At 50.3% G+C, this 62,926-nt stretch overlaps 3 protein-coding genes across 6 annotated transcripts in view; all 3 read right to left on the bottom strand.

Annotated features, from left to right (window-relative positions):
• Positions 1-2,230: 2,230 nt before the first annotated feature.
• On the bottom strand, positions 2,231-19,167 carry PIP5KL1 (phosphatidylinositol-4-phosphate 5-kinase like 1). 2 transcript variants are annotated; one of them, XM_034793751.1, is made up of 11 exons: positions 18,935-19,167; positions 17,407-17,543; positions 15,329-15,523; positions 14,011-14,061; positions 13,338-13,492; positions 11,340-11,464; positions 10,749-10,783; positions 10,585-10,640; positions 9,957-10,069; positions 6,656-6,818; positions 2,232-5,903 (listed from the first exon to the last, which is right to left on the bottom strand). In XM_034793751.1, the coding sequence occupies exons 2-11, from the start codon at positions 17,407-17,409 to the stop codon at positions 5,483-5,485; spliced, it is 1,317 nt and encodes a 438-aa protein (XP_034649642.1). In that variant the 5' UTR covers positions 17,410-17,543; positions 18,935-19,167; the 3' UTR covers positions 2,232-5,482. The 2 variants fall into 2 exon arrangements, with proteins under 2 accessions (XP_034649643.1, XP_034649642.1); XM_034793752.1 differs by lacking the exons at positions 10,749-10,783; positions 13,338-13,492; positions 14,011-14,061; ... (1 more) ...; positions 17,407-17,543; positions 18,935-19,167 and having other exon boundaries at positions 2,231-5,903; positions 11,340-11,404.
• A 7,114-nt stretch (positions 19,168-26,281) lies between these two features.
• On the bottom strand, positions 26,282-32,318 carry DPM2 (dolichyl-phosphate mannosyltransferase subunit 2, regulatory). Of its 3 annotated transcripts, XM_034752086.1 has the most exons (5): positions 32,210-32,225; positions 30,926-31,015; positions 29,360-29,449; positions 27,844-27,946; positions 26,282-27,565 (listed from the first exon to the last, which is right to left on the bottom strand). In XM_034752086.1, exons 3-5 carry the CDS (start codon positions 29,438-29,440, stop codon positions 27,507-27,509), a joined length of 243 nt encoding a protein of 80 aa, XP_034607977.1. In that variant the 5' UTR covers positions 29,441-29,449; positions 30,926-31,015; positions 32,210-32,225; the 3' UTR covers positions 26,282-27,506. The 3 variants fall into 3 exon arrangements, with proteins under 3 accessions (XP_034607977.1, XP_034607975.1, XP_034607976.1); XM_034752084.1 differs by lacking the exon at positions 30,926-31,015 and having other exon boundaries at positions 32,210-32,318; XM_034752085.1 differs by lacking the exons at positions 30,926-31,015; positions 32,210-32,225 and adding an exon at positions 29,558-29,743.
• A 13,353-nt stretch (positions 32,319-45,671) lies between these two features.
• FAM102A (family with sequence similarity 102 member A) overlaps positions 45,672-62,926 on the bottom strand; it is a 44,408-nt gene continuing 27,153 nt past the window's right edge. Inside the window, exons 5-12 of the mRNA XM_034793550.1 lie at positions 58,504-58,620; positions 57,878-57,924; positions 55,506-55,660; positions 53,870-53,974; positions 53,357-53,546; positions 53,032-53,153; positions 51,693-51,762; positions 45,672-50,775 (exon numbers count right to left, since the gene is read on the bottom strand). Of these exons, the coding sequence (XP_034649441.1) occupies positions 50,730-50,775; positions 51,693-51,762; positions 53,032-53,153; positions 53,357-53,546; positions 53,870-53,974; positions 55,506-55,660; positions 57,878-57,924; positions 58,504-58,620 (852 nt within the window). The 3' untranslated portion in view covers positions 45,672-50,729. The remainder of the gene's footprint in view (positions 50,776-51,692; positions 51,763-53,031; positions 53,154-53,356; positions 53,547-53,869; positions 53,975-55,505; positions 55,661-57,877; positions 57,925-58,503; positions 58,621-62,926) is intronic.

Raw genomic sequence — 62,926 nt, 5'->3', positions numbered from 1 at the left:
TCTCTCCCCCATCTCAACCCCTCATGATACCATCCCCTATACCAACCCCCTCATCTGATACCATCCCCCAGTACCAACCCAATACCCTCCTCCGAAACCCCGATACCGCCCCCCGCCCCCGACACCAGCCCCCCGACACCGCCCCCCGTCCCCCGATCCCGCCCCCGCCACCAGCCCCCCGCCACCTCCGCTACCGACACCCTCCACCGCTCCCCGATACCGTACCCCCCCCCCCGACACCCACCCCCCGCCCTCCGATACCACCCCCTGCCCCAACACTCCCCTACCGACCCCGACACCACCCTCCCAACACCAACACTCCACCTACTGCCCCCCCGACACCAATACCGCCCTACTGCCCCCCAGACACCAACACTCCCCCCCCAGACACCAGCCCTACCCTTACCGCCCCCCCAAAACCAACCCTCCGATGCCCCCTCCCTGCCACCGACACCAACACCCCCTACCACCCTCCCCTACACCAGCCCTCCGCTTCCTTTCCCCGCTACCAACTCCTCAGATACTCCCTCCTCCGCAACACCAAACCCCCATATTTCCTCCCCCCACCCCCTCCTCCCATATCTCTCCCCCATCTCAACCCCTCATGATACCATCCCCTATACCAACCCCCTCATCTGATACCATCCCCCAGTACCAACCCAATACCCTCCTCCGAAACCCCGATACCACCCCCCATACCAACCCCCTCATCTGATACCAACCCCCCAATGCCCTCCTCGATACCTTCCCCCGATACCACCCCTATACTGACCCCCTCATCTGATACCATCCCCCCAGTACCAACCCCCCAATACCCTCCTCCAAAACCTCTCTCCCGATACCACCCCCCATACCAACCCCCCATCTGATACCATCCCCAATACCAAACCCCCAATACCCTCTTCTGAAACCTGTCTGCTGATACCAACCCCCCAATACTCTCTTCTGAAACCTCTCCGCCGATACCAACCCCCCAATACCCTCCTCCAAAACCTCTCCCCCGATACCACCCCCCTCATCTGATACCATTCCAATACCCTCCTCCGATACCTCTCCCCCAATACCAATGCCCTCATCTGATACCATCCCCCCAATATCAACCCCCAATACCATCCCCCTCCTCCAATACCTCCTCCCTGATATCACCCCTGATATCACTCCCTCAATACTATCCCAACCCCCAATACCAACCTGCTCCTCCGATACCTCCCCCCACACTAACCTCCGGATACCAGCCCCCAATACTATCCTTCCGATACCAACCCCAGACACTGATCCCCGAACATCAACCCCCTCCTCCTATCCATTACCAACCCCCTGACACTGTCTCCCCGATACAAACCCCCAGTATAGTCCACCTGATACCAACCTCCTCCTCCGATACCACCCCCCTCCTCCAATACCTCTTCCCCAATACCAACCCCCTCCACACCAACGTAGATTCCATCCCCCCCATACCAACCTTCCACTAGCATCTATACCAACCCTCCAAATGGGATTGATATGACAGGCAAAGTAACAAAAACGCTGCTTGAGAACAGATGGCCGTTTGATTTAAGGATCTATACGTATATTTTTGCCCTGTGACGTTAACAATGTGGGTTTTAATGCTTTCACTTTTTGAGTCTCAACAATCGACTGTCATTAAGTAATCACAACTGGGACGATTTAAATCAATAACGTTCAAAAACATGCTTAAAAATAAACCGATATTATCCAGCGAACGTAGCACGGATGGACACCAGCTGAAGCTCTTGGCCTGTGCCTGTTTTCATCGCAAAAATATTCTTTCGGCCCTGCAGCACCCTGTGCCTTGGTGCGGGGGGGTTTGTGTAGGAGTTTATACATACGATTATGATTCTTGGACTAAATCCTGAAGCCGTTTTACTCACTTGCTATGACTCTCATTGAGGGTTTTACCCGAGGAAGGCCGGAGGGATTGGGCCCACTCCCAATAAGTTGGTTAATGATACTGGCTGACTCGATTTAGCTCAGAAGCCATTAGCAATTCCACACAATGGAAACTCCAGATCCTGATGCTCCAGTAAATCCCTTTCCCTGGTTCGCACAAAAGAGAATAAAACAAATGAGTTGGGGCCTTGAGATCTTTATTGGATAGTTTTCTCCTGCACTATTTGCACAGCCAGATGTAGAGCCCATTTCAGAGTGGGTCGCACTCGCTATCAACATGCAGCAGAAACTAGACTCTGTAAAGCCAGGGGTGGGGTGGGTCAGAAATTAACATCTACTTGGTCAATGCTTGGGCAGCCCTGTCAGCCTTTATCTGTGCGGGCGGGGCGCTGGGAGCTGGTGAGAAAGTATTTGTGAATGTCAGGAGCATTCAGCCTCACTTAGCCCAGAGGCACAGCCAGAGGGGACTAAAAGCCAGGAGTTATTGTTCCCTTGTGGAACCAGATAACAGTATTACGCTTCTCTGTCAAAATGGGTTTAAAAATGCTCTGGGCCCATTGGAATTAGAGGTGGGAAAGCCCTGTTAGGTCCTCTAGCCTGGTCCCACAGGACCAGAAGTATTGCACCCTGGTACATTTTCTAATCAAACTTGTTTTTTCTCTAGGGCTTTCCATGCGAGGACATCACAATGCTGCATAAACGTTCATAGGTCAAATTCACCACTGGCCCAATGACATTAGCTTCACTCTGTGTCTGTGAAGTAGGTGGGTTATTATTGTCCCCATATTGCAGCTGGGGAAACTGAGGCCCAGAGAGGCAAAATGATTTACCCAAGGTGTACAGGAAAGTTTGCAGTAGGTCTGTCACAGTTCAGTCCTGGGCCATAACCACAAGACCATCTTCCCCATTGCTAGCTTGTCTGAGATGTCCCACAAGATGGTCCACTGACTCCAGCTGGATTTTGGGGCACGTAAAAAGATAAGATTGAGCCCTAACCAGCTAATTTCATTCATTTAAATCATTTTTGAAAGGCAGTGACTCTCTGGAGGGGATCTTAAAAATCTACTAAGTCCATAAGGTTGCTTGAAAGCCAGTTCAGGTTCTTCTTTCTTTCTAGACAGAATTAGGCACGTCGTGGTGGAAGATTTGACTTTGTCATGGCTCCTTGCTCCAGTCATCTGCAGTAGCCCGGAGCAGTTATCAGAAGACAGAGTCTCTGATATGTTTGTTTTGTTTCTTTTGCTCCCTGAGTTGCCTTCAGAATTTGCAATGTGAAGAGCAGTTCAGGAAACACAGGGGAGATGACAATAATTAATACACAGCTCATCTGCACCCAATGGATGCATCATCTGATCAAATGAGGATCTCAAACCACACCCCATGCCCACGCTCACACCCACACATATCCTCTTTCCATTGCCTAAAATCATCACTTAAGGAAAAAGGATAATCCTTTGCACTCAAGCCTGTATTATACAAAGTTGTACATATAAAACAAGAGGTGCGATTTGATAGCACTTTGGTTAAACTGGTGCAACTTTGTGCCCCTTATATTGGTTTAAACCTGGTTTATAGCAGTTTAGGTTGTGCCACAGGCTATAAACTGGATTATGCCACTTATAAAGTGCTACAAACCAGATGCAATATAAGTGTGTTCAAATACAAAGATGCATCAGAATGATAAGCTCTTTGGGGATGGGACCATCTTTTTATTCTGTGTTTGTACAGCTCCTGACCCAGTGGGGTCCTGGTTCATGAGGGCTCCTAGGTGTTACCCATAATACAGATAAAGTGATTCAAGTTCAATTGATGTAATTTGTGTGTGTAGACAAGCCCTTATGTCACGCCTTTAATCCCAGGAGCTGAAAGCGTTTGCTGACATGAATGAAGCCTCACCTCACCCACGGTAAGGCAGATGAATATGTTTATCCCTATGCTGCAGATGGTGAAACTGAGGCACAGCAAGATGTGATTTAGCCCAAAGTCAGTGCCAGGGATAAAACCAGGAGTCCTGACTCTTGGCGCCATGCTAGACTATGCTGCCCCTTCCCCGCCCCCTTGTCTCTTTCATGCAGTTGCTCTTTGGACTTTTTTTTTTTTTTTTTGGCATTGTGGCAGGTGTCAATGTTCAAATATGGAATTTCCTTGTTGGACAAGACCAGGAAGCTGCATCCTCTTGGGTGACTGCAGGAAGGAATCCCTGCTTTAAAATGATTTGTTTTTATTAAGAGACCCCCCCGCCACTTATTCGTTTCCTTTTCACTGACCCCCCAACACGTCTCTGGTTGGGCTCGGAGGTCTCTCAGGCCAAAGGTGTGTGTTTTTTGTTTTTTGTTTTAAAAACCACCGTGTTTTCCCCTGCAGGTGGGGCAAGCCCAGTGGTTTCTTCCCTCAATCAGCATTGCCAACACCGGACTCAGCAGCGGCTGGATGGGCTTTCTGATTCCTGCCGTGAGGCTACAGGGAGTCAGCATGGCCACACACAAACAGCAGCTCGCCACAGTTAATGCACACCCATCACAACAGCTGCACTGATTCAACGGGGGGCTCACAAGAAGCCGAGCTGGAGAGTCACCCTTCAAAGAGCATTCTCAGGGCCCCAAACTTTCCTGGCCGAGGGCTGTGGTAATGCTAGACAGCCTCCTGACATCCCTACACCCAGACAAGCTACCACAGGGAGAGCGCAGCTTTGCTGTGACGCCCGGCTCTTAGTCAGGGAGTGTAGCCCTCGATCAAAACCAATCCAGCACTAGGACAGTGGCTGCGGAGAGCAGGGAGGGCAGGTTTTCAGGAGCTAGCCCTTGATCACGGGCAGTCCAGCACGGGGGTAGTGGAATCAGGGTGCTCAAGGCAGAGGACTGATGGGGCTAGGATGAGGATGAAGGTTCTGCCTACCCTACCTGCTACTTCACTGCACAAACTGGAACCAGCTGCTGAGTCTGTCATTAGCTTCCCAGCATGCTTCTGGGTCAGCAGGTGCCTTCTGAAGATGGAGATGGGGTTCTGCTCCAGCGGCCCTTGGTAGGGTTCATATGGGAGCGAAATGGCACCGGCAGTCGGGGGAGATCAGGCCGTCCCTTTCCGTCCGTCCACACCTCCTGTCACACCCTTGTCCCAAGAGGGGATCCGGGGACCATGAATGGATTTTGGTGGGGCTATTTCACCACCCAAGATGCAAACCGGCGCACCCAGAGACACCCCACGCCGGAGCAATGCAAACTGGCAGCTGGTTCACAGATTCCCCATTTACTAGGTTCCTTGGACACTTGCGGTACCTACACTGACCCCCATCCCCACAGCGCGCTGCAGGACAGCTGCTGCCCGCATGACCACGGCCCCTCCGACTCTTGAGTTCGGATGCCATAAACCTGTTCTCAGGATGCCGGGAATGTTCCTTCCGCAGCATCCCTGTAACACAGCAGCGCCGCTGCCGTGAGCCTGCCCCCTGGTGGTGCAATAGATCAGCAGCAGGCAGCTTGCAGCACTGTCTGTGGGCCTGGAACCCTCCCAGCCTGGGAGTGGGGCTGTCTGGGAAGCTGCCATCCGTGTCAGCCCCGGGGCAGGGCCCCGCTCATACAGTGTGTGATTCCACCCACTGGCAGAGGCGCCTGGCGTAATCCGAGGGGCTGACGGTGGAGAAGGTCTGATCCCGGTACCGGATGCATTTCCACAGGTGCTCGAGCCTCTTGCGGAAGCTGTACACGGTGAACAGGTCAATGATGCCCATGAAGTAGCGGAACTCCGGGCCGTCAAGCAAGTGCAGAGGGCTCTTGCATCGGGGCAGCAAGCGTCGGTTCTGGGCCAGGATGCGGGCCAGATCACTGTCAGACTTGGAGCTGCTTTGGAGGCTCAGGTCCTCCATCCCAGAGTTTAGCTCCCGCAGGCGGTAGAGGTCGACTCCCGCTACCATCTCAGACACCAGAATGTCAGATTCTTCACCCACGATCCCTGACACCGAGGTGAGCAGGGAGTTCTCGGGATTGCTCAAGGACCTGTAGCAAGGAAAGGCCAGGACAGTGAGATCTTGGGGACAGCCCAGATCAAAGCGATTGGAACCGGCAGCTGGTCTGCAGCTTCCCCACGGACTTGGTTCCTTGGAGGCTCACCAGCTCCTGAGGTTCAGTCACCTATAGTCATGGTTTGTGGGCCTGATTCGCAGTTACACTAACGCCCTTTCTGCCACTTGGCAGGGGAAAGGATCCCTGAGAACCTCCCGCAGCGGAGAGGGCAGCATACAGCTAGGGTAAGGGCTCTGTGCTTGGCTGCTCCCAGCCCCAGGTGCAGGAGATATGTCTGGAGCAGGCCGGGGCAGGGCATGGAAGGGAAGGGCGTGGCCAGAGACTACAGCTATTCTCCATTTCCTAGGGCTCCTAAGCATCTGAGGGAAAGAGAGTGTAACGTAGAGCAGCTCTGAGGCTGCTGGGACTGACACCAGGAACTTAACATCCCCTTTGCCTCATCCTCCAGTCTGGCCACAAAGGGGGAATGCTGTGACTGAGAATCAGGGCCTGCGACGCCGAATCCAACTACGTTCCTGTGGGGTTCTCTGCCCATCCAGAGACGCTGGGCTTCAGGCACTTTGCAGGCTCACCCCAAGCAGTGTGGTAGCTGGGGGCTGAACCTGTCGTGTCTGCTGCTTGCCCCCAATCAGCCAGAGCTGCAGGAGAAGCAGAGGGCTGGCTGCGAAAGGGGCAGCGTGCTCCCCCCTGTGCTGAGCGTTCTCTGCAGGAGGCCCATCACTCACATGGTGGTCCTGAAGATGATGTCCGCGAAGGACAGGTTCTGGCCCTTTTCGTCTGCATGCAGGGGCTGAAATGCCACCAGCAGGCTGTAGTCCAGCACATTCAGCTCCTTCAGGAACTGCGTGTCCAGCTGCACCTGGCGTAGGAGCCAGGAACGCTGCTGACCTGCAGGAGAGAGCAGAGAGGCTGACAGACACGGAGTGAGAGCCCGGGCCAGGGAGGGGAAGATCTGAGCAGGGATAGGAGATAAGCCAGGACAGTTAGCAGGGAGTGGGAGGGACAGTGTCCTGCAGGGCACCAAGGAGATGGGGCCTTGGGCAGGGCAGGGGCGACAGTTCTAATGCAGCAGGATCCGGAGTAGAAGAAGCTGCCGCTGGAGGAGAAACGGCTGCTTGTGGAGGAGAGATGAGTGCAGCTGGAGGCCAGGCAGCAGAAGTGAGTCAGTGGAAGGAGACATACAGAGGGGAGAGAGAAATCAAGTGACAGCAAAGATCACAGCGAGATCACAAGGGAATGAGGGACGGCAGAGGGGTGGGCAGTGTAGAGGGAGAGGGAGAGGGAGAGGATGGCTGCTAGTTCGGGGAGTCCTGAATGGGAGAGTTACTGGGGTCCCCAGCTTGTAACTGGCTTGGGACCCAGACTCCACACCGCTGCTGAGCCGACTCTCCCGTCTCTTCTGGAGCACACAGCCACCTGCCTGCTGGCTATGGAGCAGCAGGGCTAGACACAGGCTGCTCACACACTTTGCAGGAGCCCAGAGGCCCAAGCGTCTGCCTGATGAGCTAAGGCAGCAGCTCAGAGCGAGCAGAGGCACACGTAGCCAGGGCGGCTTAGTGGTTGGACAGGCTCCACCTCAGGGTGCTCCGGGACTGTCTATTTCATGTGGTTCCATCAGCATGAAACTTGGCTGGCCAGCTGAAGAAAGAGGTGGTTGATGCAGATATGGTCAGGGGGGAACAGTCATGTGATCACCCAGAGCTAATGGGCTGAGCCTGGGAGGAGACAAATACATAAAAGGTCCTTCATGCTGACTTCAGGGAAGTCACTGCCCCGTCTCTGTGCCTCAGTTTCCCCACCCCTCACGATTCTGACCCTCCTTTGTAAATTGCTTGGAGATCTAGGGACAGAAAAGTGCCTGACATGAGCCAAGGATCATTATTATTATCAGCATGGTGATGAATGGGCTAAGCAGGACACCACCATTTCCATCCAACCTCTCTGCACTGATCTATGACCCTGCAGGTTGGACACACAGGCACATCCTGGCCAATAGGAGAAGGGGTCAGAAACTCTATGGGAGACCCTGACCCTTGCTGGGTGGGGTGGGGGAGCAGCCGCATGGCAAACCGGGAGCAACAGGGAGGCTGAATGCAGGGGAAGGTATCAGGGAATCGCGGGGAGAACCAACTGGGGCAGGAACCGGGGAACCAGATGTGCAACAAGGGTCAGGTCTGGGCAGAAGCTGTGGAGAAGCAACGGAGCTTGGGAACGTGGGCAGAGGGGTTCCAAGGAGATACACCACTAGCTGATCCTGGCCTGGAAACCTGCCTCCAGCAGAAACTGGGCTGGAGAGGCACCAGGCAGAGGTGAACTACCCCCCCACCCCCACAGGCCCACATACAAACCACTATTGTTTGACCTTAAGTTGCAAGCATTCAAGCCACTTTCCCCTTTTGCTAGTCCTAATAAAATACCCCTTCCTTTAGCCCAGGCTCTGACTTGTCAGTGGGACCCGAGGGCTAGTGCCTAGCATCTAGAGCAGCGGTGGCCAACCTGAGCCTGAGAAGGAGCCAGAATTTACCAATGTCCATTGCCGAAGAGCCACAGTAATACGTCAGCAGCCCCCTCTCAACTCCCCCCTTTCCCCGAGCCTCCCACCCCTGCCAATCAGCGCCTTCCCCTCCCTTCCCGCACCTCCCAATCAGCTGTTTCGTGGCGTGCAGGAGGCTCTGGGGCAGAGCGGGAGGAGCAAGGGAACGACAGGCTCAGGGCAGGGGCGTAGCCAAGCGGAGGGAAGAGGGGGAGCAGAAAAAAAAAAAGGCGCCACCCACTGTGGCGCTTTTACTGACGGGGCAGCGCGCCGGGTCTTCGGCGGCACCTCCACTCGCTCCGCAGGTCTTCGGCGGCATTTCAGCGATGAAACTTCAGTGCTGCCGAAGACACCCGAAGGGAGTGAAGGTCCCGCCGCCGAAGTGCCGCTGAAGACCCGGCGCGCCGCCCCGTCAGTAAAAGTGCCGCAGCGGGTGGTGCTTTTTTTTTTTTTTTTTTTGCTCCCGGGTGAGTAAAATTAAAAAGGTACCACTTGTGCTCGGTGGGGGAGCGGCCGCTCCCCCGCTCCCCCCCCAGTTACGCTACTGGCTCAGGGGCGGGGGTGGGAACGGGTGGAGTGGGGGCAGGGCCTGTGGCAGAGCCAGGGGTTGAGCAGTGAGCACCCCCGGCACATTAGAAAGTTGGCGCCTGTAGCTCCAGCCCCGGAGTCAGTGCCTATACAAGGAGCCGCATGTGGCTCCGGAGCCACAGGTTGGCCACCCCGATCTAAAGCGTCTTGGGAGCCTGTCTCCAAGTCACGGTCCACCTGGTGTGCTACTAGTGCTTGGGGTTTGCTGTGCCACAGCCCTAACAAGTACCCCATCATCATGGGGTAGCAGGACCTCTGCCGGCTTGGCTGACACCTGGGGATTGAACCAGGAACCCGAGCCTCAAACCCCCAAGTCTCTACAGCTTGAGCTAAACAGCCAGGATCCAAGGGCGGGGCGGGTTACGGTCGTTCTGACAGGAGGCTCCGTCCACTTCCCAGTGAGTTGGCATCCATGTCATAAAACCAGCCTACGCCGCAAACGGACTTCCCACGCTGGTGGCCTCAGCAGTGAGGCCAGGAGTGAACAGGGACAGACTGAATTACCGGCTTCTCCCTAGAGGTGGCTGCCTTCAGCTCAGGTCTGAGGCACTTTGGAAAGGTGGCTGGGGGAGGGGATGCCGTACCTTTTCGGTGGATAGAGCACTTAGGCCTCCAGATACATGGATCCTGCATCTTTCTCCAGCGCTAAGCTGGGTCATTCTCTTTCCTCTCTCTCTCTCTTTCTCCCATCAGCCTATGATTAATTCACAACCTTCCAGATTGGGACCTATGCAATGAGGAGGTTTAGCTAAGCTGGGTGTGGAAGATGGATAGAGACAGAGGCGGAGGAGTGGGCTGGACAGTGGGTGGAGTGAATGGCAGACAGCTGGACAGTATGAAGTGGGTGGGTGGCCCAGCGGGTCACCCTGCCTCACCAGGCCTTCCTTGGCCCGGGAAGTACTCACCCAGGTGGATGGAATTTCCTTCAAAGTTGAGATCCTTCAGCACCACGATGACTTGGCTGCCCTCGGGGGCGGGCTCTGTCCAGCGATTCACCTGACATCCTTTAATGTCGTACCTGCACATGGCAATTCGGACAGGCGATTCCTGGAGGGCACGTTGAACCCCTGCTCAACCCCTTCTGCACCACACCCTCAGCATGACATACGAGAGTGCCCATCGCAGCCATGTGTCGGAAGGGAGAGGAAAGTCTCTCATTGGGCTGCACCCTCTGAGAGTGCAAAGGGTTCAGTGCTCAGTAATTTTCCCGTGAAATATTCATGCTTATTAGTAGGTTCATATTCTTTGTGGTCTGCGGCTACTAGAGGGCGACATGATCGCCCACGTTTTATCGGTGTTGCTTGTGCAATATCTGGGTTTACAAACTCGCAGCTGCAGCTATTAGAGGGCAATGGAACAACACACATGGGAGCAGGTCTGACATTCCCTCCACTAGTGGGCAGTGCTGACACGCACGTTGCAGAGGGGCAGACAGCCACAAAGGCAGGACATTATTCCCGAGAGGAGCTGACTGTACAAATCCCTCTGATCCCCGAGCCATGACCCCTCTCACCGCATTGGCCCGTAACTCACCGTTCAAGGATCCTTTCGTCGGGGTAGAACACGCTCTGCATGATGATGAAGTATTTCTAGAGGAGAGAGAAGAAGAGACTCGATGGCACAGAGCTGGAGTTGGCTGTGCCAAAGACGGGGCCGGTGGCACGTTACACGGACTCCGACAGGCGGATGGAACCTACCTTCTTCTCCTGAGCCACAATGATGCTGTGAACCCCTGAAAGGGAGGAGACAAGGGGAAAGCTCAGAGAACACAGACCAGGACTGGCAGTCTGGCCTGGAGGTGGCTCTGACACCCCCTCTAATCAGCAGGGACACTGAGTACTGTGTCCAGGGGACAAGGGCCTTGCAACCTGGGTTTCAAAAATCTTAAGCACGGTTGCAGCCAAGGTTGTACCCAGGTATGGCTAGCAAGGAGGAGGACAGGCCAGACTGGTTGAGAGCCACCTGCTGTAGACAAGGTCCCTCCTCAGGCTGGAACCCAGTGGCTCTAGCACAGTCTGGCCCGATACACTGCCCAGCAAAAGCCTGTTAGAGCCTCACTTGGCAGCCTTGGCTTCTGGTCCATGCGCCCCTGAATAGTGACCTGGCTCAAACAGAATCACAGGGGATAGGTGAGGTGAGGTTCCCCCTTGGAAGGGCCTAGCCCACGTCTCCCAGGTGCCATGCCCCACCATCTCCTCTCTGTTAGGTACTGTCCCTTGCCAGACTGTTCTCCCTGGTGTTTATGGAGCCTCAGTCTTTCCCCCCAGCATGTTGGAGGTGGTTCTTACCCAGGAACCTGACGAGGAGGGAGTGGGGGTATCTCTCAAGGTGCTGGATGTACTTGGGCAGGTTGGAGAGGAGGAACCGGATCTCTCTCTTACTCTGCGTCTTCAGGAAGAAGCATTTGTTGTTCCTACGGCACGAGGAGGCCAAGAGTTACCTCAGGGCTGTAAATGGGGATAGGGGGAAGCGAGTGTCCTCACCTCTTGATCAGACCCAGGACACACATGACATGTTCCTATATGCCCAACCTCACACACGTGTAGGATACATCAACATCTGCACACTGCGTGTACACCCCTCCCCCCCACAGCAGTGATAACAGAACATTTGGATTTTTGCCATGAAGACATACAGGTGACACGTCTTGCTTCTTAGCATTGCCGGGGCACTGCAGAGCAGAAGCAGCAAAGGCGTCCTGACTGCTGCTATGAGGAATTGCCCCTTGCTAGTGAATATCAGACACAAACGGTTCTGATCAGCACCCCCAATACTTCATCCAGACCCACACACTGTGCCATACCCAGAGACTGGACAGAAACAACACACCCGGATATATGAACATAAGAACGGCCGTACTGGGTCAGACCAAAGGTCCATCTAGCCCAGTATCCTGTCTACTGACAGTGGCCAATGCCAGATGCCCCAGAGGGAGTGAACAGAACAGGTAATGATCAAGTGATCTCTCTCCTGTCATCCATCTCCACCCTCTCACAAACAGAGTCTAGGGACACCATTCCTTACCCATCCTGGCTAATAGCCATCAATGGACTTAACCTCCATGAATTTATCCAGTTTTCTTTTAAACACTGTTATAGTCCTAGCCTTCACAATCTCCTCAGGCAAGGAGTTCCACATGTTGACTGTGCGCTGCTGTCCAAAAATACAGATAGCCTCCCAGCCACACACGGAAACCACCTCAGAGCAGGGGACAAAACACAAGCACAATCTCCCACCTAGTAAATGGGTGGCCTCCCTCCCCAAACACACGCAATTACCCACACTGTCCATGGTCTGACATATCCACCGGGTCAGGCCCAAATGCAACACACACATACACACCCTAACATACCGGGTACTTATGCAAGTCTTCCAAAACACAGATCCAGCCTCTCTCCCTCCCGCTACAGCCAAGTGCTCACAGCATCATGCACCCATTGCTTGTGCATACACAAGTCATAGAGGGGTCACACAATTTCCTATTCAGGGGTTCTCAAACTTCATTGTGCCATGACCCCCTTCTGACAACAAAAATTACTACATGACTCCAGGAGGGGGAGACCAAAGCCTGAGCCTGCCCGAGCCCCCCGACCCTGGCTGGGGAGATCAAAGACCAAGCCTGCTGTCCTGGATGGGGAGGGGCAAAGACGAATCTCAAGGGCTTCAGCCCCAGGCAGGGAACCTTTAACTCTGAGCCCGTCCACTAAGGGCTGAAGTCCTCATGCTTCGGTCCTAGGCAGTGGGCCTTGGGCTTGGGCCCCAGTCTCCAGCAAATCTAACGCCAGCCTTGGCGACCCCATTAAAATGGGATCGCAACCCACTTTGGGGTCCTGACCCACAGTCTGAGAACCGCTGTCCTGCATTATAGCAGAGGCAGTGTATTCAGTGCTGGTTGTTATGGGGGTCAGCTGCTGGGTGCTCTCTGATCACTACAGATCTTTCTAGTCAGTAGTAAGTGATCTTCTTGATTGCTGCTTCACTTAGGCAGTCCGTTCTGAAAGGCACAGTACTAATAGATCTTAGGCCAAATTCTGCCTTCAGACGTTCCCCTGTCTCCCTGTGGATGTCAGCGGGCTTTAGGCAGGAGTACCTGAGTTTAAATTGGCTCTCACTGATCGCCCAGAGCAGTGGTTTTCAACCTGGGGTCCGCAGACTATGTCTAAGATTTCCAAAGGGGTCTGCACCTCCATTCAACATTTTTTAGGGGTCCGCAAATGAACCACTGACCTAGACCATTGAGCTCTCAGAGAGTGCAGACCTCTCGCTGCACCCGTGGGAAGACTCACGTCAGGAAGAAGTCAGCCTTGCTCTTGGAGTTGCTGATGAACTGCAGGTAGGAGCTCTGGGAGGACAGGGACAGCTGGTATTCCGTCTCCGATATGCCCATCGAGTGCCTGAAGTGAGCAAAGGCCGGGCCACCGTACGTACGCATCTCAAAGCCCTGCAGCGACCCGGGAGGAGCAAGAGGTGAGACCAGATTCTACTGCACCATGCTACCTACACACATGCCAGGCTGCCAAGTGCTTTCACCCCACCTCCCCCAGTCAGCTGGAGAGGCCGGGGAACAACGGCTACCTGCTGGCCCACGGGGCTGGCAGGGAGCTGGGAATGGCAACAGCGTCTCGGTCCTCCCTCAAAGCTATGAAAGGCAGACATGGCTACTGGTGGGTTAGAGAGTCAGCACAGGTGATGGTGGAGGTTGTATGGATGTCCACGTGAAGGTGAGGCTAGGTATGGATGTGGGGTGGGAGGTATAGGTATGGGGGAGAGGGGTGCTTGGCTATCTGCAGCTGTGATGGACCCTGGGGATAGCTGTACAGCTAGGGGGTGTGTGGCTACAGTGTAGGGGGAGGGGTGGCTCAGGAATCCTGCAGCAGGTCAGTGTTAGTGAACTGGGCCTGGTGTACCAAAGGCTCTGGCCAGGGCCTGTGCTTTTTCCCTGCCGTGGTGAGTTCCTACCTCATGGGCCTGCTTCAGCACGGCCTTGCAGTCCGCGTCGCTCAGGACATCCTGATGGGGACAGAGAGAGAGAGAGAGAGAGAGAGAGACAGAGAATGAGTGCACTGCACGGGAACTGCTCCCCGTTCACATTCGCTGCTTCGCCGACCTTCCCCAGGGGCCCTCGCACATCGCTGGAAAGCAAATACCAAATGATCTGGGGGGGGAAGCGAGGGGGAAGGGAAATCAGTGTGGGGACTGCAGCAAGCATGATGGCAACTAGAGGGACTACCCCGGCCTCTGGGCTCACCCCTGCCCCATCTCTCTCCCTGCTCTGCCCCACTACTGTGGATGGAAATGACAGGGTCATTCCTGTCTTTTTGACCCCTTCTCCCCACTGCTAGCCAGCTGTCACCAGCCTGCCACAGGAGCTCAGGATATCCTCAGCAGGGATAGGCCACCCGGTCTACCCACCTCGTGCTGCTCTGGTTCCCGTCATTGCTGGATCTCAGCCCCCTGGCACAGACTTCTCCATTTGCTAAGGGCAACGCTTCTTGCAGCCCCTGGTCTAGCAGGTTTCTTATTATTATTCAGGCCTTTCACTAAAGGCCTATTGTCATCTGGCTCTCTCTGTGCAGCTGTGCCCGCCCCGTTAGCGCCCCTGTAGGGCCGGAATCCCATCTCAGTCACTCTGGCCTGAACGTGCAGGGAAGTTAATGGCGTTCCACCAAGAGGCTGGGTCACTCCAGTGGTCACGGGAATGCTGCGGGGGCTGGGATGGGGGCCAACCCTGTGCTTGAGTTGGTGTGTGCATGACACAGATCACTAGCTACCCCCATCCTTGGGGGCAAGGGGCGGGGAGTCCCCTACAGAGCAGCCTGTTCTCCCTCCAGCAGGGGAGGGGCCTGTTTGTATTTGTCAGTCAGGAGTTTGCTCTGATCACCTGCGCTGGGCTGCCAGCCAGGCAGTGCATTTCATTTGAGCCACCACTTGGGCTGGGCCGGCCAGGGCCGAATTCCACGTCAGTTCGTCAGCGTTCTCCGAAGAGGGAGCACCGCCTAGTTCAGAGAGTAGGGGGCTGCATCGCTGCCTTGCCCTGGGCGCGGCCCTTCCCCTCTCAGTGTCATGGGGATGCAAAGCACTTGGGGCTCCTTGACTGGGGGAGAGATAAGAGGGAGGGGAACGGGATCATGACGGGAGGACATAGGAGGCAGCACATCTTTGCTACAGCAGCGCACTCACTGGTAGCCCCATGCTGGGGGAGAAGGCTGTGTAGGAGTCTCGTCGTACGGCCAGGCAGCTGGGGAGGTGAATGAGCCCATCCCCGGGAGGTACTCACCGCAGGCGGGTTGTCAATGGCCTCTTGGATGGCGGCCCTGAGCCCCACCTTCAGCATGCAGGTCAGGTCATAAAACTCGTGCTCCCCGTTGATCTCAAAGAGGCCCAGGAGTTTCCACTTCTGGCGGAGCTTCCAGAGGAACCTGTGCTTGAGTGTGCGAGACTTCCGGCCCGTTGTGCTCTCCGGGGCGTCGGTCTGCAGGGGACAAGGCACCCTCGGGGAGTTAGAGGAGAGAGCGGGGCTCCACCCGGAGACGGGAAGCCCAGGAGCCCCTGGGCAGAGAAGAACCAACCTGTTCCCAGCAGACAGTGAGGGGCGGGGGACCTGAGCTTGAAGAGGTTTGAGGGAATGAAGAAGAGGATCCTATAAAGAAACTGTCAAGAGGGCTGATGGGTGACTGGCAAAGTAAGGGGAGTTCAGAGAGGAACACCAGCAAGGACCAGGGGGCTGAAGGGGAGAAAACTCCCTCGGGTCCTTGGGTGAGATCCGAGACCCACTGACATCAATGCCAAAGCTCCCATGGACTTCAACCAGGCCAGGATTTCGCTCCTGGAGAATGTCTGAACTCCTGGTGACAGAGCAAAACACCCAGTCCTGGTGGAGACAGGAGCAGTGTGCGCGCAAGATTCAGAGCCAGGCCAGACGGAATGGTGGTTCTCGCTCTGCTGAAAGGCGCTAATGGCTGCCACCAGTGGGGGCTGTAATCCCGGGACAATCACACACCTCAGTACAACAGATGGGGGTGCCAAGCACTCTCTTTCAGACTCCCTGGAAGGAGCACTTAACCCCTGTATGTAGAGAAAACAGCTACAGCCAAGAGAGGCTACTGCCCAAGACACTGAGTCACATGGCCAGGTCTGAGTTAGCCCAGTAGATTAACAGGGGTTTCCCTGGTTGCGCAAACAGGAACTAGGATATCAGTTTGCAGCTTGAGTGAGAACAGCTAATTTAGACCCCAACATTTTATATAGATAGTTGTTTTAGCAGATATTAACTTTTTATGATTTTTGTATGTTAATCTCTCATAATTCTTTTATATGCTAACCACAAGCCTTTTTGTTTTGTGTATCTATATATTTATTGTCCTATATATATTGAAACTAAGAAGTTCTTTGTCCTTTAATTGAACCTAATGGGCAAAGAACATAAGAACGGCCATACTGGGTCAGACCAATGGTCCCTCTAGCCCAGCGTCCTGTCTTCTGACGGTGGTCAATGCCGGGTGCTTCAGAGGGAATGAACGGAACAGGTAATCATCAAGTGATCCATGCACTGGGACAATGAACTCAATGATGAAATGTGTATAATTTTTTACCCTGATGTAACTAATATAGGCCAGATGTCCCAGGAAGAGACATCCCCCAACTACTAAAAAGTTTCTACACAAGGATGTTATAAACAGAACTAGGTGAATGATAAGAGATACTTGTTATGACAGATGGGCTCTGTAATGGATGAAATAAGGCACCACTGAAAGGTGTTTTTAAATCATTTAAGCACTGTCAGTAGTCACAGCTGTTAGTAATAATGACTGGATTAGAGATTCTTTTTTGCTCATCAGTCAGGTAAACTGAGGAGGACAAAAGAAATTCCATTAGTAATGTGGAAAACAGAACAGATGGTAAAAATAATGATGATAAAATATTTTCCCCTCCAAAAAAGGAGTTTATTTGTCTCTCACACTAGAGAAGGACAGAGGTCTGGGGTGTTAGGGAACAAACACTGTCAGCATTCCTCCAGTACAGAGGAAGGGATTAAACTACTTTCTCTACAGGGGGGTGGCAAAGCGTCTGTTCCTTGCGTATTCTGGATAGAATTGTATCAATCTCTGATTGATAATCTCGATTAAATCAATTCCATATGAGCCTGTCATCTGACAATCTCAACTCGCTATTCAATTCAAACACCCAGCACTTGAGATTATGTTTTCCAACGGCCATTACTTTGCACTTAACACTGGGAGATTGTTGCACCTTCCCTCCCATTTGCCATCACATGGATCCCAGTCCCCATTGTACATACCAGGCAGCTTTCTGCAGACCAGTGTGAGAACCCCTGTACAATACAACATGACTCACCATGGCTTCTCTCTGAATGCCAGGCCTCGGCTCTACGGGGAATGCTACCTGCTGATGCCGCTAGCACAAAGGCTTCCTACCGACGAACCCAAGTCCGTAGCCCACGGGGCACGCCATCCATGCCGGCGGGAACCAGTCTGTGCAAAGCAAAAGCACAGGGTGCAATGACCGGTCAGTGCAGCCACCAGACAAAGCACAGTTAGATGGAGCATGCATGCATGAAGTGGGGAGTGCAACATGAAAAACCAGTCTGAGAGATTACGCTGACTTAGTGCAGCGGGTATGAACCAGTATGCGGGGCACCAGCCGAACCCAGGTAAAAACAGATCACTGCTTGGGGCAAAGCAATGGCGAAGCTGGGCTTGAGTGAGCTCTGACTGGCCTGCTGGGAAGGATCAGCAGTGAAGAGGGACCAAGCAGGGCGAGTCTAGACTCCAAAGGGAGTTAGGTGCTGGCTCGGTCCCAGACAGACTGACATCGAGAGACTTTACCTAATGGAGCACAGGAGTCGAAAAGCTAGAATCCACGAACTAGCGGAGGCCTTGGCACTAACGCAGTCAACAGGTCAAGAGGATCCGATTTTAGGAAGGCAAATTTGGGGAACTTACAGAGCTATAAGGCCTGCTCTCACAGAAACAGCGCGAGAGCTGCGGCTGGCCTCAACGTATCACTGTAACGGATAGCACCGTCTTCTGAATGACTCCCCAGAGCTCCTTTCGGGATGAGGCTCTATGGGCCTCTTCTGGGTTAGGGCACAAGAGCTATTCCAGAATAGCTCCCCCTGTGGACACGCTTCTGCAACCCGTCACTGTCTTCTGGAATGATTAGTGCGCTTTGTGAGCTTGGTCATCATTCCAGAATGAAGTGACAGAATAGAATGTCCACACATGGAGCCATTCTGGAATCACGGTTGCAGAACAGCTTATTCCACAATAGTTATTCCGGTCAATTTCCCTAAGTAGACAAGCCCTTTGGTTTCAGAACGTCCTAGTTTAGACTCTCATTATGATGATGATGATGCCTATTCATCTGCATTAGGGTAGTGCCCAGGTACCCCGGCATAGAGGAGGACGCCAGGGTGCTAGGCGGGGTACAAAGAGCCGGTCCCTGCCCCAAGCGCTCTGGAGAAGTCACCGGGTGCTGGGGGAGGCAGGGGGAAAAGCAGACCCGGTAGCAGTGCTCCCAGCAGGAAAAGAGCCTGATCCTGAGACTCCCCGTCTGGGGGGTAGGGTGGAGGACAGCCCAGCCCAGGGAGATCATGCTGCCGGTTTGGGGGGGGGGGAAGGGTGGGCAGCACCCCGTCCCCTCCCAGTCCCGGGAGAGGGGAGTCATATGGCATCCAGCCAGCTGGGGTCTGGGGCAAGGAGGGCACCCGGCTATGAGCGTGGGCGAGGACAGAGCTGCCCAGAGCCCCTCCAGGGCATGGTGCGGGGCAGGCGGCCCGCTGGGCTCTGCCCCAGAGTGAGGGGCAGCCTGGGCCTGGCTCCCGGCGGGGGGACAGGCCACTTGCAGCCTTGTTAGCACCTACCTCTGCAGGCGTCTCTGCAACTGCGGGCCCCGCTGTCCCCCTCTGCTGTGCCCCAAATCACTGGCCGCCCGCACCCCCCCTGCCAGCGCGGAGCCACCTCCTGCCCGAGCCCCCAGGCAGCTGCATCGCTCCCTAGCAGGCTCCCTCCAGCTCGGCGGCAGAGGCTGGCGGTCCCGGACCCCCTGCCGCAGCAGCGGCTGCTGCCCAAGGGCTGCCGGCTGCAGACTGGAGCCGGTGACATCAGCCTGCCTGCAGCTGGCCCTATTGACAGCAATGCAGCGGAGGGAGGGGGAAGAGGAGGGAGAGCGGGGGTGGGGAAAAGGAAGAGGAGACCGAGGCCATCGGTCCACCCACAGGGGTGGGTCATGGCCCTGCCAGAGGATACAGAGTTGACGAGCTGCAAAAGTCTAACCGTCCTCAGCACGTGCCACCTTCCAAGGCTTCATCCCCAGCCATCCCTGCAGCCCTGTGGAGCAGGTCAATAGAGACCCATTTTGGGGGAAACTGAGGCTGAGAACAGGAAAGCAACTTGCCCAAGGTCAGCTGGGGAGTCATTGTCAGAGTCTTGCTTTGAACACAGGAGATCGAGGCTCCTAGTTCTGCACTCAGACCATTAGACCAGAAGCCTTCAAGCCCTGAGCTCTGCACCTGCCCACACAAGGTATTAATCTGGATTCAGGGGCAGCACACTGCAAGTTTTCAGTGAAGAAACACGTCTGTCTCAAGCCCTTATGGCTACAAGGAAAATCTTCCAAAGGTGATGGGCATATAGCCAACACAGTTCTGTCTGCTTGAGTCTGCAGCCAGCCTGGCACAACAGCTCTGGGAAATGCAGCAGTAACTGTTAAGTTTAATTACGACACCGTCAGAGCCAGATTTTCATGTAACATGGGTGATCAGTTGCGTGTGTGCACAACCACTGCAAATGTGCGAGTAACTCAGGTTAAGTGCAGCTGAATCCTGGGCAGGCTGCAGCATCCAAGAGATTTTTTTTCTCCCACTGAAAGACAGCAGATGCACCAGTAACTTTACTAGGTAGAAGTTTAGTGACCACATTAGGGCCATATCCTCCCCCCTCCCGGCATTGGGCCAACTGCCCCTCATCATTCTCCTGATTGCTTGTATTGTTATTGATGGGAGATCTGCTGTGGACTGAGGGGTGTATATGGACCTGCCTTTGCAGGCTCAGTCCTGGCCCAGCATTCAAAATAAATTGCCCTGAGTTTCAGAAGTACTGAGAACCCTGGAGTTCCCACAGACATCGGGGGAACCGCAGGTGCTCAGCATCTCTGAAAATCAGTCCCAGAATGACACTGACTCCTCTGCCCTGGGCCAGAGCTCTCTGAGTAAGGGGCTTCAGCAGCGATTGGCGTGGGGCAGACTAAAGCAACCAGGACGGTCATGACGGAGGCTGGAACTGTGTCTTCGTCTCATGCCTGTGAGGAAGACAGGCCTTCAGATAACCCCCAGTGCCTGCATTGCACTTTCCAGCCCAGGAGCAAGGAACCATTTCACACCTTAGCGCTGGGGGGAGCTGAAGCCCAGAACGGGGAAGTGACTTGCCTGAAGTCATCCAGTGAGTTGGTGCCAGAGTGGAGAAGAGAAGCCAGATCCCGACTCCCAGCTCTGTGCTCTGATCCCAAGAACAGCCCTTTCCAGATCCGGGGTGGGGGGCAGGAGGGACTCTAGCCACCTGCAGGAGCCCTAAGGCCGGGGGAGGGACTGCGCCATGCCCTGCAGGATCCTGCCGAGAATCACAGGCAGCACACCTCAAGCAGAACACATACCGTATTCACCCGAATAGCCCCTTCCTTCCAGGCTGCTGGATACTTTTGTACTGTATGAATAAGAATAGCACCTGGAGCAACATGGGCCAGGATACAGCTCCCAGGGTTCTGGCCCCTCGTGCGTTGGGATGAAGTGGGTGTCAGGGGTGCATTCCTCTCTCTTACCCTGCCGTCGGACGCATTGTGGCGGGAACGATGCTGTCCACTGACTCGCCCCGCTCAGGGCAGATCTGTGTGACATACCGTGACCTCCCTCAGCCGTTACCGCAGTTCAGCTCCAAACCGTGGGAAACCGGAGGGAAACGAGCCGAGAGGAGACAAAGCCCTGGTGGGCAGCACCACAAAAAGTGCACAGTGGGAGCCAGCCAGGCAACTGCCTCAGCCCAGCTTTGTCAGCACATTTCAGTGACAGCCCATATCTTCCTGTGTGTGGCAAGGAGCCAGGAATCCAGGCAAAACCACGGCCCTTTCAAAGAGGCAGCTTAGCTGAGGCATGGGCCCTAGGGCCTGGCGTCTCTAGTGTGGGGTGGGGGAAGGACTTGAGGCCTCACTCCTGGATGGTACTCACCATTCCTGGGATTCACTTCTGGCCATCCCCTGACAGGGTGTCAGGAGAGCCCTGTCCCCTAACTCTCATGGGAGAAGCTCCCACCGTCCTCCTGCCGTCACCCTTGAAGCAAGTGCAGGTTCCGCAACCAACCTGTCCCCTTTGGGGTTTTCCTCCTGGCTTCTCCAGTTTAATGGTCAAGTTTCCTTCATTTCCCTTTGGTCTTTAGGAGGAAGAGGCTGGGGTTGCTTCTCTTGTTGGCATCTCTCCAGGAGTGAGACAGGACTTTCCACCCCTAGCACAGGACTCCCGTCCTTGCTTTGAGGGTGCCACTGCAGGAGCTGTTGTAATAATTGGGGTCTAGCAGGCCTCCCTCAATTGTGAGCTCAACTGGCAGACAGTGGGTGAAAGGTCACATTTGACAATCACCTAGAACAATAAATGCTGACAGAGAAAGATACAAAAGGGCGACAAAGGCTGGCTTAATCCAAACAAAATGTTCTACTGACACCAACCGAGGTCTGCGTGAAGATTGTGACTGGTAAACTAGAGGAGAATGGAATCAGAAATTAATGGACCAAACTGGCCTGTAGGATATTACGCCTAACTGGTGGTCACCCATCACCCCCCTTTGGGATCCTTTAAAGAGATTTGGGGGGGAATGAATAAGGGGATTTCCTCAAGCAAAAGTCAATAAAGCTCTGCTTTGCTCCAGAGACTCTGTCCTTCATTGGTGAGCCTTGAGCACTGGCACCTCCAGCCCAGTGCACTGTGAGGCCGCCTGGACCAGTGAGGACCCCTGCCTGATACACGCAAGATCCTGCTCTATCTTCCCTTCCTTTGAGTATTCCCTTCCCTTGCCGCTCTCTTCCTCCTGTCCTCGTTCTCGGCTTTTCACCTGATCCTGGAATCAACTGCGCTGCATAGCACCAACATGACAGGATGAGATGGCCCATCCAGCTCTCCCCAGCCTAAGAGGGACTAATGAAGAAGAGGAACATGACCAGCCCAGCCAGATGATGTCCTAGACTGGGGAAGTGAGTCAGAGTCCAGAGCAACAGATGTCATGGCCGACCTGCCAGCCCAAAGCATCTGTCCATGACTAACTACCATGTATCCTGAGAACGTCAACAAAAAGCTGCATTTCCCCACGCTTGCTATCCTTTCTCCCCTCCATTTCTGTATCTCGGCTGTCAAAAGCAGAAAAAGTAACCATCATTAACAGTGGCCAACTCAACATTGAACAACAGAACTAACCCTTTCTTTCCCACTAAGAAAGAGTGCTTGAAAAAACAAGAGACTAAGCAATCTTCGTATGTGGCCCCTCCGTTACTGCAAGTCTGCAACCAAGGTAGCCCATTCTGTACGATCCTCTGCTAATCTCTTGATGGATGAATAGTCCTTTTAATCCACCCAGGATACCACATCATCCATCCAATATCTTCTTTTTCTGTCTCATGTTCTTTTGCCATCAACTTTCCCTTCCAGTGCGTGTAAACATGCATTGCCCAAGAAACCCCCTAAAATATGCCCTGGAAATCAAATCTTTCCTTTTCATAAGATCTCTAACTAGGGTTTCATAGAATATCAGGGCTGGAAGGGACCTTAGGAGGTCATCTAGTCCAACCCCCTGCTCAAAGCAGGACCAATCCCCAGACAGATTTTTACCCCAGGTCCCTAAATGGCCCCCTCAAGGATTGAACTCATGACTCTGGGTTTAGCAGGCCAATGCTCAAACCACTGAGCTATCCCTCCTCCCTTTGCTGAGTTCCAATCATCTCCAATACCTTTTTGTTGGTTGCATGGTCTAGCCATGAGATTTTCAGAATTCTTCTGACCCACAATTTGAAGGATTGTAGTTTATCATTGATTGTTTGAATGTCCATATTTCACAGCTGCCATTTAACATAGACCAAATGTAAGCTTTTAAGAGTCGGAATTTAGTCTTCAGATTTATGTCCCTTCTCACCAGATGTTTATTGCTCCACAGTGTCTCTTCCACTCTTGCTAGTCTGGTGCTGACATCCCATCTTCCATCTTCAGTAATGATCCTTCCAAAATAGCAATCATTTCTCATGTGCTGTACAGCGCTACCATATCAGCGATACCCTCTCGGAAAAAGGGACTTTGGTAAGTTTGGATTGTTTGTTTTGCAGAATCTCCCCTTTTCAATTTGAAAATGCTGTGTGTTTTGTTCTCCATTCTTCTCTTGCGTATCCCAATCAATACACCTCCAAACTTTGACATGCATTTTTGAGGGTGTTTGTCATGGGACTAAACAGGCCGAGATCTCGGTCTTTGAAACCCTTAACTGCATTTCACTAAGTAGTGCTAGTAAGTGACAAGGTCACACTAACCCTTTTGACTCTCTGGGTCCACTTATTCCACTGAAATTAACACAGCAGAGCTCATGCCCGGCAGTTCTCCCTCTGCTGGGCTCTGAGGTTCCACCTACCTCATCCAGTCCTTGCTAAGCCTTTGCCAGGGGAAGTCCCCGAACATGCTAGAGTTAAACTGAGCAGCTGGACCACAGCCTAGCAGGGAGGGTGAGAAAGCAACAGGCAACAAGGAACCCAGAATCTCATCTTCCTTTCAACACATGCCGCACATGGAGAGTTGGGAGAGAGCTCAGGGGCTTGCCCAATAGACATGGGTGTTCATTTCTTCTGCCACGCTTCTAAAACAATAAGGGCGTTAACATTGCTATGACTAAAGCTCAACTGACTGGCGCTGCTGAGCTGTTTCAGACTTTGCTTCAAAGACATCTCCAACCCCCAGGGGAGCTGGTGGCCCCGAGCATGGCAGGGCTCCTTCCTGCTTGAAGAAGGAGCAGACACCTCACCCACGGTGAGCCTTCGGCCCTGTACCTTCTAGAACATCTCAGGAGGGAAAAAACTGCCTTCCCTTTTGGCGAGAGACAGAGGTGTCTCTTTTAAACCCGTTGTGCCAGAATAACCCCGTGAAGACGCTGGCAGAAGCACTCCAGGGGGAGCAGAAGGCAGCAGGCTCCTGGGAGAAGAGCGGGAAATCCCCTTCTTCTGGGACATTTCACACTAAACTGGACCACTCACTGGCAAGCAGCAGTCTCTGGCTCCGGCTCCTGTGCTCATTCCAGCAGGACAGGCTGCCTCCCACAGTCCCTCCCCCCCTGCTCACCAGACCCATTGGACAGCTGAACCATTCTCCTGACTGACAGGCCATCCTGACACTGACACACACACTCTCTCTCTCTCTCTCTCTCTCTCAGTTCAGACTCTACACTGGGTTCATACTTGCCCTTATCCGTGAGCCTCTCCAGTGAAAATGCTTGGGAGAGAGAGTCCCTGGGCTTGTTCCAGTGACGCAAGCAGAATCCCTGGGATTATTCCAGCAGCATCCTAGGGTAGGTGGCTGGGGTTAGAAGACACAGGGAGTGGAAGCTGGAGGCAGCAGATCCCCGAAGGTGGGTGGGAGGAAATGAAGCGGCAGCAGCTCCAGGGCTGGCAGGCTAGGAAAGGTGCCTGGAGTTGCTAAGAGATGAGCTTTTGCTTCCTTTTTTCCCTAAAGCGCTCGGGGGTGGAGTGACCACATACTCCTGGGAGCTGCTGCTGTGTCTCGTATTTCCAAGTGCTGAGGAAAGCAGCCTGAGAAGTGCAGCGGGAGAGCTCGAGTGGGAAGCAAGAGCTGGAGCAATAGGTGGTGTAGAAAGGAAACGGGGGAATTTAGACTAGCCCAACCCCCACCACTTCTGACCCAGGGCTCACTCGGCCCAGGGAAGAGGTCAGTCCCAGCAGATTGGCCCGCTGCGGGGAGGGCATTGGCAGCAGAGCGGGTACACAGTGCAGTGAGGGCACCTTTGCCGCAGGGCTCGAAATAGAAATGTCCTGGCTGGAATCTTGCTGTTCTCCCCCTATAGCCCAACCCCAGTGGGAAAGCGCCAGAGCAGCAGCTGCACGTGGGGCCGAAGGAAAGAGATGAAAGAGCCACCCCGAGGCTTCCCGGAGCAGAGGCACACGGGGAGCCAGGAGCGATCCGAATATTAGAGCCTCCAGCGCAGAGCATGTGGGCAGCCCCAGTCTTGGCTGAGAGGAGCCTTCTGCACTGGCCCTGGCCACTGGGGAGCAGGTAAAAGGGAGCCATTAAAGAGCATTGTTACACCACAGGAGACTTTCACACAGTACCTAAGAGTCCCCTCCTTTTGCAGTTTAATGGAGTCACAGCAGTAGGTGCAAACCAGGCATGTCTGTCTAAGGCAAGTTAGCGAGCTGGTTCATGACCCTTTGGGTTTGGCAGCTGGCCGATGTTCTCCTTGAAGTTTTGTGCCCTGGGCCCCACTCTGTTCTTTTACCATTTGTCTCATAAGATGCTGTTATCAGGTTTGCTTCTTGGCTGGTTAATTCTTTGACAGGCTCTGGCGTGATACTGCAGAAAGGCTCCCTAGAGTTGTGCTAGCATCTGCTCCGGGCAACAGGCCCCTCATAGGCCGAGGAAATGGCACATGCAGTTCTTACCACTGCTGCTGGAACAAGAACCCAGCTTTGATGGCGTCCCAGTGCCGACAGCTCAAGAGTGTTAGCAGACTGCTCAGGAAAATGAGAGATGCCACGAAGCATCTAAACCCTTGAACCCGAGCCTTGGCTATGGCATCTCTGCACTTTAACTGACCAACCCATGATTGATCCTAGAGAAACTTCAAATCTGCACCCTCATCCCCATTCCCAACATGCTGCCCCTTGGCATCATGCCTGATCAGCCTGCTCCAGAGGGGTCTCCATGTCACGTACCCAGCTCTCTAGCATGCAGCAGCTCATGGTAGAATACAGGACTCAACAGCAGAATGAGGACAGGAGCGAGAACCGGTCACATCCCAGCAGGGCTTTCACAGAGGCTGCACAGTGCTCCTAAGGTTACATGCAGGCTGTTTTCTGATTCATTGATCTGGTGGCAAGATTTGCTTCCCATAGTGTCACTTTGCATGCGCGCGCACAGACACCCCCGCACACCTAGGGGGCAGTGGAAGAACATAGACAGAGATACTGCATAATATTTATTGAGACTCCAGTTCTTCACATTCAAGCAGAGCTGCCAGGACTCTACCTACAGGGTTTGAAGCAAGTCAGCGTGCTAAGGCGTGAAAACACCCTGCTGCTTCAGCCCTGCCTGGCGCAGAAAGAGCACGGCTCCAGGCAGCTTGCATGCTCTTCCCCCTCACAGTCCTATGCTAACCAGGAACGTGGAAAGTAAAGTATAAAGCAGAACCAGTGGCTCCACTGGACCAGCATTAATACCACATTTATCAGGACAGTATCTGAGCCCCTTCTTCCTCAGTTGCTGTTCAGCAGAGCAGGACTTTCTTCTCCCTCCCCATTGAATGCACGCACACTGCGGAGAATAGAACAGCATGGAGAACAGTGGTGCACCTTCTACACAACAGCAGAGGACCTCACCTCTTGATTACCTCCTCTGCACAGTGGGCCGTGAAGGAGGCTATAAAGCTTGTGGCTTCCCTGTAACATGCAATGCATGGTGGAGAGGCCACCGTTCCCCTGACTAAGACAGAACAGACAGCCTGTGTGTGCATAAGAGCAGGTGGACTGGGGTGGAATGAGACCCCTCGACAGTAACACTGTTGGTACAAGATGCTGATGGTTCACCACTCCTCCAGTAGGTAAGTGGCGAGGGGGATCTCTCCCCGACCTGCCCTCTGAGCCTTAGAGAGGAGCGCTTTTTTATCCATGATTTTGTTTTTTCACATATTGGATCCACTATAAAAAATCCTAAAGTAACCAGTTAAAAAATGAAAGAAACAAACCAAGTAAAGGAGGCGTCTGCAGCAGAGAAGAGGAAAGTCACTGAAGTCTGAGCCCTTTGCTCACTAGCACTGCCTGGTGCCAGAACAGCGTCACCTTAGCACAGGATACACAGTGCAAGGACTGTAGAGTCCAAAGCCACCAGTCTGCTAGGATTATCCCTAACCTGGGTACAGGTTCAGCAGGGCTGGTGTTCTGGTCCCTCACTAGAGGAATCCTGTGGGTCAGACAGTTTCACTTCCCTTTGTTCAGTACATTGTAAACTATAGCTGGATACGAGTCTCAGGGCAGGGATCATGGAAAGAGGGCGCAGCAAAGTCCAACGTCCATTCAAGCATGTGACAGAGTCTTAGAGTGGAGTGTGCTCTTGTTTCTGCAGGTGAGAGTCTTGTCCCTGTTGAGACGCTCCAGGTCAGGCACCTTCTCCTGCCTCTCCCATCCTGCTGTCTTCAGTCTGATTTCTTTGCAGGTTTTCTGTTCTTCCACATCACAATCACCACAAAGACCCCTAACACAGGAAAGAGAGAGAGACTGAGTAAAACATAACCCCCGCAGCTGCGGTGGCTTTTTAAACACACTGCTGTGAGAAATGGAACCTCATCACAGAAGGAGAGAGAGGCAATTCCACTGTGCAGAAGCTCACACTGGTGGAATCACAGTCACACACAGGGCACTGCTGTGAGGAAGCTCACACCACATGAGCTTTAGATACTGGCCGTTCACTGCTGTCAGCAATCAGATGAAACGTTAGTGACCAACTTTTAAAGAGATCAGAATGTGACTCACCTACAAACAGCACCAGAAGGAGCCCTGCGATGACAGGAATGGTAACCGAATACTCTCTGGGCAAGAAGAACTTATGAATCCCATGATCGCTGTCAATGAAGGGCTGCAGGAAACAAAAGTGAAGGGCACCACTAAGTCGGGCAATGCAAAGACAACTCTCTAGCCCCCGAAGCTTTATGGTTGCAGTGCCAGGACAGTTAACCTCCAGAGCTACAATTAACCTTAGGCTTGAAAACGAACCCCACGTAACGAGAGAACATGCCTGCTCAATAACCTAGACTAGCGTGCAAGAGGGACTTTAGCTTCAGCTGTAGACAGAGAATGTAATGAGCAAAGGGCAGCTGAACAAGTATCCATGGTAGCGTAGTAAGCATGTGACACCGGGGATGTCAGAAGTGCTGCTGCCTAGTGGCTTGAGCATAGCAGCAAAAACCCTCAGGGGATCTAATTCAGATTCCCTCATTGCCTGGGACTGAACAAACTGCTTATCCCCAGGAGGGGATCAGCTTCCCTCGCTTGGAAAGTCACTGTACTATTTACGCCACTTCACAAAGGTGTTGCAGGTGTAGTTAAACGCTGCAGAACACTTTGCACCTATACCCATTGCTACCAGATAACCCCTTTTACAGCATAGGGATGTATAAAGTTAACCGGTAAGCATTAGGCTTACCGGTTAACCAACATTAACCGTTAACCTCAGTGGCCCCGTGCTGGGCCGGCCAGCTGCCAGCCCCGGCTCGGCCAGGCCCACCGGAGCTACCTCGGCTAACGGTTAACCAGTTAAACAATATAATTTTAATCGTTTAAACCAGTTAACTTTTTAAACCGATATTTACAGCCCTAATACAGCGCTCTAACGTTCAGAGAGTGTACAAACTATACAGGGTTTGTAACAGCAGAACAATAAACTTTTGAATTCAGAGGGGGAACCCAAGAATGTTCAGAGCTTGGACTGGAAGCTGCCAGGGATTTAGATGCCAATCCAAAGTTTTAACAAACCTCTCAAGTCTGAAAAACTGGCCTGGACAGCTCAAAAAAAGATGACTTCCTTGTATGATTTCCTATATTTCCTGCTTTTTACTGGGCTGAAGATCCCGCATGAATGGACTCTCGTATTTCAGTTCTGCCACTTCCCATGCAAACCAGAAAACAGATGGGGCATGGAAGTGAAAAATAATGGGAGAACAACCCTTTTTTGAAAACCCCAGAACTGTTTTGGGTGAAGGTTCAAATGTGTGGAATGCAGCAGTTCTTGCTTTATCCACACCAGTGCACCTGCCCAACAGGGTGCACTGCTACGGATAACCCTATAGTTATCCCTTGTGGTTGACCTTTGGGTTCAAATGATCAAGATTTTAAATGGCAGACTGGGCAAGAAGGAGTTTTTAGTAATTGCTTTTCAGCGTACACATACCTAGACAAACAGAGTAACACCTCTAAAGAAAGTCTAAACAAACACACACAACAGTGAAGCCATTGAGACTGCAATAACCAGAGTATGTGTGGGGATCCGTACCAATATAATAATCCAGATGGTGTAGTAAACAAAAAGGAGGAGGCTAAAGGCTACCAGGCCAAATCCCACCAGTTGGTCCATTGCTGTAGCCTGGAATATAGGAGAGTAAAAAGTCAAAACAATTCAGATCCTCCAACTGAATTATAGTCAGTATAAATGGCACAATGACATTTAAAGTACAAGGGAATATTACAGCACCTAGTATAGTGGGGACCTGGTCCATAACGTTGACCTGAATTTGATGGGTTAGTTGATCTGGCTCGCCACTGATCGCATCTGACCAGAAGATTTATAGGTTCTTGCCCAGTTCAGACTAGAGGGTCCGTGAACTCAGAGTTCTATATCGGGAGAGGACTCTCGGGGTGCTTGGCAAAGACACTTACACTGAGGACAATACCAAATTGATAAACACTTTATTGAGATTAACAAAAGAATAATAAATGCTATGAAATTTTTGACTGCAAAACAGTAAAAGAATTCCAAAACTCCTGGTGGTAACGTTCCTATTATAAGTTTCAAAGTGGTAGCCGTGTTAGTCTGTATCAGCAAAAACAACGAGGAGTCCTTGTGGTACCTTAGAGACTAACAAATTTATTTGCATCTGATGAAGTGGGTTTTAGCCCACGAAAGCTTGTGCCCAAATAAATTTGTTAGTCTCTAAGGTACCACAAGGACTCCTCGTTGTTATTCCTATTATAAGTACCTTAACTTAACATACTCACACCCTTCCTTGAGGACCCGATAATAGGAGGTGAAGGACCAGCCTCACTCCTGGCATGCCTGATAACACGATGATGCTGGCTTCCCCAGTAGTTAGGAATGTTGAGTAGTTCTACTACACTACACAAGCTAAGCTGAAAGCGTGATAGAAGATAGACGGATAGGTAGATAAAAGGATAGTCTATAGAATATAGGAGGACAAAGAAAGGAAAGAGCTAAAAGCCTCCTATGATATCCTTACAAGGTATTTTATAGGATCCTGACGCTATGCAATTCAAGCCCAACCTACTATACCCAAATCTTATTTCTGTACCTAAGAAATTTATGGGTAATCTTATCCTATAGGTTAGTGGATTATGACACTTACTCTCTACATATTATCTCACTCCAAAAACTGCCAACCTAGGCTCTCTTGGTGACTTCCAGGTTTGTGGTATACCCTGCGGTTACCAACCAGCTGCAGACACTGGATAAATCCGTTCAGTGTTGTGTGTATTTCCTCCCTTTGGTTCCTCAAAGTTCAGGGACCATTGCTATCTGTGCCAAAGGTTGCCAGCTTTTATGCTGACTTACTCTTAATTGATTATACTTTTAGCGGATCTTACTGGATACAGGCCGGTGGGCTTCTTGCATTTCAGCAAAACTTATTCTATGTATAATTATTAGGAAACACATATCATATGCCTCAACACATCCTAATTTCATAGGAATTAACATTGATAAAACATAAGAATGAAATAGATTAATTCAGAAAGAGAAACAGATTATTTGATACGGCTGGCTGGATTAGTAGGATATAATAGCTAGCAAAATAATCCTAGGGGCTACAATAACTAGCACTCCTACCTGCTATGGTAGTACAAATAAATAATGCAGTTTTATGTATCCTTCCTAGGTTGCAGTGTTTATTCAGCTCCTGGCCATGAAGATACACCACTGTAGTTTTGGAACAAAAGCCAAAGAAGGAAAAATACTTGGCAAAAATATTGCCATAAATGTCTCCATGATAAAATCCATCCCCTCTTGCTCTGAAATAGCGACAGATTTCTTATCATGCTTTTGTGAGATGCTCATCATCTTGTGGGTCACTGCAGTTACTCAGAGCCTGCAGCAATGTCCCCTGTGCTATGATCCTAGAAATCTCAAGCTAAGCGGAGTCAGAGCAGATCAGTAAGTAGATGGGAGATCATCTAGGAAAATCCAGGATGCTATCAGAAGTGTTGGTGGTGATTCACTGCAGTCAGCACTGACTTTGATCCCAAAGGGTGTTAAGAGGCACTGTGCTACTGGGGTGTCTTTTTTTTGGGGGGGGGGTAATGATATGGAAAACCAAGGTCCTGAGCACCTGAGATTATTAATGAGCCCAAGTCACTTTCTGAAAGAGCAGGGATGTTAACTTCCCCTATCCTGGCCAATTCTAATTCACATAATTAGGGCCCCTGCCCAATCAACTCCTGAGTTCAATTTATTTTGATAATCTTCACACCTTGCGTTTCATGAATGCTCAAATTCCTCACCTCAACACTACATTAACACAGCCTCATTGTGAGGCCAATATAATCCTATGATTCAAGCACCAACATGTTCACCTATGAGACTCCTAAGGTGCTGATCTTCATCGCTGAAAGGCAGCCACCTCTGGGGCGGAACATGGATGCCATTCTGCAATACTAAACTATGCTTTGAAAGACAAGGGAAGGGGGAATCCCTCAACCAAGAGCAACTGGGTGATGGGGGTGGGGGTTGGATCCATGGTGGGGGAACAGAATGTCATGAACAGGGTTGGAACCTGGCCTGGACACTGGGGTTAACCCTGCGCGTGGGAGCCTCTGGACCCCCAGTGCCCAGGTCCCGGGGTTTAAATCATCCCATGAACGCTGCGGCTCCAGCAGCGCAGCACCGCCCAGCAACGGGGAAAGCCCCAAGGGGGAATTAACCCCCCACTCCAAACTCATGCCTGCCCCCCCCAGCTGCCGGGGGGAGGGGGAATTAACCCCTTCGCGCCCTCCCCCGCTGAGCAGGGGGAATTAACCCCTTCACGTCCACGTCCCGCCGGGCTGAAGGGAAACCAGCCCACAGCAATTTCCTCCCCCAAGGGGCTGGCGGGACCCACCCATCCCCCCTGCTCACCATGGTCCCCGCCGAGCGCTGCCGCTGACTCCCCGCAGCCCGCCCACCAGGCTCAGACACTTCCGGGAGCACCCGGCCAATCAGCAACCAGCATTTAGGCCTCGCAGCATCACGGGAGCTGTCCCGGCACAATTGCATCATGGGGGATGTAGGCTCTAGTGCCCTTTCCCCCAGGGCATTATGGGAAATATAGCCTCTCAGTGACTCCTTCCCCCGGGGCATCATGGGAGATGTAGGCTCCACGTGGCCCTTCCCCCAGGGCATCATGGGGGATGTAGGCTCCACGTGGCCCTTCCCCCCAGGGCATCATGGGGGATGTAGGCTGCGCTGCAGGCTTGTCTCTTTCCAAGGCGCCGGGGACTGTGGTGTGGGTAGAGGCTGGGGGTGTGACTGTTACAGACCTATGCATCATTCATCATGTGACAGCAATCAATGTAAACCCCTAAATCCTTTGACATGGGGAACTTCAAGGGGGCATGTGCTGCTCAAAGTGGGCCCCAACTTTCCTTTTTGTAAAATCAAGATGTTATCAAACATAAAGCCAACGCTGTGCGTCCGGCAAGGGGTTTCTTTTTAATTCCAAGAGAAAGAGCCCACCTTCTCCTTTCCACCAAACCAACCTTCCTCTGCAGTGTTTGTAGCACCAAAGAGTGGAACTAACTATAAATAAAAGCCAACTTTAGGCTGTCTCCATTGCCCAAGCAAGGAAGTGCAAAAGAAAAACAGACCAGAAAAACACGTGCTGTTTAAAATTATTTCCAATAATCAGGAGCTAGAAAATTCCTTCCCACCTCTCATCAGGAGATTTTACAAAACCAAGGTTTAGTTTGTATCCCACAGGGAAAGGCTGTGTCCAGCTCCACTCTTCAGTCTAGCTGGGCTTTAATCAATATGCCAGGAGGATCCCACCTCTGGCCCCCTTTAGATCTCTTCCCTCAACTGGAAGGCTGGGTGGGTTTGCTCTGGTATTTGTCACCTACATTCCAGCAGGATCAGGTCCCAGACACGTTCTCCGTGTAGGATGGGACGATCAAACATTCTGCTTCTCAGCTGTTTGTGGTTCAATTTGGGACACTCCTCCCAACAGACAGGATGCATAAAGGTGAGCCCCTGTAAGTGCCTGAGGAAGGGTGGGACAGGCTTGATCAACCTAGGTGTAGTGATGCACCTGGAAAAGTTTCTTGAGCTCAACGGGTAGCTGTCTCAGGAAGAACAGGGCTGGAGGTCTCAGCCTTGTTCAGTCACTGTCACTCTTTCAGCAAACCTGCAGACTTCACTGCCACAGGCTACCTGGATGCAGCAGCATGTTTAATAGTCAGGTAAGGAAAAAGCTGGTTGGTTGTGAAACAAACAGAAACATTCCTTTTAGCAAGCATGGCTGCAGCTCTTTGGCTAACATTAAAGGGCCAGATAGAACAGGGACAGTAAGCAAGGCTAGGTGGTTGTATAAAACTGTCAGGAGACAGCAGATTATATTTCCATGGGGGAGGTTCTTAAGTAAAGCCTGAGTGATTTGTTGTATGGGGTAATGTTTTCAAAAGCACCAAAGTAGCTTAGTAGCCAGCCAGTAGCCTAAGTCCCACTTTCAAAGGTGAAAAGCACTTTTAGGAGAAAATCAGTGAGACTTTAGGCTGTCACTTGGGTGCTTTTGAAATGTTTGCCCTAGATCTATTCACAGACCACATGGAAATGAGCCCCCCTTGCCTAGAAAGAGGACTGCAGCAAAATGCTGTGTCACTTCTCCTGGGGGTAGAACTGAGCTGTAGCTCTCCCCAAGTCACCCACCAAGCCTATCCCCCAGCAGTGAATCAGACCCTTTAAATACTCTGCCTTAGGGCTTGTCTACATGGGGAAATCTACCAGTACAACTAGTCACACAGTAAAGCCACGTTCACTGCAGACACTGACAGATTCCTGCATGGAATTCAGCTGTTGCTTTAGGGTCCCCCAGAAAACCAGCTCTGGCCTTTGGGGCCCAAGAAGACCAAATGTGGGGTGGGGATGGCCAAGACCAGTTCATAGATATGGGGGAGGCACTTGGGCCTCCAATGAGATGGGGAGGGTTGCTCTGGGCTTAGCGTGACCGGATGTCCCAATGTTATAGGGACAGTCCTGATTTTTGGGTCTTTTTCTTATATAGGCTCCTACGACCCCCCCCACCTGTCCCGATTTTTCTGGTCACCCTATCTGGGCTCCTCCTAGATGCCACCTGAGGCTGTATCGGGGAGAGGTTGTCCTGGGGGTCTGGGCACCAGCTCCCTTCACACAGTAGTGCTAATGCTCGCTCTGCCTGTCTCCAGTCCTGTCCAACAGCCCCTTGTAGACTCTGGGTCATTCCAATTGCAGCTCCCTGCACTCTGCCTCTTATGCCTCAGGAGATTTTTTTTCCAGCGCAGCGCAGCACAGCCCCTGCCCCAATAGCTGCCAGCCTGAGGATGTGGGGCCTGGCTACATCATACTCATCCTGTTTGCAGTGGCTGTAGCCCTTTGCTTTAGTTTCTGTTCGGTGAGTAGATTTCTCAGCCCCCAACTCCTCCCCGTTCCTGCAAAGCAGCAGCAAAGCAGGGGGGGGGAAGCACATTTGCTTTGCCTCCAAAGTTCTGCTTCGATCCAGCCTGGTTGGAGACTCAGGTGTGGACGGGTGTCTGGTTACTAGTGGGCAAGGAGCAGGAAGCCATATGAGAATTGGCCAGTGACAGACAGGTGATTCGGAGAAGATTTTCCATGTCACAGGAGGCCTGGATTGACTCTGGAGATTGCCCTCTAGAGGACTGGGCCTTAACCAAGCCAGATTAGTTGTGTGTTTCCTACTCAGCCCCAAGACTGAGGGCTTGTCTACCAGTACAACCGCTTAGTGAAGACACTAGCTACACTGAGGGGAGAGCTGCTCCCATCAGCATGTCTCCACCTCCCCAAGAGGAGGTAGCTCTGTGGAGGGGAGAAGCTCTCCCGTTGACACACCTAGGGGGTTCGGTCGGTATAACTGTCGGTCAGGGATGTGGATTTTTCACACCCCCGAGTGACGTCGTTATACTGACATAAGTTTGTAGTGTTGACTAAGCCTCAACATAACTACATCGGTCAGGGGTGTGAAAAAACTACCCCTGGTCTGACAGAGCTCTGCCCACCTCCCCTCAATGTAGACACCACTACACCCACACAGTCGCTGCAGCATCGAGGCATACCCTCAGGCAAAGCCCCATTCTAGCTGTGCAATGTTATGGGTGTGGGTGCAGGGGGGTAGAAGGGAGGGGAATCAAAGGTTTGAGGGACTGAGATGGATTTTTGACATGCCTGTGACTGGTTACACAGATCGCCCAGCACTAGGGGGAGCAGCTGTCCCGGGAAGCCAGGCACATTCCTGTTTTCAGGGCTGGCCCTGGTCAGTTTTAGACACGCAGCCACCTCTGATCAAATGAAAGAGAAAGTGGAACTGACAGCAGCCCCATTAAGAGGCCAGGTCCCATATTCCCCCACCAGATACACCTGTCCATCCCACTCCCATACCTGCAGCAGTCCTTGAGCTGCCTTTTACCCTCACATGGATGCACCTGGAGGCTGGAGCGAGGCCCTGCTCCAGGCAGAGCTGTATGCACTGAGCCCACATGATGCTGCAAGAGGCTACTCACCGGACTTGGGCCAGGAGCCCTGCTTTTCCTCACTGTCCTTACAGCAGCACTGAGGCCTGGATTCTGGCAAGGCAGGGGATGAGGGGGAGAGACCCAGCATTGTGTGAAGGAGGGTGGGATAAAGGAAAAAAGGCATAGAGTGAAAGAGAAAGGAAAAGACACCAAGAACATGACACAGGAAGAGGAAGAATGTTTAGAGATAGACTAAGGGCAAGGAACAAGGTAGGCCTATCTATCTCAATCCTGGGATGGTAGGCAGAGCCCACCACCACCACAAGGGTGTGTCCACACAGCCAGTGGCCACCCCTGGCAGTGAGTCTACAGACTCAGGGCTGATCTACACTGGAAATGGACAATGGCATAGCTGCAGCCCTCAGGGGTGTGAAAAATCCAACCCCCTGAGAGACGGAGCTACGCCGACCTAACTCCAGTTGCAGACTATGCTGGGTTCTTCTGTTGACCTAGCTGCCGCCTCTCAGGGAGGTGGATTAACTACAGCAATGGGAGAACCCCTCCCATCGGCGTAGATCGCATCTACAGAGGTGCAGCTGTAGCATGTCAAGTGTAGACATGTCCTAAATCTATTGACCGGAGGCCGTGGGCTGTATAGATGTCCCCCAAAAGGCCCTCCCCCTCAGATGAAGGAAGGGCCCAAGAACCCAGCATGTAAAAGCAATTTCAGGGGCCAAAAAGTGACCAGAGTGCAGGGACAAGGTCAAAGTGAAGGATCCAGAAGAAGATTCCCACTGCTCCAAGGAGTCAGTGGATGCCTCCTGGGGCTGGATGGGCACATGGTTAAAGGTCAGGGAAAAGGCCGCAGAGAATGCCCCCACCTCACTTCCTCCTCCTAGAGTGATGGATGGCAGCCTTGGGCGGGACCAGAAGGGTGACAGGGTCATATCAGGATTTGAGTGAGTAGGAAAGATGAACACAAGGGGGGTGGGGCCTGCACTCCCAGGGTTAGACTCTTCAGAATGGCCTCCGTCCCGTGCGCACTGCCGGAGGAATCCGGATCAGCCCGGAGGAGCAGCTCTGGTGCAGGCTCTGCTACTGGTCTGAGGACTGGAAGATGGTCACGCCCAGGAAGAGTCCAGCCCAGCACTGGAGCAGCAGAGGGGTGAGGAACGTCTCCCTGGTATGATCTGGTGCTTAGATTAGGCTGCCTGGGTTCCAGTCACTCTGCGGCTTGGGCAACTCATTTTGCCAGCTCTGTGCTTTAGTTTCTGCCTTGTAACCCGCTGATGCCACCAACACAAACAACCCCTGTGTAGCAGTGAAATCACTGGGGCGATTTCAGGTAGTCAGCGTAGGCAGAATCTGCCAGACAACCTTTGTGTCTTCGGAAAAACAAATTAGCTTTTGTTGTGGCGAGTATCAAGCTGCATGGGGCCTGTGAGTGACCCACGCCGAGCCCAGTGATGATAGAAGGAAGTTATAGGAATCAAAGGGATTAGCTGGTATGACAGAGCTGCTGGAAAAACAAAGGGCCTGAAGGAAATGTGGCCTAGTAAGCAGAGCACTGGACTGGCCTCAGAAGTGCTCGGTTCTGTTCCTGGCTCTGCCTCTGGCCTGCTGCGTGACCTTGGGTAAGTCACTTCACTGCTCTGTACCTCAGTTTCCCCAGCTGTCCAATAGGGATGGTACTGACCTCCTTTGTACAGGGCTGTGAGATCTACTGCTGAAGAGGGAGGTACTGTTGTTATTCTCCACTGCTTGCATCCCAGGAGTCGTTCAAATCTGTGTGAAAAAGGTGCAAGCCACCAGGGCTGGCTCCAGGGTTTTGGCCGCCCCAAGCGGCCCAAAAAAAAGCCGCGATCGCGATCTGCGGCGCCAATTGGGTGGGAGGTCCTGCGCTCCGAGCGGGAGTGAGGGACCATCCGCCGAATAGCTGGACGTGCCGCCCCTCTCCGAAGTGGCCGACCCAAGCATCTGCTTGGTAAGCTGGTGCCTGGAGCCAGCCCTGCAAGCCGCCAGCACCCGGGGGAATGCAACCGACTGGTGCAGTGACTACGCAAAAGTGAGTACACCAGGTGCCAGGCAGGGGAGAAAAGACGCACAGTATTTGCCAAGATGGATGAACCACCGCAGGCATTGAAAATCCAAGACAGTGCACGGTTACAGACAGGGCACTGCGTCCCGGGGGCCCCAATCAAGGAATTCAGCAGAAGGGGAGCCCATGAGAGAACAGGCAGACGGGAGTAACCACCATCCCAGATGGCCCCCAGAAGTTGATCTTCTAGCTGTGTAGTAGTGGGGGGGTGGGGAAGGAAGTGATAGAGGTCAATATGGTCTAATTTTTCCCTTGTACTCCCTTGTCTGTCTGCCTCCAGCTGTCTTATACTTAGAGTGTAAGCTCTCTGGAGCAGGGACTGTCTCTGTTCTGTGTTTGCACCTAGCACAATGGGGGCATGGTCCATGGCCGGTACTCCTAGGTGCAACTGAAATACAAATTACAACAAACAAAGACGCAATGCATCCCCACACAGTAAAAGCCTTCAGATCTCCCTGGTGTTGAAGAGAATCATTTCAGATTCCCGTTATCCGTCAGTACTAGAACCATCTGCCACTGCAAGTGACCATGCAGCATGGAGAGGTAGGAAGGGACGCCTACACCTTCCGCTAGATTGGGTAGCACACACCTCCTGTCCTATTTGGGAGATGGGGATGAGTTTTCGTCCACTGAAAAGAGACAGGGCCAGAGGCCTGAACTCTCATGGGACCTATGGGTTGTTTTGCTTAATCTCCTCCTGAAAGGCACATCAAAGTGGAAAAAACAGCCTCCCACGCCCTGCTTAGCTGCCGTTTCCCAACAAGCTGCAAACAGTAATAGGAGGAAGGCCCAAAGCTGGGTAAGAGGTTGGAGAATGCAGAAGGCATTAACCGACACAAGGAATTATTCCGGGGATTTCCACATTTATGAGAAGAACCAGGGAGGACTGAGTCAGATGCAAAAAGCATCATCATTTCCAGATTGTTTGCTGACGTACAGCAACGGGCAAGAGGCAGGGAATCTTGAAAGCTAGGAATTACTCACTGCCACACAAGACTTCATTTCAATGCTACACCAGGCCTTGCAAACTGGATATTAATTTAATGTGTTTGAAAAGCCTGAACAAAATATTTACTTCCAAAGGAAACCAGATTGTGCTGTTGGCTGGAACACATGATCACTCTGTGCACTGTTGCATACAAGCTGAATATTTCATCCTGGGCTGTCTCCCATTAGGCCCCTGAGTTTCTTAAATATAAAATAGTCTTGAAACGAAAACCCAGCTGGAGATGTAGTTAGAGAGTTCCAAAAAAACCCCATGTTGAAACAGCAGATCAGCAGCTAGATAATCACTGAACTCTCTGTAGCCATGAAGGATGCATTTCTATTTAACCCACCATCTAATTGTTTAATGTTGTTTGTTAACTCATGAAGTGACCTATTGAGAATCTAGGGAGTTTACAGCCACTGCTGATTTAGGAGTTTGCTCTATTTAGCACAGAGGTGTGTAGAGATTTAATTAATCTCCCTGACTAGGTTATCATGAGTGATCAGACAGTACATCACAAGTCTGTGTGGATTCTAGGACAAGTAATTTATCACTGGTAAGGTGCCATCAGCTTAGTGGATATGAACTGCTTTTCAGAACTTCATTCAAATCCAGAAACCTCTCTTATTAACAGTGAACTTTACTTCATTTCCTTCTGAAGTCTGTTTTATGACTTCAGAACAGCTCCTGGCCAGGAGACCAAATTCAGCAAACACACTGGCTGGGCCATAACCTTGCTCACGTTATTTAGCCAAGGTGAGAAATCTGCCCCTCACAAAAAGCGAGGTGGGGGTGGAGGCAACTGACAATGATTAGTGGGGTTTAAAGTAATGTTTGTAAAGGGCTTTGAGGATAAATCTCTACCTGTTGTTGCAAGAAACCAGATTAAATGCTCTTATGTGTAGATAAGAATCAAGTGAGCCACCTCCCTCCCTAAAAATGTTAAATGCTGAAAGCCCTTCCTTCCTGAACTGGAAAGTCACAAATGCCATGGAATTTGGCTGGATTGCAATTTGGCTCAGAAGACTTGAGGAAGGAATCTAAGTTTGCACATTCCAGTTTCTAATTAGACTCCATTCCTGATGTCTTCTTGCTTGCTCTTGCTGGGCCTTAGGGCTTGTCTAGATGAGGGAAACTTTCTGGTGTGGCTAGAACAGAATAACTGTTCCTCGCTAGCTATTCTGGTGTAACTGCCCTGGTGGATACTATTTCAAAAGAAAAGTTATTTTATTTGACTAATTACTTCATTTCCAAATGACTCTGCTCCGGGGCAGTGGCCCCAGCCCGGGCAGTTGTTCTGGAATAGCTAGAGCAGATTATTCCACTATACCTGTGCCAGGTATTTTCTACCATATAGACAAGGCCATATTCACAGCAGCACCAGGGCCTGGCTTCCCAAAAAGAAGCTAAAATGATGGGACCTAGAAAGGCCTTGCTCCTTGTGGTTTTTGCCCTCCTCCAGATTGTGCCTCTGATAGACCAGGGGAAGCCGAGAACCCTTTCCCCTCTCCCAAGAGATGGGCATTTGTAAACACTGCAAAGAGAAGGATGCTGTGGGGCTGGAAGCCAGAAATGCCTCAGCTCCATTGTCAGCTCTGGCTGGCATAGTGAGCTACAAACAGCCTCTCAGTTAATCTCCCCGGCCGTACAATGCAGAGCAGACTGAGACTGAAAACACCTGCTGTAAATCCATTTGCTACATTCATAGATTTGAAAAGTCAAAGAGTAAGGGCTTGTCTACACTGGCCCTTTACAGCGCTGCAACTTTCTCACTCAGGAGTGTGAAAAAACACCCCCCTGAGTGCAGCAAGTTTCAGCGCTGTAAAGCACCAGTATAGACAGTGCCCCAGCGCTGGTAGCTACGCCCCTCGTGGAAGTGGGTTTTTTTAAGAGCGCTGGGAGATGGTTTTCTTAGAGCGCTGCCACGACGACACAAGCCATGTTAAAGCGCTGCCGTGGCCAGTTGCCAGCGTAGACTAGCCCTAAGAGAGAGCAAGCCTTTCGGCAACATCCCAGCAGAGGGGGCAGGCTGGGACAGCAACAAGAACACAGATCCAAGTCAGTGGCCAGCCTCCTAGGAGGAAGGTCAGCCTTGAGGTTAAGGCAAGGCACTTAGGTGTGGCAAGAGTGAGTGACACGGTGTGATAGTGTACCCCATAATGCTTCATGGGGATATGCTTATGAATAGATATATGATATAACTGGAATATGTTTTATGCTACATATGCCATGTAACATCTCTGTAAAGGTTATGATCTACTGAATCTATTCATCCTATTTATATACATGTATCATTTTTGTATTCAAAGTTAATAATATTGGCTGGGCACTGGCTTGATTTTTAAGTAGCCATTGTAAAGCATTTGGGCGGCTTCTTGAGAAAGGAATGTGCAAATTAAGTGCCCAGTCAAGAAGCACGTAAGGGACAATGGATCTTGGGAGGCTCCAATCCACATAAGTCTTCATGAGGATGTTCAAGGTAACAGGTAAGCCATGGCTGCTGCCTGTAAAAACTGAGTCATGCATGGACCTGTGACTTGCCCACGTGACTCCAAAACACCATCTTGGAGCTGGACTTTGCATAGAAGAGAGGAGGGGGGTCTCCACCCACAAGAGAAATTCTATTTAAATCTGTGGAAGACCCCTCCATTTTGTCTTCAGCTGGCTAAAAAGACAGCCTCTCCACCCTGAAAGATACCTGAAAGGATACCTGAAAGAGACTGGAATAAAGGACAGTAACTACAGGGAGTGTGAGTGATTGCTGGACCCAGACTAGCAGGAGACTAGTTTGTAAAAGGAAGCTTACTGGAACTGGTGAGGTTTTATCTATATTCAGTTTTCTTAGACATAGACTTGCATTTTCTATTTTATTTTACTTGGTAATTTACTTTATTCTGTCTGCTACTACTTGGAACCACTTAAATCCTACTTTCTGTATTTAAAAAAAATCACTTTTTTACTTATTAATTAACCCAGAGTATGTATTAATACCTGGGGGGGACAGGACAACAAAGAGCTGTGCATCTCTCTCTATCAGTGTTATAGAAGACAAACAATTTGAGTTTACCATGTATAAGATTTATACAGGGTAAAACAGATTTGTTTGGGCATCTGAGTGTTAAAGACAGGAACACTTCTGTAAGTGGTTTTCAGTTAAGTCTGCAGCTTTGGGGCATTTGGTTCAGACCTGGGTCTGTGTTGGAGCAGACCGGCATGTCTGGCTCAACGAGACAGGATGCTGGAGTCCCAGGCTGGCAGGGAAAGCAGGGGCAGAAATAGTCTTGGCACATCAGTTGGCAGTTCCCAAGGGGGTTTCTATGATCCAACCCATCCCATGAGGCACCTAGAAAAAAAAATCACAGGAACCCCTCTGCAATCCATAAAGCCTGAGCTTGGCCCTTAGGTGCCCTATACAATGAATGGGGAGAGAGGCACACCCTTCTAGTCTGACCTCCTGTGTAGGACGGACCATAGAGTTTCCCCCAAAATAATTCCTAGAACAGATCTTTTAGAAACAAACGCCCAGGCTGAATTTAATAATGGCCGTGATGAGGAATCCACCATGACCCTTGATAAATTTTTCAGTGGTTAATTACTGTTAAAAATGTACAACATATTTCCAGTCTGAATTTGTCTAGTTTCAACTTCCAGCCATTGGATCGTGTTAGACCTTTCTCTGCTAGATTGAAGAGCCTATTAAATATTTGTTTCCCCACGTAGGTACTGCTAGACAGTAATCAAGACATCCCTTAACCTTCTCTTTTTTAAGCTAAATACTTGAGTCTATCACTCTAAGGCAGGCTTTCTAATCCTTTCATCATTCTCCCGGCTCTTCTCTGAAACCTCTCCGATTTATCAAGATCCTTGAATTGTGGGCACCAGAACTGGACATAGAATTCCAGCAGCACCAAATATAGAGATAAAATAACCTCTACTCTGACCTGAAATTCCTGTTTATGGATCCCAGGATCCCATTAGCTCATTGGGCCAGAGTCCGAGAGAATGACAAAAGAGGGAAATAATCCTTCCTCTCCCCCCTCCTTTAAATGTCTTGTCTATTTGGACTGTACCCTCCTTTGTGCAGACACTTAGGAAGTGTATGTGCATTGCTGCACTCTGCCCTACCCTGCTGTGCCTAGCACAATGGCATTCTTATCTTCAGGCCTCTATGTACTAATGCACTACAAATAATCATGTGCTAAATTAAACAGGCACCTAAAGTACAAATCTACAGATTACAGCATCCATCACAGGGGCGGGGATACATTAGTGCATGTTTGCACAGTGTTCAAGGGACTAGGTTAAGAACTCTGGTGCTGCTGTTGAAATGTGGGCAAATGCCTGACCTAGAAAGCAAATGGAGCAGAATTTGCCTTGCTCCCCTCTCAATCTTGGATCATCCCCCACCTCCCCAAGTGCCAGCAGTGAATTTCCCTTTGTTAAACAGTTCTCAAAATGCAGCAGTCAGGGTCTTAAAAAAAGGGCCAAGGCTTCTTCCAGCACTAGCCTTTATTTGCCTAGGGTTAACAGGTTGATCTAGTTTCAATATCCACAAACACCTGGTCTTTGTGAGCCTTTTAACATTTTGAAACTGACTGGATTAAAATCAGCTCATTCTGCCAACACTAAGTAGTCTATGTAACCAGAAGACTGCATCCTAAATCACATTAATGCAGTTTTCGCATGCAATTCCCCACCCCACAGGGTGGATAAAAATTGATAATTTTTTTTAAAGAAAAAAAAGATTTTATTTAAATTGGATTTTTAAATGTTATTTAAATAATACCTTTTAAAAAATAAACCAATTTAAAATGAATTCGAATTTTTAATACAAAATCTATTAAGGCCTAAACTTCTTATAATCTCTTTAAACATTTAAATAAAAAAGTAGGCTGAATCCATGAGTCTCTATAAAAAATTTTGAGTACAAGGCTGCTTTTCTATGTAAAGAAAGAACCTAAAGAAAAACATTAACTTCGGAGGTCCATTTTTAGAGAGAATAGGTCATGTGCGGTATTAAAGGCTTGATCCTGGGTAGGCGGGGGAGGGAGGGCGGGCGGGCTCTTAGGGGCTGTGCTACTGGTTGCAAGAGACTGGCAAAGTCATCACAGGCATTGGGACCCAGCCTCTGCCACCATTGTGTATTGCATGAGGATCATCTGCTGAGTCTACCTGGGTGGTCTCATATTCCTATTTTATAGCTCCTCCCTACCTGAGCTCCGATTGGCTTAGTTCTCAAATTATGAATATTTACGACTCCACTCAGTCACCATTTTCTAACATACTAAAAATGTATAATTAATAAAAATCTGAAAATATGAAGCTACATAATTGCTTAAGTAAATGGATGTAGTTACAGTGTACTCTCCTGGGGAGCAAAAAGATGTACCAAATCAAATGTACCTGTAGTTGTAAATCAACATATTTTAATGTTATATCATCCAATGAGATTACACCATTCTTTAGAAAATCACTGAAGTACAAATGGAAAAGTTGTTTAGAATCAGTGATTTAAATCAAGGCTTTCCACTTGGTGGTTTAAATCACCTGGATTTAAAATCAGTCCACCCCTGCGAGGAAGAAATAAGAATGAGCTGTCTTGCATGACTCACAAGCAGCCAGTTGAAAGTTATTAATAGTGCTGGAAGGAAGCCCATGGGGCAAACGAGGAAGTATATGGGGTGGGATTTAAAAGATTCAGGCATTTGATACAGAGAGACTTTTGGGGGGAGGATGAAACAAAACGCAGGATGCCAAGTTTAACCAGCGTGCAGCTCCAAGCAGCTATCTTGGAAAGGATGCAGGTTGAGTCTCTCTACTACAGCAAAGGTTCTCATCTCTCCCTGGCTGGCACTTCCCTTCCCATGTGCAATCTCACAACCACCCTGTGGTGGCTACAGCCATGAGCTTCATGGAAGGGGAATACTGGGGCCAGGTCTATGCTACAAAGTTTTGTCAGTATAGCTAGGTCTGTCACTCTCCCCTCCTCGCAGCTGACAGATATGCTGGCAAATCCAGAAGAGAGCTTCCGCGGGCCCAGCTATTGTCGTCAGGGCGGTGGTGTTACCACGTAGCAGAAAGCTCTGTCGGCATAGGCAGCTTTACATTAGGGGGCTCTGCCCGTATAGCTGCATCACCAAAACCTGGGTCGCGTGTAGACTAGACTAGCCCTCTGAAGCTGTTTAATAGATTCCTGGCTTCTCCGCAGTTCAAATGAGGGACCAGAACCATGTGTTCAGCCAGATCGCTGCAGATGGCCAGCAGATGCTCCACGGACCGGAGTCTGGGAACCTCTGCCTGTCGTCTTTCTTGACGAAAGCAGCAGTCAATGCAGGCGCACAGGGTGGAGCTGGCCAGCCCAGGATCGAACACTGTTTTTTCCTGGGCTGGGCAATTGCCTCAATGCAGACCAAACTCCCTTTGCGTGCCTTGCTCAGGCACTTAAAGCTACATCTACTTTGCATCTTTCTTGTATTCCTCTTCAAGACTGGGGACCTCCCCACCCTCATTTCAGGTGATCCACTCCGCGTTGGGGCTTATGCTGTTTGCAACCTTCTTGATTTCCCTTCCTACCCACTTCCAAGAATTAAGGCAAGGGAGGGAGAGTCCTGCTAAATAAACCCTTCATAGCTTAGCTGCTGTCCCAGAATTCATGGAGGGATTCCAGCAGGGACATGTAGGAGCCCACTGTGCCAGGTACTGCACATAAACAGCTTCACTTTCATCAGCAAGGAGATTAAGAAACCCCAGGATGCATTGGGGTGGAGTGCCGGAAACAAGCCAAGGATCAATAAATGAAGTACCAAAAAAACCTTTATTTTCCCCAAAACCATAACAACATTTGACATTATAGTGATTTCCTCTTATATTTGTTATTTCTCTACATTAGGAACCAGATACAGAAAATACAGACACGATCTGCTGAATCAAAGACGGCACAGCATTCCATTAGAAAAGAAACAAAAAACTAGAGGAGCAAGATAAAAAATGGTGAAAAATAGTCATTCCCTCCAGCCCATAAACTTTCCGCGAATCATCATCAAAATAGAGCCGTGGAAGTAGCTTCTTTCTCCACGCACTTCTGCTTTGTGGAAAAAAGTTAGATTTTCTCTTCTTTAGATTTCAAAGTAAAAAAAAAAAAAAAGTTAAATTCTCTTTCAAGCCATTTTGGAAATTTGCATAGACCCATTCCCTTTCCAAAAATATCTGTAATCTCTCTCTCTCTATAGCATCTGAATATAAATCGAGTGCGCTTCTCTTCTGACGATCACTGAGCTCAATTCACGTTCAAGAGAATAAAACATGATCTCCCCTTTCCCCCCCACATGAAAAAATATGGGCTTTAACAAACATTTTCTTAGGCTCTCAAGGCAAGTAAGAGGATCAGCTGCACCTCCAGCTCAAACCTTCTTCCAAGTTCCTGTGATTTCCCAGGTTTTCTACGCTCACTCCTTCCCAGTGGGTAGGAGCAACAGCTCGATGGAGCTACGGAGGAGACTGGGTTAGGACTGCAGAGGAGGGCTGATGGAAAATGCAGCTTGGGAGTGGGGACTGGACTTTGCAGGATCAGCCCATTAGGTAGAGGTGGCGGCTTGTAAGAACCACAAACACTCGCTACCGGGCGCAGCGTTTGTGGGAACAGGCCCATAGAGACCAGCCCTGTCTACAGGACTGAGTCACTGGAGCAGCAACTCCCTCAGCTTGGGATTGGGGGAGAGGAGCAATGAATTAGTTAGCAGCTCCTGAGGTAAGGCAGCAAGGGAACAGGGTGGGGAAGGTTTGCTCAGCTCCCTCTCCCCAGGAGGGGAGCCTTTTACCTGGGCACTCTAGTCTCAAGCGTACCTGGAGTGAGGTTTCCCAGAGGGTGGTGAGTGCAGAGTCCAGCTGCACAACCATGAATTTAAAACAACAATGCAATAAAATAAAACCAACCCCTCCTATTACATTTTAATGCAACAACTTTCTTCAGATCTCGGCCCAGTTTGAAACACTCTAAAAACCAAAACAAACATTTAAAAGGGCTAAACTTTCCCTCCAGAGGGTGACGGTGGGGGGAGACACTAAAACTGGCTGTCCTTAACTCATCAGGACAGCACGAAAGCTCCCATTTAAAGTGCCAGTCACAGAGAAACTGGAGGCATTAGGTCATCCTTTTCCCATTCTCATTCCCACCCAGAGCTGAGCCGAGCCAGTCTCCTTCCCTGACTCATTTGGGGGCTATGCCCAGTCATGACCTTTACGTCTGCCCTTCCCCAGATAATTCTTCAGTTTATAGTTTCTTTAAAAAAAAGTTAGTAAAAAAAAGATATTAGTCTGAAGACCCCACGCTTTGCGGTGGGCGTCCAAATAGAAAGGTCTTGAAATGTTAATCTGTTGTAATGGGGAGTGTGAAATCCAATCCAATCCATTCCAACTTGGCCCTGGGGGCTGAGGGCGGGGGGCAGGGAATCCAGCTCTGCTCCCCTGGGTCAGCCCAGCTTAACCGTCCTGCTCTCCTGCACCAGAGACCAGGGCCTACACCACAAAATCTTGCCAGAGGGCCCTTTCCTTGCCTAGTTCACTTCTGGATCCCCTGAGAAGAGGACAACTGGGGGAGGAAAAGATACCTCCCTTAGCCCCCCCGGAATAAAATACCAATGAAACAATGACAATACCACAATGCAGTCAAAGAACACCAGCCTGCTGGGTTTATAAAAATTCAATAAACTTCAAGGAAAAAAAAAAAACTTGGAAACTAACCAGTGGTTTAAGTTTGACAAACTCGCAAAATATTCTTCAGCATCCCAACTAGCAACAAATACCAGCAATGCCATGAGGAAAAAAGTGCTTGCAAGATACAAAGCTTCCAGCCAGGCAGCAGACCTGCTGTCCAGATGATCCCAATGCCTGCTCAGCCTCCCTCTGTGCTCCAAAGCACACATGCAGCACCAGGCTGCGGGACTGCTGGGCAACACTTGGGAGGGAGGATGCGAAGCTGGAATTTGGTGTGGTATGCGGAAAGACAACAACTCCTCCCTCCCTGCCTGGGCCCTGTTTTGAACAATCCAAGGTTTGCTGTACTCACTTGTTCCAGAGGACTAGGGCTGCTCTTAGTCAAAATAGGAGGGGTCTGAGCTAAAAAGCTGCTAACGGACCAACGTCTACAAACTCAACAACTGCCGGGGAACAAGACCAAGAGGCACAAAAACGGTCAAGAATTTAAACAGCAGAGCATCGAACGGCTGCAAAGCCAGAGACAGCAATCTACAGAAAGGCCGCAGCTCTCCAACGTCTCAGAAGCAGAGGTTAGGGTTGCCTGCCAGCCAGGTGACAGGGAAGGGGACAGTTTCTTGAAAGCTAACCTGCTCCTCCTTTTGTCTCCCTCGAAGGAGCTATTTCTCCCTTTGTCCCAAAGGATGGTTTGTGACATGTCACAGCAAACGGCTCCTCCCAGACCAGTTACCTCTCTTGCCAGCTGGAGCCCAGAACAAAGGCTCTTGGTTCCCAGCCATTGCTGGAGTAACAAGCAAGATGGACACCAGCAGCTAAACTGGCCTGGCTTTGGACTCATTCCTGTGTTACTCGTCTCCTCCCAAGCCCTTGAAGTGCTGCTGGAAGGCTGCAGGCATTTAGGAACTGGTTTCCAGGAGTGCTGCATACCCACAGTTCACACACCGCTCCCATTAACTTCAGGGGGCTCCGCACCATAGAGTGCCTTTGCCCATAGGGAAAGCAGTGTGACGTACTGCTGGAGGGGCACTGTGCCAGCCAGCCCAGCCTCTCTGGCAGCAGCTCTGGAGGGAGAGGCAAGTAACTAATTCTCCCCCTTCGCCAAACCTTTGGAATCCTAAACAGTGTCGAGCCTGCCCTACCTAAGCCGGCTCGGCATCTCACCAACCTGCTACCCGGTGCCAACCCGAGCGGAGAGGAGACGATGATTAAAATGTAGACAAGAGCGAAAGGGCCTTGGCTTTGGACAGACTCAGTCCAACCAGGAGCTCTTTCCCACGTTCAACTGGAAGATTTGACGGGCCTAGGCCAAGATTAGTTCATTCTCTCTGAGGGGAAGGTAGGTGGGCAAAAGAAAAAGTGCCCCCAAGATGCTGTCTGCACAGCTACAGGACGCAAGGAGAGGGACTGGTGGGTCTGTGACAAATAGCTAGAGCCAGCCTTGCTACGCTGCTCACAGAATCCTCCCCATCCAAGGCTCCAGTGCTAGTCAGACTAGAAATCCAGGCCCCTTCAGTCTTGCAATCTTCTGTGGAATTGCCTTTCCCAGCAGCTCATCTGCATGCGTTCTAGTTACCCCGGGACACCACCTTTAGTCCTGAAAAAACGCTTGGTCATCATTAAGAATCTGAAAAACAAAAATTACAAATTTCTTCTTCCTGCTAAATGGGACAGCGTGTGTGAGAGAACTAGGATGCGTGCGCACGCACATGTGTGTAGCCAGGGACCTGGAGTGTGCTGTTATTCAAAGTGCATGGCTGCCGAGTGCTACTACAGGACAACAGCAAAAAAGGAACGGGCACCACACAGAAATAGCTTATAGGCTGAAAGCATCTGTACAGAAAGGTCTGCGAACGCAGCCTGCAGCCAACCCAAGGCAGGAGCCTGCGTAGATCCTCACTTGTAGTTCAGCTGCCGGGAGAAATCTACAAGTGGGAGTTGAAAAAGGCTCACCTCTTTTCTGCCACATTGCGCCAGGAAAAAGGGCCGTTAATGTTTCAGACAACTGCAGAAACCAAATGAGAAAAAGCTCAATCGTGAAAAGATCATCCAAGAAGACAGTTTTAAGCCTGTCAGACTCAGAGTTCACACCTCAGGAGCGGAGGAGAATGGCTGCTGTAGCTAGTGCAGCAGGAGGGCTCCACTCCACCAAAGTAACAGAGATTCAGCCATTTCTTTCTGCGTTAATCAAAGCTTCGCCCCAGGATAGGAGGGGACTGACTTGACAATGGCTCCCTTCTCACATGGCACGAAGGGCCAACCAGAAACAGTTCCCTCACTGGCTCTGGTTGGGAAAGACAACCGTTTAGCCACTCTTGCCATGATGGGAGAGATCATTACAACCAAATCACACCCCCTGTTCTGGGCACATATGGAATTTCTAAAGTGCTCCTGCTAATACCAACCGATGAAAATGGCCTCCCATGCCCAGCAGTGGAAGGCGGTACTGCAGTTAGTCATGCTAACAAGTGATAGCATTTAACCTTTAACATCAAGTTCCATCTCTGTCTGTTCCATTAGTTTTCTGAAATGCACTTTTGGGAAATGTTTCCTATGAGCAGATGACTGGGGGGTTTGGTTTTTTTGGATTCATTGCTCAGTAAAATGTTGCCATCGGAGGTGAAGTTTCCTTGCAATCCACAATGCAGAATCAGTGGAATCAAGTATCCTGCAAGTAGCCAGCTCATTGATTCAACAAGGAGCTGCTCTCCTGGTTTGTCAGTTCTGGTTTTCCCCGTCAGTGGTTTGAAAAGTTCACAGTGGTACAACCCAATGGTTTGCAGATACAGGAGTGAAGAAATCCCTAGTAAGGAAGCAATGCGTGGAATGAGGGAGTGGGGAAGGGGGGAGGGGGGAAAACATCCTCCAGCAAAGAGAAGGCTTCCAGACAGACCCCTTGGATCTGCAGGGAATTCAGGGGTGTTTGGAAGCACTGGGATGAGCGGGGAGTTAATGCCAAGTCAGGAAAAGTGCATGTTCTGGAGTGGTATGGTCTCGGAGGAGTTCTGCAGTGCAAACGAAAGGGGAGGGGTCTGGAGAAATCCCTTCTGGAATGTTGCATGTAGAGAGGTAAAGACTGGCATCCGTGTGGCAGAGGACGGGGTAGGGGGTCTGTTGCCAGCAGGTCTACCCTGTTCTTCACATTTAACGGGTTTCAATCACCACTGGCTCATAAACTCCAGATGAGACCCTGCAGGAGGAGAGGGGGAGAGAACAAGTTCTTGTATTCATACCTTTAGATTAATACAGAAGCATCTATGCAGAGCTCAGAATTCAGGAACTTTTTCCAAACAAAAAAAAATATTGACAATAGCTAAACCAGCCTGCATAACAAAAGCCAGGCAGCCAAATGGCAATCAACATCCCAAAGCTGGAAAGAGAACTGGCTGCAACACACTTTTCCTTCCTGCGAGAGACAGATGAAAGAGGCTAGGCAGAGGACATTTGGAAAGGCTCCAGAGGGGAAGCTGTCTATTGGAGCAGTGAAAGCCTTAGCACTACAGGGCTCTAGTCACAGCTTTGCCACTGACTTGATGTGTGACTTTGCATTAGACACTTCACCCCAAACTCCACTTCTCCTGGAGCTTGTGAGGTTTAGTGAATGTAAAAGGCTTTGCGATCCTGTGATGAAAGGTGCTATGGCAGTGCAAAGCATTATGGGAACACTGTATTTAACAGCATCTCTCCTCACAGAGGAAATGAGCTCTGAACGGACACAGGAAAGCAAGCAGCTGAGAATGGAGAATGAATTAGGCTTTGCAGTTTTGCTATAATCCAACAGGGGGCAAAGTTGCCTGCCTTGAACAGGCTTTGAAAGCAGAGAAAGATAGACCAACCCTGATTGTTCTGTACTTTTACACACCTTCCCTCTGTCCCCATTCTAGCAGCCAAGATCAAATACCCCAGTCAAGCTTCTGCTGAGCTCTGAATACACACAAGCACAGCTGCATCCTGTGACTAAAGGGATCCCAGGAGTATTAATACGGGAACAAAGCCGTCATGTATCGCACGATCTACTGAGGTGAGGTGAAAGTCTCCTAAGCACAAAGAACGAGCGGACCTATCTTCACAGAGCTCTTGTGTCTACCAACCTTTCAGGAGCCATACCTGTTTCCCAGTTGAATCCCACTCAATGTCGTTGTGCCATCTCTGCTCACAAACAACCTCAGGTTACTGTCTGCGGATAGGAAAAGAGGAAGAAAAAGATAGTAAAATCCACAGTCCTGACAATCCCCAGATGTCCCCTACGGTCCATGTTACACAATGCTCAGCTAGGGCATTTTCATTCCGTTTCTGTGAGCGCAGGTGTGTTTACACTCTTGCTCTGATGATTGTGACGCTTCGTGGAACTCCCTCTCCTCCTTGCTTTAGGAAGATCCCCGGGGCAAACCAGACTTTGGAAGAGTCAGCTTTTAAAAACACATTTTAATGAATACGGTTTTGATGGCTAGGTTGGGCTTTTTTTAAACTTCTAAACGGTGTCATGAATGAAGGAGTTCTTAGTATTATTTTAAGAACTCAAACAAAGAGACAAACATTCCCCGGCAGCATTTGCAGTCTCATCATTACACCACTATGGAGGTGCCCTGTTCTGTTCGGTCTCGTTTTCCCACAGAGAGCGAAGTGCAAATTCGTTAATGAAGCACGATCACCTGTTTTTAATCATCCAAGCTGACAGAAATGCAAACAGTGAACAGTGTGAGTAATGAACAGCAAATTAGATTAAAGTTTAGAGTTCTAGTAAATCTAAGCTGTGGTTTGTATAATAGGCAAGAAAATTAGTTTAAATGAAATACTTTATTAATTATTATTATTATTATTAAAAGGAGGGCTATTTGAAATTTTCCCTAAACTGACCAATTTTTAAAAACATTGTTTTCAATTCCTTTAAAAAGATTGATGAGGCTTTTTCCCTCCTCTGCACTATTCGTAAGGGTCTTTTGGTCAGGCCCGAGTGCCAGTATGTTTAGACCCCTCCTCCTTCCCCTCTCTTTGCACACACCTACCCTGCTTCCTCTTTAGCTCTGCTGCTCCTGTTACTGGCAAACACCCTCTTGCACAGCGTGGGAAAAAGCGTGCCCAGGAGCTGCCCCCGGAGCTATGCAGGAGGGTGATGCAACTGAGCAGCAAAACTGACTACACATGAAGCGCTGTCAAAAGTAAACCTGGAGAAGAGAAGGACTGTTTCCCTCCAGCCTCACAGCTTCAGTTACTTGTAACAGTAGCAGATACAAACTGTTTTCAGAAGGAAATGCAGTTTTCACATCAGCGGGGTCCCTTTAAGATATCTGCCACTGAAACTTCCAGCAAGTACTAACAGCAAATTACAGAGGAGTGGGAGGCACCATTGGGTGACGCGGGAGTCGGGATTAGAGAGGATGATGAGCATCGCTAAGGTTGGAAGAGGAGCAGCAAGTCTCCCCGCTGCGCCTTGTACTAATCTCACCTTCAGTATTGCTGACGTCTGTGAAATCCTGACTCTGCATAATTTTCTCCACTATGTCGTCAGCATCAATCCTAGTATCGTCCACCCACGTTGGGTGACTCTCCACTGAATCCTTTTTCCTCCTGGGAGGGGAAAAAAAAACAAACAGATTCAGCCCCTCGGGTCACAGGCTGCCAGAGCTGTCTGTGTCCCTTATCTGTAGCCTCTTCCTTTCTGATTATAGCAACAGCAAATCTGAGGCCATAAAGGTAAAGGAAGAGCGAAGGAACCTTTGTTTCTAGGCCTTCCCCCATCCACAAAGCTATCATCTTTATACTGTACCTACCGGGACGATCTATCCAACAGGATGGTTGGTCTTGGGGGGCGAGGTGGCTTGTCTAGTTTGTGGTCCCGCTCTCCCTCAGGACACTCCACTGTCAAACTGAGCCCCCCAGAGGCGCTGCTGCTGGTGGACGTATTCCGGCGGTGGGTCAAATCAGACATACTGGAGGAGCGAGAGTGCTCCGTGCTATAACCTGTGGATAGAGACTCATTATAAACCAAACCTACCATCCCATAGCAACACAGTGCAAATAGCCAAGTCTCCAGTCCGGGCACGGAAGCTTCACTGAGGAGGAGAGGAATCTGAATCCACAAAGGCAGAGGATTACACAGATCAGATCTGCAGTCATCGCAAAACTGGGAGTTCAGAAGGCAGGCTCAGGAGTGGCTCGAGGTCACAGGCGTGGCTGTGAATCACTCGCAAAGGAGGAGAGTGCCAAAGGAAAACAGCTTTGGAAATCTGAAGACCTGCGCCTTCCTGGACATGGACACCAAAGTTCAGCAGGTCAACAATTACCGGAGATTTTGGACTGCTGGCTGGCATAACTGGAGTTCCGTGAATGCCCTGAGTGGAATACTTCCTCTGGACTGGACAGATTCTGGTCTGGTTCCTCTGGAACACCTGCCAAACAACAAAGCACTCACATTATCTCTCAGCCAGCTAGTTTGCCACTTCCTGCAGAAAGACTGGATGGGACTGTTGTTGCACTAGGGCCAGGGAAGGGTGCACACTTGTTGCTCTACGTTGACTTGCACAGAGCTAGAAGTTGCCAGGGACCATTTATGACAGTAGCTGTGAGAGGCTGTGTCAAAGCAGTCACGCATTCCAGTGGCTGACAAGGCGCCCAACTCTGGAGTTACCAGGGAGCTCCAATCCCTCAAGCCCAGGGAGATGATGGGTCACGTCTGAAGCTATTTCATAAATAAAAGATACCTTTGAAAAATATTAAGCCAGCTTGGTGCATGCCATGCGAGAGACCAAGTGCTATTTATAGGCTCTTCACTACTCAGACAGACAGCAGCCAGTGGAAAGCTGCGAAGGCCATAACACAGGACTTTTCAAGTGAAGAGTGACAGAGGGTGGTACAAAAACCTAAAGGGGCAGGATTCTCAAAGCTCCAACAAAGATGCAGGAGGATCCCACCAGGTAGGGAAATGCACTGAGTTTGTGACAGGCTGACAAGAGCGAGGTGGATTGCCAGTTAAGGCTCTGAATCCATCTTTCCCTCATATACGCAGGTACAAGTCAGATGTGGGGCCTGAGTCAGAAATGATGGTAAACGTCACACTGGAACTCAGCCCAAGGGTGAGGCTGAAGCAGGACAGACAGAGGTACGATATAAAACAAGAAAGGGGAAGTTCTCTTTCCTGTTAGCTGCTTATCCTACTATAACCCCCACTCTTCTACCCTCATAAGGGTGAGTTTCACCATCACAACATCACCTCTGAATATGGCCTGAAAAGTCGGTGCTACTTCTGAATTTCCAGACTTCACCATCCCCGCCTGCATGTGAAAGGGTTGTAAGGAGCATTTTTGGTCTCCTGGGTAAACATGTAAGCCAGGGTTTTTTTTGTTTGTTTTTTTGTTTTTTAAGGGCTCATTGAGGTGAACTGGTTAGCTCCAGATTTTGGTGCACTATGTATCTGTCACAGTATATTTGCAGCCCATTCACTTTAAAGAGGGGAGCCAGGGGAGGCTGCAATGTCCTTGAAAAATGGAAGTCTAAGAACTCTGCTTCAGCAGCTGGAATGAGACCATTAGACCTCAGACCCTGAAGCACTAAAAGCTGCACAGGGACTTTTCTAAACATCAGCCTGAGCAAACCTAACAGCAGAGGGGTGAAGTGTTAAGTGTCACTGAATACAGGAGGAACCACAGTGATGGGCCCCCAGTCCTTAGAGAGGATTGCAAGAAACATTAAGTCAGTCCCTGGAATGGCTTCATCTCCTCTGTTAACAGAAATACATGTTCACTCTGCCCAGCTACATTTAATAGAGAGTCATACAAGTTTCTTAATTAGCAAAGACACTAGGACCGGTGAGGGAGAGCGTGCAATGCACAGATTCATTAACCTTCCAAGTGCTGGAGAAAGCTGAATGGAATCCTGGAACAACAAAAAGCTGTATCAGTCTTGAGCACAGAGGGCCTGTACCTGGATTGAGAATGGTGGGTCTCGACTTGGCCTGACGCACTGCTCCAATAGTGGCCGAGCTGCTGATGCTACTGGTAGTCCCCTCGCCCTTACAGGTCAACTGCAGGGAGGAGTCCTGTCCTGGGATGGTGACGGATTTGGCTGTGGAAGGAGGCCTGCAATAGCCAAAAGACAGGACGGGACCCAAATTACGCAAGCAGAACTGGCAGCTTGAAGAGGTGACTGACAAAGGGGACCATTCCCTTCTTGCTTCCTTGTGGGGAAGGATGGAAGCCTGCAAGGAGTTTTGTAAGAAGGGAACGCAGCAAAACCTTTGCTTTTCTGCTAGTTTTTTTACATTAGAAATGCAGGTCTTTGACTAGTTTAGAAGACTACAGTGGCCAGCGCACTAGCAAAATTACTACATGATAAGTGATTTAAAAAGTCTTTTGCCCTCTCAACTGGTCACTTTAAAAAAAATAATCAGACCATTTTATAGATTTTAAGGCCAGAAGGAACCGTAAAAATCCATTCAGTCTGACCTCCGGCATAACGCAGGCCAGAGAATTTCACTCAGTTATCCCTGGATTAAGTCCAATAACTTGTGACTGACTCAAGCATATCTTCCAAAAAGCATCTTGATTTGAAGAGTTCCAGAGATGGAGAATCCATCACTCCCCTTGATAAGTTTTTTCCAATGGCTAATCACCGTCACTATTAAAAGTGTGGGCCTTATTTCTAAGCTGAATTTGGCTTTAACTTCAAGCCACTGGTTCTTGTTATGCCTTTCTGAACTAGCCCTGTAGTATTTGGCATTTTCTCCCTACAAGGTCACTTATACTCTATAAATCAATTCACCTCCTCAATGTTTTAGATAAACTAAACAGATTGCACTCCTTTATTCTCTCATTGTAAGGTTTTTGTTTTTTTGATTCTCCCGTGTCCTCTCCAATTTTTCAACACAGGACAACAGACATCTAAAATCTTTGGAACCCCCCTGCCCCCATCGAAAAAGCGTATTTGGGAAAGGGGGTGAACCCTCCTAGTCTAGACACAGCTTATATCAATAGAAAAGTGCTTTTACAGGTACCGCTTATACCAGTTCCCCAAACAAAATAAGCGATACCAGCAAATTTTTGCAAGCATAAATCCAACTACACTAGGGCTTTTGCCCATATAAATATGTTGTTAAAGTCACATCTGTAACGGACATTACTACAGAGGCAAAAGTTTTAAATGTAGACTCCAAGAAGCATGCAGCAGAAGTAAAAAAAAAATTATTTTGTTGAACAATCACCGAGAGATGTACATATAGCTCAGGCAGGACTTTAACATTACAGTGCAATACATTTGTTGTGGTTTTGATTCACCGTCGTCATGCATTGTCATGACATCACTATGCAAATACTGCAAAACAATGTTAGGATCTCATACCACAATTATTTTGTGGCTCTCAGAGACCTTGTTTTCAATAGTGAAATCTCTCTCCAGTCCCTCCAGATTGATTACTACTGCTCACAAAAGGACGGAATGGTACAGCTCATATTGACAACTGGGGTTTGTTGCTAACACTCTCCGATGCCTAGCACCGGGGTAAAGGAGATCTTCAGTTAAGGTGTACAAACAGATCACAGCACAGACCTGGGACCACTTCCCATCACCACCTGCCTTATAAAAAAAAAAAAAGTCCTCCAACAAAACTGGTCAGGGAGGGGGGTGGACAGAAACCAAGACTAAATTCTTGATATTTAAGGTTAAAAACAAACAGATTTAAAAAATTATGCTTCTTTTCTCTAGCACAAAGCAGCAAAGAAACCAAAATGGGAGCACACTTTGGCAAGTCCTCCACACGTCTCCTTTCATGGTTCATCTCCCCTGTTCATTTGTAGATGTTACCATTAATCCCTTAATCCAGTCAGAATTTTTTTTAATGTAAGTAGTAGATACTACTAACTGGCAGTTCTAAGAAGTCAAAAAGTGACCTTGTACTTGTATAACACCTTCTATCAGTATATCTAAAAATGCTTTACAAACACCTCTGTAAGCCAAATGTTTTCTCCACTTTACAGATGGGTAAACAAGCACAAAGAAAATAAGCGAACTGCCTGTCACACAGAGTCTTTGGCAGAGCTGGGGATAGAATGCAGGAGTCCAGATTCCCAGTTATAAGCTTTTTTCCTACTGTACTTTTGGGGAAGTTTACTGGTTTATAAAATTGCCTAGGTGATCTATGGATAAGATGCACAGGACCAGGCTTGTATGTCTCTGGGCGCTACCAGGGATCTAGGCCAGCCCAGAGCAGATAGCCCCACCCTTCAGGGAACAGTTGTGTGTCCAAAAACCCAACAAATGCAGCAGGTTCCGTAAGAGTGGAAGACGACCCAGCAACTCACGTTTTGAAGCAGGGGTCCCCAGAGAGCAGAGACATTCCAATTGTCACCTATGGGAGATAGAAACGATACAGGTCATTAGGAACTGCCAATTCCACCCAACTAGTCAGTCATCCATGCGGATATCCACATTGGGTCCTGCGATACTGGGGGAGGGGGAATCTCGGAATCAGGAGTTTGCACAGTACTTCGGATCAGCTGGACTGCCTTTCCATTCAACACAGAAGTAAGATTGAGGGATACAGTGGAGCATTATTTTAAGCCACTAATATCACTATATCCATGATGCATCAGCACCTCCTGCTCAGAAAGATGCTACAGCAGCTCTAATGGTGGACTCGGGACCTTCTTCCTGCTCATGTTTTATCTGCAGATACAGGATGCTATTGGAATGCTACTGCTTAACTGCATCTCTGTACACATCAGAGTGACTGCTCTCTATGGAAGTGGGAAACGGTTTCTCTCTCTCCAGTCTGGCTTTGGGAAGGTGCTTCTCTGCTAAACATCCCTGCCCACGAGGATGCAAGTGGGAAGGCTGGGAACAAAATTCTGTACTACAAATTCAGGTGGGATATTTGAAGAATGCACTGAACCGTAGGATCCCTCCCGTGCGGACACTGACTATGCACCTTTAGGATGGAGTTATCCTGCCGGGTGTTCTTGGTATCATATCCTTCCAGCAAGGAGCATCGGACAGTGAATCCAGAGCCAGCAAATTCTGCCAGATTCAGATCAGCAAAACCCAGCTGTGGTCAAGAGAAAACAGGGAAAAAAGCTCAATAGAGAGACAGGGAATCAATCACACACAGAACAAAGGAAGAGCATGTGTTTGTGGTGTAGGGGGCCAATGCCTCTGCAGACCACTATGCAACTGTGGTTACACGTCAGCATCTATGTCGAGGATGGAAAAGGTCACAATTTTAGGCGAACATTTCTGAACCTGCAGGAAGCCCCTGTATGGAGGAAGGAAACACAATGGTAGTTCTGGTGAGGACAGTGTTAACCAGCCTGCAGTGGTTGCATAACCAAGGACGTGGAAGGCACTAGGTCAATGATGTGGAAAAAACAGAATCACATACACAAACATAATAAGGCACTCTTTGTACTAGGACATCCCAGAATGCACTGGAGCCTGCAAGCCAAGAGATGAAAGGATATTGTTGTAGATGAAACTGACACATTGTTTCTGAGAAACAAGAAGGAGACCATCAGAAACGCAAGCTAGAAGTCACTTGAATTGTAGATATCCAGTTATAACCTCCGCTTTGGCCATGCAGTAAATCCCAGACACCCTCTGGTATATGCCCTAGAGCAGGGGTAGGCAAACTTTTTGGCCCGAGGGCCACACTGAGGTTCCGAAACTGTATGGAGGGCTGGGTAGGAAAGGCTGTGCCTCCCCAAACACCCTGGGCCCTGCCCCCTATCCGTCCCCTCCCACTTCCCGCTCCCTGACTGCCCCCCCCCGAACCCCCCACCCCCCCCCCCCCCCCCCCGCCCCAGCCCCCCGAGACTCCGCTTATCCAACCCCCCCACCCCATTCCCCGGCCCCTGACCGCCCCTCCCCCCTGAACCTCTGCCCCATCCAACTGCCCCCTGCTCCCTGGCCCCTGACTTCACCCCCGGGACTCCCCACCACTTATCCAACCTCCTGGCCCCCTTACTATGCCGCTCAGAGCAGCGTGTCTGGCAGCCATGCCACCCAGCCGGAGCTAGACATGTTGCCGCTCTGCCACCCAGAGCGCTGCCCATGCGGCGGCGTGGCTGCGGGGGAGGGGAGACCGCGGGGGAGGGGCCAGGGGCTAGCCTCCCTGGCCGGGAGTTCAAGGGCCAGGCAGGACTGTCCTGCGGGCTGTAGTTTGCCCACCTCTGCCCTAGAGCTTAGCCATCGTCATGGGATGCACCTGGAACCTCGTTTCCTCACACCCCTAGTGGTTAGCCAGCCAACAGAAAGTTTGATAGACAGGAAGGAAAAGGAATGTTTTAGGAGATTTTTAATTAGGGTCTCTCTAAATCTTAGTTCTTTTAATAAACTAGAGAAGAAAAGGACACAGGTGAGTGAGAATGCAAAACAAGTGCAGATAGGAAGGAAAGCAAAATCAGATTCATGGTACAAGTGTGTCGATAGGAGAACATACAAGAACCTGAATCAAAAAGCAGCAGTTATGTTACTCTGCACTCCTGGTCCTTTGAAGATTTATTATGAACACAGTCTAGGTGAGGGAGTCAAAGAAGCCAACAGGACAGTTCATGTTCTCTGCACTTTCGGGTGGTAAGTTTTCTCCTTGACACATTCAGCCCAATCAATCAGACCCAGCTGCGGTCTCTGCCCTTTCCCTGCGTTGAGCAAGTTACACAGTCCCACAGTGAGGAGAGAAAAGCTTGGCACTCTTTGATGGGTAGGCCCCGCTCTCTCACAGGGAACGCAGGAGAAGTTGTTACAACATACACTGCAATACAGGTCTGGGGTAGTTGATGTTCCCTTAGGAAGGGGCACATACCTGAATTACAAAGAAAGCTATCTAGCAGCATTCATGGTAACATTTTCTGATCTTGTGGGTTTTTTGTGGAACTGAAAACAGTTGAGTAAGGCTCAGTTTAGAATTCCCTTGTTTTTAATCTGACTCTTACCTCTTGGCAAGCAGAAACTCCACCCTCCCATGCTGGCCAGCAGCTCGACATGTGAAAGGGACAATGCTATTCCTTCTGCTGTTTGAATCACAAGGATGACTCAAGTTCATCAGTATTTTTTCCCCTGAATTTTTTAACCACTGTTCCATTTGCAACCTAGGACAGGGCAGCAAAATTCAGGTATGACCTACTAGAATGTCTTGGACCAGTGAATTATGGGCCCGGGTCAGCACCAGGCCAATGGCGTTTGGGGTTTCATCCAGTCACTCTTGGAAGCTGACAGGTGATTATAGAGTGCCACTGTACATCAGTTCATGACAACTGTATGAATTTTGTATTTGGAACAGAGGAAGCCAAGTTCTAAACAGCTGGGATGTGCCTGCATAAGAATGACTAAGGGACCAGACGGGAGACTGGGACTTAACTGATGATCAAGAGATTAAAGAGAAGGCAAGAGGACCGTGACACACTTCCTTTCTCCCCACCACCGCCTCCAAAGGGACTGCAGGGACAGGGTGAAAAGAGACTGTAGGGTAAAGTGTATTCTCCCAGTACTCTCACTACACTAGGCTACGAATCAACACCCAGCTGAACAGGCAGTAGCTCCAGGAACGAGAGAACAACAAGGCTCCAATGCTAAGTAGCTCCAAGACCGAAGGCCTTGTGTTTGCTAACACATGGTTAGCCCCTACCACCACTCCTAGCTAATACGCGATACAATCTTAGGGTGGACAAGGCCGGTGTAGTTTTGACAGGTGTCAGTAGGTTGGAGTAAACTTCAGGCTCCTTGCTGGTCAAAGTAAACACTAGTGGGGACCATAAGGTTGAGGGGAGCAGCTAGCAGGATTGTTTAAAAGACTGCTGTACCCCAGAATGGGGGATTTGGGCTCACAGGCATGACAACACCAATAGGATACCATTACACAGCACCCTCCCCCAGGGATGGACCAACTGCAAACCCCTACCATCCAATGCACAGATACAAACCCCTGGACCCCCTCCCTCAGAAGACAGGTGACTGGCCCCCATGGACTGCAGAGGTATAAACTGATGCAAAGCTTTACACAGCATACTGGGGCCAGGAATTTTTTCCAGGAAGCAGACTCCCAGTGCAGGGAGGTGTCTGCTGGAAGGCAGAAGCTGCAGGAGGAAGGATCCCTTAATGAAAGGATGTTCTCAGCTGTAACCTTTCAGAGCAGTTTCCCTCATTTTTCCAGCCAGCTGACGGCATTTCCATCCGGTTCAGGGACAACAGGAGGGGAAAAATAATAATAATAAAAAAGTTTCCACTTCAACAGCACATCCTGCTGGCCCAGATCCACAACACCTCCGGTCCCCGCACCCTCCCACAGCAACTTTAATATGAAGTCCAAAGGTCTAGGGAAACCCAACTTCTGTCCTCTGCACAAAGCCACTTGGAAGCATCAGCAAGTGAGTCTCAGTACCTCACAGCCACTTTGGCAGCATAACTGGGGGGAATGTTGGCAAGGGCCCAGCGTCCTCATTAGCAGCGGGAGAGACCCTGCGATATCTTTGTTGCTATCTCCTCACAGCTCAAAGAGATTTCGTTCCACTGAGCAAAGTTACGAGTTTGTAAAGAGATGAAAAGCCCTGAAATTTCAGAAGGATACACATCTGCATGCAACCCGCTGACGCACAGAACACGTACACACACACTCCTTCTAGCGCACCTCACAAGACCACTGCTTATCTTTGGGTAGGTTTTCACTGCAGAGTTAGCTTGGGTGATTGGCATGTGGGTTAGCCTAGCCCAGTGGGAGCAGTCACAGTGCAAAACTCTAGCAGAGCTACTGTGTTCAGTGGTGCTGCACTCACCTGTGTGTTGCGAGGACTTCTGGGGGCAGAGCCTATGGTTCTTGTGTGTTGTAGTAAGGTGCTCTATGATTTCCCCAGTAAATTGGGGGAGGACTTGTTTGTCCTTCTGGGAAGGCTTTGGAGGGTTATCAACACGTCAGTGGTTTACCTTACGCCCTCACTGCAAAGTGGGCAGGTTATCAGCCCAAATAAAAGCAGCACTTGGGCTTTAGCTTATGTCCTAAGGTGGGCCAGATACCCCAGAGTTAAAGCACCACCAAACTCAGATCAGAGGGGTGTCTGTGTGCATCTGTGCGTGCATTTTGGAGGGGGGCAGTTAGGGCAATACCCAAGTAAAAGCCTGGGGTAACTCTGCAGTGACATCCCCTCTGAGGCTCTTCCAACCCAACACCTCCAGGTGGTAGGGAAAAATTCAGGACATAGATTAAAGAGGGAACAGGCATGTATGTACTCAGTTAACTAGGTGTTGCATGCATGTCCCTCCCTCCAGCTGCATGGCTCTCTTGCTGGGTAAGCAGCTCTATAGAATGGAAGAACAGCATTTTTAAAAATGTGAAGTTAGTGAGTGAGAAACAGATGGTCAGCCCT

This window comes from Trachemys scripta, chromosome 17, assembly GCF_013100865.1.
Source record: "Trachemys scripta elegans isolate TJP31775 chromosome 17, CAS_Tse_1.0, whole genome shotgun sequence".
Lineage (NCBI taxonomy): Eukaryota > Metazoa > Chordata > Testudines > Emydidae > Trachemys > Trachemys scripta.
This window is presented reverse-complemented; position numbering and strand designations above follow the sequence as displayed.

Coding starts and splice junctions, on each gene's coding strand:
- PIP5KL1 (XM_034793751.1), bottom strand. Junction 10,070..10,584: donor GACGAAAGGATCCTTGAACG/GTGAGTTACGGG, acceptor TGCCATGTGCAG/GTACGACATTAAAGGATGTC. Junction 5,904..6,655: donor ATCATCTTCAGGACCACCAT/GTGAGTGATGGG, acceptor TCCTTGCTACAG/GTCCTTGAGCAATCCCGAGA.
- DPM2 (XM_034752084.1), bottom strand. Junction 27,947..29,359: donor CCATCTGGATTATTATATTG/GTACGGATCCCC, acceptor TGTTTCCTGCAG/CCCTTCATTGACAGCGATCA. Junction 27,566..27,843: donor CCTTCTGGTGCTGTTTGTAG/GTGAGTCACATT, acceptor TTCCTGTGTTAG/GGGTCTTTGTGGTGATTGTG.